We start from the raw sequence: 72,089 nt of genomic DNA, 5'->3' as shown, positions 1-72,089 counted from the left end.
TGACATATAGTTAGGTCAGTACCTTTGATTCCGTTGTAAAATCTCAATCTTAGCCTTAAGTTTGGTGTGTTCGAGAGACCAGCTTCCCTACACAGTTTTTAGGAAACAGTACGTCAATTTCATGATTTTCAATTATAGTTATAAACAGTTTCAGAATTAAATTTAGAAAATATTGAACTAATTTACCAGATTTTAGAAGTTTGACCTACATTCATTCATAGCTTTTAATTTTTTTAAATGACTGGACCCATGGCATACCTGTGATTCAGGATCAGCTGCAAGAAGCTCTCGCTCTGCATAAGAATATCTTTCATATCGTTCAATTATCCTTTCCATGCTGTAATCCAAGTGAGTTCAACTTTAGTTCAAGGAACTAAGCCATGTTAAACACACACACACACAAACACAATTTGACAGATACCCTTTACAAGATTTGAAACCTAGAAGCAAAATTCAACCACCAAAACAGGGTCAAAGCTAGGGGCATGTGAAACTTAATCATACATCATCCAACATAGGGGTATTTTTGGCACCTAATTTACCATATATATATTCTTAGCTGTAGATTAGGAAAGCATTGAGAAATCTGATTACATGCATAATATAAAATGTAGAAGGCTAAAAAGTGCATTGATAAACAAAAACAAAATAGTAGCATGCCTGATAGAGCTGTATTTCATTGGATAAGAAATAGTGAATTTCCAGGGATCTTCCGTGGACTAAGACATAAAACTCCAACCACATTGAATCTTAGCTTGTGGGTTTTTCTCTGGTATGGAAAATTACAATTGGACCAAAGAGAATGATGTTTTTTTCCCCTCACTGGCATGGTCATTGTTCTGTCTTCAACCGCTATTAGTCATGCCTGTATTATGAACACTATAATTCTGGTAGAGTATAAAATACTGTAACTATCTTCTCTAATCACAGTCTTCCAGCAGGGAGTCCTGCTGACTCAACTAGAATTTTTCTTGGCTATGATGGATCCATATTTCAGAACTTTCCATAGTTGTCACTCCCACTTTGTTGTAGAGTTTGACATTTTTTATTGCATTTTGAATCTTTGGAGCATTTTACAACATCTCAGTAACAATGCATCTTCCACCAACTATCTTGGATCTATCTTCTATTGTACGTTGAACTAGGGCAATGACTGCAGCTCCATCTCACGTATGCATCTGGTTTGGCTGACAGAATGGTTGTACCATGCTTTTATAAAGTAGAAGAGATCTGAAGAATACCATTTTGAAGGCTCTCAATCGTCACTTTGGAGACAACCGATAAAAATTGGAAGAAAATACATACAGAGGGTGGAAAACATAACTATAAATCTCTTACATAAACTACTTTTTCATGTATATGCTGAACGAGAAGGTATGCCAATCTTGGGTCCACATAAGTTTTACTTGGCAAGTGGTTATAATAGCTATCTTCTATAGATGTTTATACTGGATCCCTACTTAGTAGTTATTTGGCTATGTGCTGAACCAGAAGGATTATGATTCTAGAGATGCCTTTGATAAAGGCATTTTGCATAGCCACTACCCATGGACTACTGTTTCTAATTAAGGAATCGAAATCATCATCATCATCTGCATTTAACTCCCCAACATGTTTTCGATGTTGGTATTCGACTCAGGTTTTTCAGTTGTCTAAGAAAGGGCTTCTTCATATTTCTATGTGAATTTTGTGTTTATATTCAGAACAGATCATGTCCTAAGAACCTGGAGAAAAATGAAGATGGGATGCGAGGGGTTTGTGTAGCGCCTTGAAGCACTTCATTACAAAATAAGAAAAACAAGTATGAAGAAGAGAGAATGCAAGATAAATGTGAAAGAAATGAGAAATAACATAGAAAAAGAAAGAAGATTCCTAAATAATAGAGAGAACCTAACCCTAACCTAATAAAATAAAAACCCAAGATTTCAAGGCATATTCTTAGTACTCAGAATATTCTCTTATAGCATTGTTCGTTCTGATTACAATATTTCGTTCTAACATGAGGCGAGATAAGAGGTCCTTTGGACTTCAGTGAGGGGACTGCCCACAAAAGTAACCGTTCGTGGAGTAAAAGAGATGGCTTAGCCGAGGAATGTTAACGGTCAGGTTCAGTACAGCTTTTGATAAACCAGAAGACACACCTGAAAGCGATACAACCCAACCCGACTAAAATAAACAGAATTACCGAACCTGTCCAATCCTATATAAGGCCACAACTGATTCCAAATCTTCCTCTCTACCAAGTGAGAAATAAACCATGGTATAAAATATCGGTATCCGGTATCGTAGTGAAGTTGGATAAGGATACATTTTGAAAATTTATTCAAAATGAGTTTATTACAAAAGATAGGGACCCGCCAATTAGTCGGTACAAATATGTATGAAAATTGGGTATCCCTCCTAAAACTTCAGTTTTCATTTGGAAATTTATGCATAATGCAATCCCAGTTAATGAGTTTATTACAAAAGGAAGCGTTTCACTTTGCTTCTAAGTGTGTTTGTTGTGGGAAACATAGCATTGAGATAATCAATCATCTATATGCGACTGGTGTGATGGCTAAAAAGGTATTGGCATACTTAAGATAATATCCCCTCTTTTTCCCACTCAGTATGTGATAAATAGAGTGCACCAATGGTGGAGCCTTTGTGTTAAGGATTCTTAGACCCACAAACTCATTGGCATTACTCCTATCATTCTTTGGAAGGAGAGAGATAAACGTGTTTACGAAGTTAAGGGTTCTGATGCTACTGTGTTAATTCAGGAAATTAAAAATTGGTTAGTTGATTTGAGCAATAAAAGTAGTGTTCCATCTGCCCAAGACCATGATGTTTCCATCCTACACCTCTTCAACATATATGTGAAACCTTAAAACCGAGAAAAAGCCAGGTGGGTTTCATGGAAATTTCCAAATCAATATCACATCAAGCTGAAGGTGGACGATGCTTCTCGTGGCAATCCAGGAAACAGTGGGGGTGGAGGTCTTGTAAGAGACTCGAGTGGCTCCTTACTCTTTACTTTCTTTAATTCTTACGGCATTAACACACCTATCCAGGTGGAATTTTTAGCTTTATATGATGGTTTGAAATTGTGTTTGGAGGAGGGAATTTCGGAAGTGGAGATTGAAAGTGATGATAAAGTTTGGAGAAGATCAACCATTGGTCAATTATTTCTTAGGTTCAATATATGGCCTCTAACATGCAAGCTGTATTTTGTCACCGTCTTAGAGAAGGCAGTAAATGTGCAGACTATCTTGTTAGTATGGGGATTGATAAAAGCGGGTTTGGGATGTTTGAAGGCGGTTCTTGTCTTCCGGGAATGTTTTCTGGGTTGCTTATGGAGGATTGATTACATGGGAATTCCTACTCTTCTTATTGGTTGATTCTCTTTTGTTTTATGTTTGCTTGTAATGTTTATTTCCTTGCTGGGTAGGGTTGAGTGTGCAAGGGAGAGCTTTGTACTCTTTGGGTTTGGGGCAAGGTGGACTGCGTTCTCCCCTATATCTATTTTCTTGCCTTTTTGACAATGGTTGGTTAATAAAAGGGAAAATTTTCGATTAGTACCCTGTACTTTGGGCCTAATGTCACTTTGGGTTTGGGGCAAGGTGGACTACGTTCTCCCCTATATCTATTTTTTGCCTTTTGACAATGGTTAGTTAATAAAAGGGAAAATTTCCGATTAGTACCCTGTACTTTGGGCCTAATGTCACTTTGGGTTTGGGGCAAGGTGGACTATGTTCTCCCCTATATCTATTTTCTTGCCTTTTGACAATGGTTGGTTAATAAAAGGGAAAATTTCCGATTAGTACCCTGTACTTTGGGCCTAATGTCACTTTGGTCCCCGAACTTTAAAACGTGATAATTCAGTACTCAAACTTTCAAAGTGTGTCAATCTAGTACCTGCGTTAACCAGCTGTTAAGTGACATTTGAAAAGACACAAATGCCCTTCGAGTGTCATCTAATTTTCTTTGTCAACTATCCACATGTTGATAAAAAATGAACAATATCAAATCCTTGCCTCTTCTATTCAAGAAAATTGGGGTTACATCTCAATGTGCATTCTAGTGACCCCAACTTTCAGAAGAGGCAAGGATTTGGGACAGTTCATTTTTTGTCAATGTTTGGATGGTTGATAAAGAGAATTAGATGACACTCAAAGGGCATTTGTGTCTTTTCAAATGACAAATAATGACTGGTTAACAGGATGGTTAATGACATGTACTAGATTGATACGTTTTGAAAGTTCAGGTATTAAATTGTTGCATTTTAAAGTTCGAGAACCAAAGTGGCACTATACCCAAAGTACAGGGTACTAATCTAAAATTTTAGGTGGTCACCCCACCACCTGGAGTAAAGTTTGGGACTAAAAAACAATGGAAAGATAGAGATAATATGAATATATTAGGAAAACTCACATAAATCTCACAAATACATCCATCAATAACACGGAAGGTTCAAATGATTATCCACAAACTATATGCACATAATAAATACATGTTTTAATGGTTTATGCAAATAGATACATTACAATCATTAATATATGGAGTCAAAGATGTAGATATCAATCATACAATAGCTTTATTAATAATATATCATACAACTCTTAAATTTTTAATCTACTAAAACAAATTATTTTAGAGATAAAATAGATAATTTTTATAAATTTTATATTTTTCTTTTTGTTTGGAAAAATGCATAAATCTAACAAATAAATTTTATATATAATTTTGCAATTGGAATCTCAAGATAGATGCATCCATTGAAAATGAATGATTAAATAAAAATAAACTTACCTTTTATTTGGTTATATAAGTTGGGAGTGAAGAAACAATCCCAATTGTGCCTACGAGGTGGGGTACATATGTCAATGTCAAACTCCAGCATGCATGATCTATGTTTGCAAGTTGCAGCCACTGTTTTCAAAACCAGACCGGACCGGAAAAACTGGGAACCTGTCATCTATTTTCCTTCAAAATCACTTTGTCCTCCAAAACCGTTGATTTTGATTAGTAAACCGCTAAACCAGCCGATTAACCGTTGAAACTGTTTGAACGATTTTAACTATTTTCCAATTTTTTAATTTTTTTTTTATTTTTTTGTATCAGCCATTCAAGTTGAACGGTCAGACCATTGAAGCCGATAATCAGACCCCTGACCGATTCGATCACCGGTTCGATTTTAAAAACCATAATTGCAACTACAAGATGCCATCTTTATTTATCTATGGTATTCTTAGCGCTGCACACTCTGTAGCCTTAGGGGAACAGGCCTACTCTAAATGAAGTAGTAGCTTGTCCAGGGTACTTCATGTCAGTCTTGGGTCTCATTGGCTCGATAAAAACTATTATACCTTTGTTGACAATAGTAAGTTTTTTCATAATCATCACGAATAACTTGTCGGTCATATACAAGCTCGCCCAAGGTCCTGTGTCACAGCTATTCATAGAACATCATGCCATGATTCTCTTCCATGAAGTTTTCTAACCTAAAGTATTGTTTAAACAGCAAAATTTACTTAGGGTGAGTAAATGGTTATCTTCAATTTTATTTATTAACAAAAATTCTAACAAGGGGGAAGCTGCTTTGTCCCAAGAAAACGTCAACTATTAAAAAATCCCCCAACACCAAGAAAATAATTACAACTGTAAATAAGGAGGCTAGCTCTAACCAACCTCAAAAAGATTCAATATTGTCACGAAGACTGGTATTCTGTAGAGAAGATAAGGCCTCATGTTCTGTGGTAGTAAATTTTGATATAAGAATATGTGGCTATGATACCCATGTACAATGGTATCGTATGTTAGATACGTCAATTTTTTAATGAAAAACTTCGCATCCAATACACTTTGTCATATCTTAGTAACTAACATTCAGGATTCAAATGAATCTAATGTTTAGGCATAAGGTTTAGGCAATCCATCCACGGGTTTATTAATTTTTTTTTAATGTAAGAAGGATTTTCAGTTTATCAAATGAACGGTCAAGAAAAACAGGACATCTGGACATGCCAAAAAGGACATGTGTTGGCCCAAGGTGCTACACCCACATCTGCCCCAACTTTTGGGAAACCCATGATACCTAGATACAAGGTGCTGTATTGTGTCGCCTACTTCAACTTTTAGTGTAAATTCAGCACCCAAGGACGTCTCCAGTCATGTCCATGTTGTACCTAGGTAAATTTTCACTCTAGGCCTAATTTTTCACATGTATTTATCAAATGATTTAAAATCTCATGAATATCTTATACACTATGCATTTCTCCCCACATGCCAAACTGGGCCAAGATTACCAACTCAAATTCAGGCCAAGATCTTAGACAAGGAATGACCCTAGTTTCTTCAGGTTGGCCTAGAACAACTACAACACAGGCTTGGGCAATAGGCTTAAGGTTTGGCTTGGTCTGGATCACTAACTCAAACAACTAAGGTTACTTATGAAAATGTCCGAATGATGGTTTCTTATTACCTATGAGCAGCCAAATTGGATGTTTGTCTACAGATTGATGAGATCAAATTGTTAAAGAGTTGATTCATGCTCTAGGCTTTTATCATAAGTCGGTTAATTTTAGAGGTAAAATCTTGTCTCACAAGTCTCTATTACACGGTTCACTGAATTTACATAGGCTAAGAAAAGTTTTGCTAGCAAGTAGATATGTGGGATGACCTTGGCTATGGACAGCTTCAACATAAACTTGAATCGTTTTGGACCATGCCTTAGACTCAATTGTAAATAAATGCAGCATTGAACCTCAGCTTAGACATCCACCATATATCATCACCATCATCCAATTCTTATCTCAACTATATATGGGTCAGTTACATGAATCCTGTTTCACCATTCTACCCTGTTTAATTCCATATCCATTGTAAAATCATGGGTGCTTAAATCATTTTTTACTACTTTGGTTCGTGCCCTTTTGGTCTACCCTTAATCATTGTGCCCATTCAACTTGTAAGTTACAACAAATCACTTCTTATGGGTGTTGTCGATGATCTTTCATGCACATGATCAAACCAGCTTAGTCTATTTTTTCTCATTTTATCACCTTTTGGAGCTATTCTTAGTTTCCTTCTAATAACTTTATGTTCAATCTTACACCATGTAGTTTTCCCACTAATCTATCTTAACCTATGCATTTATGCCCATTCATTTGTTGGACATGTTTTTTTTTTTTTGACTGCCTAACACTGCTCCAGGCAACATAAATGGCCTTGCAACTATTTTATAGGATTTTCTTAATCCAAGTCTTATTCATCCATCACATAACACTGCAAACATACCCCTCCATTTTGCCCATCCAGCTATGGGTGACATCCTCCCCAATCTCTCCCTTGTTTTGATATCAAACCAATGTACAAGAAAAAGGACACATTGACTGGTCTTTTGGTCTCCAATCCTAGCACTACCCTAATTTGCACTTAAATTATTATTATTATTATTATTAAATATACACAACATATATTCAATTTTGGTCTTGCTTATAAAAAGTCTAGATGAAAAAAAAAAAAGGAATTTAACCATAGGTTTCAAGAAAAAAAATGCACAAATAAGGCAAACAGTAGAAAAGTCCTGCTGTAAACATGGTGGGTAAGCAATGGGACTTGTATTATATAAAGGACAGTAAACTTGTGAAAGAATTAATTAAGGAATTTTTTTTGGCTAAGAATTAATTTAGGATCACAATAGCGTGTTTAGGAAAGAGAGTGGTGTGCCTTGGACAAGGAAAAATTGGAGTTTTAAAGGTAATAATGCCAGCCAATTTGTAGGTCATGAAGTTAGTCTCTACTACTAGACACAATACCATTATGTGGTCTAATCCTCTTAACTTTCTTCAAGATCTCATATTGAAGATGTATATCAAACTCTATGATTAAAGCAATTAACCTAAAGATTTCAAAGTATTGAAGGTGTTTAGGTAGAGAGATAATTAATTAATTGGAGGTGCACCTTTTAGCAGCATAAGGTGCAATTTGAAATAAATGAGGTATAATAAGGAAAAGAGCAAGATGATTGTGTTACCAACAAAAAAGAAGAGAAACAGAGAGATAGAGAAAGGGGATAATAAACCTAAGGCACAACAAGATATAATTTCAGATGGGTGAATAGTTCCAAGCGGTCAGGCTATAAGTTGTTAACCAAGTCAAAAGTGTTTTTTTTTTTTTTTTTTTTTTGCAAAAAATAAAAATAAAAAAGAGGTTTAGGGTGAAACAAACCAAGAAATTTAACCAGGTGACAGGTCAACCAGTCTAATTCTCCGATTCAACTAATAGTTCAAAACATTTATATAAAATACAAGTGGGTAGATTTGAGACTGGGCACCATATGAAAGGACATTGATTCATTGCAAAGCATATGCTTCTACAAAAAATCCTCTCAAGGAAAAATGAACATTCATTATAAATGATAGATCCTGTCCAATTCCTGCTTTAGCAAGATTGTGACCTGTGATTCAACTCAATTGCAATCCATCTCAACACCCCAAGGCATGATAGAAAGAGCAATATGATCTCAAGTGAGTCAATCTCCATGGTCCTAATCCAAATCCTTTGTTCCATCTATTTGTATTCAAATAATCTCCTTTAATGAGTCAACGTCATTGCAACCCCAAAGTCAATATGGTGGATACCTCAGCCATTATAGTGTATACTTGTCCAGCCAGTCCACTAGATGCCAATACTACCTCTTATTATCTATTGGTAATTTTGTACCAATCCTGGATGGGTTTAGGGAGGGCTTTGTAAATTCTATATCTTACCGGATTAGATTTAGAATCCATTACATATAAGCACTAAAAAAGCAAAATAACATAAACAAAAAGAAAAATTTCCAATTATTTGATTAAGACATGTAAAAACACTTTTACTGATAAAAAAAGGCATGTACATAAACTATAAATTATCCTTCATATAAAATTCAAAACATTATTAAATTCAACATTTAATACATAAAACTCATATCCTTTCCAACAATAAGCAAGTCAAGCAGGGTCCGGTTTAGCCTAATATCTATACGGGTTGTAAAATATCAAAATCCGTCCTTGCCCCAAAATCTGTCCTAGAAGCAAGAAAGCCCACCTCATCGGGGTGGGTAAGGGCGGGTGCCCACTGGGTAGGGTAGAAATTGTCATCCCTAATTGGCTTGGGTTACCAAGCAGTTACCATGAAACTTGAGTCCGAGTCAGTGTAAGGTGTAAGCTTTGAAACATGCTTTAGGGCGAGGCATTTAGAAACATGTTGGCATATACTATTTAGTATAGGTTCCGGTTCCTAAAACCTGGAACCAACCTCTACAGGATAAGTTATTGCCTTCTAGGTTCTGCCTTGGAACCAAATCAAACCTACCCATGCTCACCCCTAAACGCAGATGCATTTCAACTCAAAAGTATATAATGTTTGTTAAATTAGTGTAACTCACTAATCAAATCAAACCGCTATCAATTCAGATCTTTCTCCTAAAACCCATCTCTTTAAATTTCCTGAACGATTCATGCCTGATGGACTTCAAATAAAAATTTGCAGAACCAAAACCATGACTTAAAAACTCAATTTTAATAATTTTCTTCTTTTCTTTTTTTTGCTTTGGGTTTTAACCTTCAAATAAAGATGCTCTTTGGCATCTGAAGACTATTATTTAGATCATAAGTGAAGTCATCTAAAACTTTGCATTATTGGGTGTTTTAGATGAAAACCCAGGCTTGATCAATTGGGATTGGAGAGAAGAAGGAAAAAAGAAAGAAACAAAAAAAGTATGTCCTCTGAATGAAAAAGGATCCCACAAGAGAAGTTTGATTAATTTTCTGAAAAAAAGGCTAAGACAACTACACCACTCTAGAAATAAAATGATGGTAAAATATGCATGAATACTTGTAAAGTATTACAAATTGATCCACATCTCAACAATTTCCGACCCAAAACCCTATAACATAAAAATCTTAATATCATTTTCATTACTTTTTTTGATAAAAAAGAAAAAGTAATGAAATAGTTGTATGTTAGTTATGGAATATTAACCGAAAATATGTAACTGGCAATCATAGATGGCAAGTAATATTCGGCATTATTAGAAGAAAAGAAGCTAAACCAAAGTTTGAAGTATTTGTATTATGGAATTCTAGCCAGCCTCGATACGAAAATAAATACAATGACGACATTCATTTAACAAGCTCAATACAATATTTTACCTTGAGCCTCTCGAAATGATAGACAAATCTCAATGCGAAATACTGCGTGAAAACCAGTAAAATTCTATTTAATGTAACAAACTAGACCTGCGGATCAACAGCTAGGATGCTGCGCAAGCTCGATCCTTGCAGGTGGGGTCGTCCTTATCTTTATTATGAATGCATGACCAAATTAATTAATGTTCTTTACGGGCAAAGAAAAAAAACACGTGTAGTTTTTGTAGGGAAAGGAGAAAATCCATCTACCCAATAAACTTGGACTAAAATACGGAATGTGGTGAGCAAAAGCAGTTCATTATGTAGATATGCTATACACATATAAATGGTAGTCAAAAAGAAATACAACTTTTTGGGCAAAAGTTTATATGTACTGAATGACAAGCACCGAAATCTGTTTTTTACCGTCATCAAGATTTCACATTGTTAACAATTACTGCATTTCATTTTTAGCTGAATAAAATTGAAACCGCCAAAATTTGGGCTAAAAAAGTTTCAACGGGAACTCCAAGAAGGTTCTTTTGAAAATTTGGCGTACCATGAACCGAAATGTCAAATAAATATGTGTATAATGCAGCCAAAAATAAATAAATATGTGTACATGATATATTTTCATTTTAATTATTTAATATGGATAGTAAGACAAGAATTAAGTTATGTTAAGGTGCATTTAGAAATGTGTTGCTCAGGTCAAACCGAACATCTGCTGCAGTGGTAGTCTGTCAAAAAGGAGCTTGCATAGCAGTTTATAATTCATCTCCCTCCTAAGGTGGGAATAGCAGCATCATCATCTATCTTCTTTTCTCCCCAAAACATATAAAAATTGTGGATAACATTGGTGTATAGTAGTAATTGTTTAAACAAATCAAAATCAGCAATGTCATACATACATAATAAGGTATCATGGGTCTGAGATAATACATCTAACCAAAACAAGATCTGGTTCATCAAATGACATGTTCAAATCTACCAACTTACATTCAAGCTACAACGAAGTCCTAGAACAAAGTATAAAAGAAATCTGAAAGAACACTGATTGCAATTTTTCAAGTTTCAAATGCTAAAGAAAACAAATAAGATGATTAAAATTATTAACTACAAAATAAAAACCAATCACCAAATAAATACTCGTTTAAGTATATGGCAAAGAAATATAATAAAAGAATTAAATAAACCAAAAACTGAAACGTAAAGTATTTTAGTATTTTACTATATTTGGGTCAGTCTAGTCCTCTCAATCTCAGCTTCCAAGTCTTCCATCAGTCCATCTCGTATGGACTTCGAGAGAAAAGACTTCACTTGCCAGGGAAAAAAGTAGTACGTAGAAATCTTAAAAGGATCTCACCGTACTATCACGTGGCAAATTTCCAGACGCTGATGCTCTACTGGATGCACAGCCGTTCACCACGTATGTACTTCTAACGTACACACTTTGTCTTCCTCTCTTAACCTGCGCACTCCCTTTTTTTCCAGTTTCCTAATTTTTGCGTTTGATTTCTTCTGTATCATTAGTATGTATCTGTTTTGTTTACTTGCAGGAAGAGAACAAGGCACAATTGCACAGGGGAGAGCAAATCTTTCCTTCTATGAGTTTAAGGTCAGAAAGTTGCACCTACAACTATAGGTAAGGATAAAATACAAAAACCCGCATGAGTTGAAGGCTCAGTCAGAGATGATCGACTGTATCTTCCTACCAGTCTCCGGCCTGGATCGGAGTCCGAGATTTCGGTTCACAAGTGAATAAAATGAAAAAAAAAAAAAAAAGAGACAAATAAAAGGCTTTTTTGCATGAAATTTCTGGTATGATACATATACACATATCTTGCAAATGCAACTAGGTCTTAAAGAAGAGAGAATTCCTATCAGTCTTCACTATGGTTTGACGAATCAGAGATTTGTGTATAAATGAACCAAAATTTTGTATATTAATAGTTTACTTGGACAGTTTCGGCGTCGGCGAGCAAGCTCTAATTTTTTTTATGGATTTTGGCAAGCTCTAATTGAAAAATAAAAAATAAGTTTACTTGTATATTCTTCTTGGAATATAAATATAAAGAAGGCACCATTCGTGATCTTTCTTCTCTCTTCCGGATTTTTCTTTTCATTCACAGACCGTATATATTCGACCATATCTAAGTTGCGAATCGATCTTCTCATACCAGTGAGCAAAACACAAAGAGTTGACGGCTTCCCGAGAAATGCAAACCGTGAACAACGTAATAATGAAAATAAAAGGGAAGAGATGCAGAAGCAGCGGATAAATAGTTCCAGAAAGCTCAAGAAAGAATTGTACCTGGAATTGGTGGCATACTCAAAGAGCTTTCCCTTGGTGGAGAAGACGATCACAGCGACCTCAGCATCGCAGAGAACGGAGATCTCATGAGCTTTCTTCAGCAATCCGTTCCTCCGCTTGGAAAACGTCACCTGGCGGTTGATCTTGTTCTCGATCCGCTTCAGCTGAACCCTACCTCTCCCCATTTATCTTTTAAATCCTTGCTTTCCTCCTACAGAAATCTCAGAAACTATCCAGAGCGATGGTGACTGACAAAGATGAAGTAAAAGAAAAAGCAAAATCTTAAATTTGTTCTTCTGTTCGAAAATCAACTCTGAAAGCAGAAGAGATGGAGTGAGAAAGGGAGGAGGAGGTGATAGGCTGATAGGAGTATTTCAGAGAGTATTTTCCCCTCTTTCTTTCTGTATTAGAACGAGTAAATTTGGAAGTGTATGAAGAGAGAGGTGGGAGACAAAAGCTTGGCCAGTGAGGGAAGGGAATATATATATAAGGGACGAAAACCGCCTAGAAGGACGAAAGCGGTTCAGACGAGAGCGTGGGATTGGAATGCGAAAACCGGAGTGGTATCCGTAGTTGCGTTGTCAAAATGGGATTCGTTAAGCGACTGCCCAGTCGTTATTGTCTCGTTCGAAAGCCACAGGTTTTAGACAGTCCGTACGTGAGATTGTCATCGGTGTACGGACGAGCTGTGAGGTGAGAGAGAGGTGAGGAAGAGCTGAGAGTGGGATTGTTTTTGTTTGTTCCGCTGACGGCGCCCTCTCTCCTAATTTATGTAAAGTAATGAGCAAAACTCCCGCAAGACTAGTGGAACTGCAACTGCAACCTGTTGCAGGTTTCCCTCCATCGTTTTCCCATTGACACCAGAGTTCCCGCTAATTTGCAATTTTGCCACTCTCTCTATAATAAATTAACCCTCATAATTTATTCTTTTCATTTGTTTCATTTGTTTGCCTTTTATCACATTGATAACATGTGGAGTGTGTGCAAATAAGTATTAATAGATATATGATATTTAGATTTAAATTTTATGACCCATACAAAAAGTTAATTTATAATACATTAGGCTATGTTTGGTTTGAAGGAAAAGCTAAAGAAAGAGAGAGAAAGGTAGGGAAATTTATACAAGATTTGTAAAGGTTTTTCTATCTTTTCCTTCTTTTCCATACTTTTTCTTTCAAATCAAACACAACCTTAGAAAATCCCAATTCCATTAAAATTAATAATAATGAAATACTATAAGCAAAACATTGGGATAATAGGTAGTTTTTTTTTAAGTGGGATATATAATAGATAATAGGGATATGAATATGGTATATTAATTACAAGAAGTCTCGGAATATATATATATATATATATATATATATATATATATATATATATATATATATATATATATGGAACTTGATTTTATATGTATGATCTTATATGAGAGATTGCGAATTAGCTAGGTTTGTTCTGTTATAATCCCATTACGAGGCTTAGGATTTACTAAACAATTCAAGGTGGAGTTAGTGATATTGGTTCATATGGATACACAACATTGTTTTGATTTGATGGAGCGTGCATGTTTGTTTGGCTCATATGTTTGTATGTTTGGAAGAGCTGTGCCGCATGATTGTTAGGGCCATTTTATCAGTCATTGTTACACAGTGTATGCCCTTAGCTCCAATCAGAATGATGTACATTATGACATTTAATGTAAATGAATAAAGTATAAATTTGATTCATGTTATTATGGTGTGTTTATGCTTAATACCCTTAAACTTGACAAATATGAGATTCGTGTTAGTTTAGAATCTTCATAGTCGTTGGATAGATCTGGGGAGATTTATCCTACCAAGGCTGACACTGATGTGCCACCAAGTTGGTTGGGGTGGCTTATCTCAACTGCCAGGGTGGGACCCGAGGTACATGCAGTGTGGGTTATCTTGAAACCCTGAACTGAACCAGAATTCCAGTATTGCCCTGGACCTTGGAGATAGATGGGAAAAATTGGAATGTTACACCTGAACCCTAGACTCGATTATGATACTACACTAGGTGTTGGATTGGACTATCTTTGATATGCCAATCAGTGAGATCCTTAGAGGGGGTAAAAACCTGGGTATGTTGGGACAGTCTGAGAATTCATCTGAGTGGGTGATCACAGTGGCAGGATCAACCCCTTTGTCAGACAAAGTGAATGATCGGGGATGCACTCTCTCTGATGGAAACCTAAACTACCTGCAATTGATTTCAACATTTGAAATTTGTTTTGCAAAACATATTTATATAGAGATACACACACACACACACACACACACACACACACACACATATATATATATATTATGGTTTCAAAATGTTTGTAAAAGATTTTAATTTTTGGGATCCATGTGACTAGAAAGTGCAGCATTGTACCTTGTACCCGAGGGAGAGGTCCTCTCTTGTCGGGCAGTGTTTGATCATTATGGGCTGAAAGGTTAAATTTAAGACCATTGAGGGTAATACCTAATGGACTAATCTTGCATTTGCCCACAGTCCTTGGGTTTTTATAAGGTGGCTTGACCTAAGGACCATTTAGTGTAAATGTTGGGCCCATTAAGAGCCCATGGTGATGGACTCAGGGGTTCACTGTCTCCTACAGTGAATTTGGACAGGCCTTGTAACAGAGGCTGGGTTGAACCCATGTGGCTGGTGTGTAGATCAATGTTTGGGTCCCACGCCATACAAGTATATCCAACTGGGCAACTGTTTGGAGGGTAAGTGAGCAGATAGACTTAATGGGTCAAAAGCTCAATTCAAACTAGCTTAATGAGATTAATTAAAATGGGCGATTCTGGGATTTAGATCAGTAGATAGGATAAGGGATTGTCCCTTCCACTCAAAGAGCCCAGATCCAAATAAAGATTTGGATCAGAAAATTTCTAATTAGATTAGGAGGATTGATCTTTATCTGTAGATAAGATAAGGGATTATCCTTATTTCTTAAAGAGAGTCTAGATCCAAATACAAGATTTGGATTAGGAAACTCCTAATGGGATTAGGAGAACTTCTCTTTAAGGCTATAAATAGGAGAGTAGGGTGAACCCTCAGTACACATCAGAAATCATTTGACTGACTGTTGAATTCCATAGAGAGACAACATAGTTTGACTACACTGTCTCCTTCTCTCCTACTCTTGCTGCCATACCAGATCGATCCCCACCTGTGGGAGTAATCAAGAAGAGTTCTTGATATTACCTTTTGGCAGAAAAGGTGATCTGAAGTCGTGCTCACTAGCCCTTCATCAGATTCTTGCTGAAGAATTCGGTTATTGCTGAAGAACCATCCTGCTGATTCTGCTTCATCTTGCACCGTGTGATCTTCGATGGAAGCAGTCTTTAGATCTTTCCTTGGGCGTGAACACCTTCATTGGAGGTTATTACTACTTCATATCAGGTATATCCCTCCACTCCCTTTTGGTTTCAGATCTACTTTGGTTTAGGTTCAAGATTGATCATTGAAAATGCAGTTTTCTAAAATAGGGAATGTGATTCCCAAATGGGAGAAAGAGAAACTTTTGAAAATTTGCCCAACCTACCTACAGGGATCGACCATCCATATGATGGATCTCTCATCCCTTCAACATCATTACTGACGATTTGAGATAATAAAGCACAATTAATTATGAATTAAAAAAAGAAACAAGTTAATTTATTTTTGTAGCAACTTAACTTTACAATAAATTTATGTGAAAAAGATTTTTCTACAACATTTTGAAAATGATTTGAGTTATTAATACAAATTGTCATTTCTATTTAAAACTTAAAATTTGATGGTTTTTACACACATACAACTTTCTAATTGAAATTGAAATGATAGTGGCAATGCATGCTTAATACAAATTTGTATTGATCAACCCAAAATGCAATGACAACATAAAGTCACCATACTAAACACCCCCTAAGTAACACTAGAATCAAAGTGAAGCACAATGGGGTTTTCATAAAAAAGAAAGAAAGAAGATTGAATGTCATCACTAAGGTGGTGTAAGCCAATGTGGTCATATTCTTGATGGAGTTCTCTCAAGAAAACGATCCCCATATAATAAACACATTTTACTATTTTCAGTTTGGAAAGAGTAATAAAACCCGGACTTATTTGTATCTTTTTTCTTAATTATTTGAGTGGTTTGACATGATTATGTCAAGAAAGATTAAGCAAGTAGAGGGTGGGAGGGTTTCTCTCTACGTGAGGGTCTCTCTCTCGACGAGAGGGTTTCTCTTTCACATTTATGGATGTGAGTTTTTCTTTCTCACACTTTGTGTGAGGGTTTCTCTCTCACATCTATGAATGTGAGTTTTCATTTATTTGTCTTCATATCGGTGTTTGTTGGAGAGGTTCTTTGGACAGATTTGAGAGGCAGACACGGTTTTGGTCCAATCTTATGGAATAGATTTGGGATCTTTGGTTCTATTCATTTTCCCTCTTATATTTTTCTTATTTCTGTTGGGCCTTAGTCGAATTTGAGTGTGGTGTGCCTTTGGGGTCTGCCATGGGTATCCATTTGTTTTGTAACGATGCTATCGTTCCTGCAAAGCCTTTTTTGCACTTTTTATCTCCCAACAGTTACAAGTTACAACTTCTTTCGTGCACTTTTGGCTTTTTATGAGGCCCATTCCTTGAATATTTGGATGGTGGAGTGTTAGGGAGAGTTTTGTAACAAGAGACGATCTTGGGCCTCTCTCGCTTTCACATTTTCAATATTACCATGGATTAGATGCCATGGTACCTGTTTTCTCTATACCCTTTGAGGGTTTTGCGTAATTGATCTAGATTCATTTAGTAGGGAAACGCACATGTTGATTTCATCTCTATTAGAGGCATTTAGCCGACCATTTTGTTATTTCTTAAATTTGTGTCAATTAAAGAGATTTCTCAAATCGTTTTTCTCCGCATGCTCGTGGTTAATGAAAGCGGACTTCCCAGATATGGCAACTTGTTTCTAGTTTCCATTTTTTTTTAACTTCTGGAAACAAGGAGCAGAGAGTACTCCGTTCCCACCTCAATTTCTAAAATTCCAAATGAAAGCATTGATTGCAGTACAGATTATTTCATCATTTTGTGGAAAAAATTTATTGCAAGCAATGACCACAATGATGAATATGCCCTGCTAGTAGAAGATTTATGGGTCAACACTACTACAACTTCCCTAAGAAATGGAAAGGTGGAAATTAAAACAGTAGTAATTGAAGCAACTGTATCTCTCTCTCTGTCCAACCACATTGTAGTACCAAATGACCTTAATATGAGTAACATCAGATTTGATGAGTCTAAACAATGGGGTCCCCTTTATGGCCTAGAGTTTATGTGGAACCACAAAAAATGGGATAAACTAAATAATAAGAATCAGAATGAACCTTATCAATAAAAGTTGGAAAAAATGGACAAAATGCAAAAATTAAAATAAAATCAGTATGAAGATTGATTATTCTGTGGCGACCCAATGACATATTTTGATGATATCTGTGCCAGCTTGAGGCCAGATCCATCCACTCTTTTGGCCAATAATTAGCAGTCTCATTCGTACAAATTAAATATTCGGTATGACCCTCAATGAGAACATACTTCTTTGTAACAACGCATGTCAAGCATATTGTACATTCATTATACATCCACAGGTACATAGCTTATATACATGCAATTTGGAAATAAATGCTTGGATTCTTGGTTACAGACAATGTTATCACACATGGACTGATGGTTGTAGCTATAATCACATCCACATGTTTTTTAAATATTTCTTCAATCCACCGGGTTCAATGCTAATAATTTAATAATAAATATAATACTAAATAGATTGAAATGACAAAACAGGATTCATATGTGGCTGTAATAATCCATACTAGGAGGGAAGCCCTTGCTTCGTAGAGGCAAAATTTAAAAATGCAGATATAATTTTTTTTATGCTTATATGGAGATATAATAATAAATTATGTTATATTTTTTTAAAATAAAATAATTAAAACTATATTATTATGAATAATAAGCAATCACGTAGAATTAGTCTTGAACTGATTATTTAATTGGGATCAAATTATAGACCTCATTATATTGAAAATAATATTAATGTATTTTATGTTAATAAATTAAACATTTTTAACTAATATTATTTTATTTATTCTTTATCAAATTTACTATTTCAAACATGAAACATAATAAAAAATACAAGAAAGATAAAAAATTATATATTTCATAAAATGTTTGGTTTCGGACCTAAATCAATTCTGGACAATTAAGAATGATAATCAATCCAATACTTAATCAAGACAAAATCATCAAACCAAAATCGTTATAATTATGTTTAGTCAATTTAACTCCACCAGGATAGACCTAGCCCATTGGTTCAACCCTAGTTTTTCTTAAATAAATTAAATAAATAAATAAAAGTCTATTGGGATGGGACTAGTATAGGCTATCTCGAACCAGACCTGACCAATTGACAACACTAAATTTTGGGCTTAAGAGGAGAGAATAATTTGTTAGTAAATTATTTCTAAATAAATAAATGATTTAGTAAAATAAATAAATGAATAAATAAAAGTTGAGATAAGGAATATTTCTAGATAAATAAATAAATGTTTATTGAAATATATCTCTTAATGTCACATCTCTTTTATTCAAACGATTAATTTTATTAAATAAATAAGTGTTTGGATAATAATAGTAAAATACATAAATGAATAAATAAAAGTTGAGAGAGAGAGAGAGAGAGTTGAGAAAGAAGAGGAATGGTGTTTTATTTATAGGATGCCATAATTGTAAATATTTGTACGTGGCACTACTTTAATTTTTGAATTTCATTGAATCAATTATATAAGGAGATTTATCTTATATGTTGCATTGTTGTAATTTTTGAATATTATAAAGACAATTATATAGGGAGATTTGTCTTATATGTGGCATTCTTGTAATTTTTTTAGACAAAGAGAAGTGGAAAAAAAGATATAATGAAAAAGATAAGAAAGAAAGAGAGAGACATGTGTAAATAATTTAGAGAACGAAAAACATATAAGTATACACCTCTCAATGCTTTAAGTATAGATAAGGGCAACTTTTTGCCCTTGAACATCAATAAAAGATAATATTTTTATAAAATAACCAAAAGAAAGTAACTTTTTTTTGAAAAATATCAAGGAAGGGCAATGACACTGTTCATTGTCTTCCTCTTCCTCTACCTCTGTGATTGTTACCCTACCAGGTTCAGAGCAAGTACGTGATAAACCGATGACAAGCTAGGATGTGATGACGAAGCTAGTGGGATACAAGAGAACGGTGATGGAGGCCGTAATTCCCTCGAATTTTACTTATTTGGGGCGAAGCTTTAGTGATCTGAGCATTGGTGATGATTCATCTTCAGCTTTCAACGACTGCAACAACGATCAATTGGGTGAATTCCCGACCACCTCCGTGCATAGCCGTTGCCTCTTGATGGCTTGCACTTCTGAGAATTCTGATGATTTGATTCATCAGCTTGTTTCCGATCTCGAATCAGGCTCGCTAGACTTGTAGAAGCAGGCGACCATGGAGCTTAGACTCCTCACCAAGAACAAGCAGGAAAACCGCCTCAACATTGCTCGTGCTGGGGCTGTAAGTCCTCTTATCTCTCTTATCTCCTCTTCCGATGCTCAGCTTCAAGAGAACGATGTCATCGGGAGCAATTAAGTCCCTAGTGAGAGCTCTCAAGACCAGAACAACAACCGCGAGGGAGAACGCCGCTTGTGCCCTACTCCGCCTCTCACATATCGAGGAGAACAAGATTGTAATTGGATGGTCTGGTGCCATCCCACTTCTAGTATACCTATTGGAGAACAACGGTTCTCGTAGGAAAAAGGATGCATAAACGTCTCTTTATTTGTTGTTTTCAGTGAAGGAGAACAAAGTCAAAGCTATTCAAGCAGGGATCATGAAATCGCTTGTTGAATTAATGGTGGGTCTCGAGTTCGGTATGGTAGATAAAGCGGCTTTTGTGTTGAGTATCCTGGTTTCTATACTAGATGCGAAAACCGCTTTGGTCGAGGAAGGCAGCATCCCCATACTGGTAGAGATCGTGGAGGTAGGGAGACTGAGACAAAAAGAAGTCGCGACGGCTGTTCTTTTGCAGATCTACGAGAATAACTTAGTTTACCGAACCATGGTAAGCCACGAAGGGGCAATACCACCGTTAGTGGCTTTGTCTTAGTCCGACACGACTCACGCCAAACAGAAGGCTGGTGAAACAATAATTTCATCCGTTTCTGGCTTACTGTTACTGATTTCCAGTTTTCCGTTCTCATTTTTGTTTGGGTTTCTAACAAATAAAGGCAACTTTTTGCCCTGAATAAAATGGATTCACCGATGCTTCAAATCCAGTGTATTCGGATGAATACAAACACAGAGGAAGACGATGAACGCTGTCATTGCCCTTCTTTGATATTTTTCAAAAAACACATTATTTTTATTGTTTTATAAAATTATCTTTTATTGATATTCAGGACAAAAAGTATGTAATAGATATATGAATCCAAATGGGGTGCAACGTTAAATCAATATTTCAACCGATCACATTAATTATGTCACATAATCTACTTGCTTTTTATTAGTTTACATTTTAACAACAAGATTTCAATAATGTTAAAAAATGACAATAATAATGTCTCACATCACTAGTTCATGCTTATTGTTTAAAAATGCACATAATTTCTTCCTAGATATATTGAAATATGTGTAGTAATGGTACCGAAGAAAATCAGCATCCCTATATTAATCACTTGGGCTAAGTTTGGTTTGAAGGGAAAGGTAAGAAAACCTTTACAAATCTTGTATAGATTTCCCTACCTTTCTCTTCCTTTCCCTATTTTTTCCTTAAAACCAAACACATCCTTGGTGATGGGGATGCTTGGAACCATGGTCGTTTTTCAAAAAAATGGTGCCACATTGGATCCATGTAGGCATTTCAACAAATGCCTATGTATCTCATTATTTGATTCAGCCGATTATTAAAAAAGCGAGTATACCTAAAAAACCGAAACGCCACCGATGCATTCATGCCAAATTTGGCATTTTATGCATCGATGAACTATTTACCTCAATGATTCACTAATTTATAAAACGCTCCATAAGATTTATTAGATTATGTACTTTGTTTCTGAGAAGGCTGATTTTGGAAACCCCTGAAAGACGCAATTTTGTGATTGGGGTATTCACTAGAGCTGGGAGCCACCGGTAAGATAGTTTATAGCATAATATATAGAAGGCATGGCCAATATTTATTATAGAATAGGTTCCAGATTTAGGAAGGTTGAAACGTAAGTTCACTTTTTTTTCTCATTTCATTGCAATAGAAGAAGGAAATGTGTCCTTTTCCTGATTCTTGTGTGGATGGCCATGTGGGTGTCATTTTCCTTGAAATAGAACTGTTGACAGTACGAGATACCATCAATTCAATATCACCCACACCACTCCAACGTTTGCATCGCCAGATAAGAAAGGCAAAAAAAAAAAAAAAAAAGGAAAGCCAATCTACGACAATTGCCCAAATCACTGTTGTCGGAGAACGACGTAAATGGACGTTTTAGCCATTGGATGATGGGTAGACTAGTCCAATGGTCCTGTTTTATCATTTTGCTATAAAACATTAAAAGAAATAAATGATTATAAATTATTTCTTATTAATTTTGAAAAATAAAAATACCATTATTGCCTTCAGGAGATTTTGATTGATGGTCCCGGTTTGAACATGGTCCAGCAACGATCCGGTCCAGTATACTAAACCCCTAAAAGAAAAAAGTAATGTTATGTAGAAAAAATCTATGATATCGAAAGAGTTTTGACCAAGCAAAATTCATCCATGAATTTTGATAAATAACACTTGATTTATTATTATGTTTATGATTTTAGTTTGGTCGGTTGTTTTTCAGATCCTAGGGTTAAAATAATTCCCAATGATATCAATAACTGTGGATGCTTCCACTATTCTCCAACTGTCAACAACTTGGAGATCGAGGTTATTAAGGCTGAGTTTGGAAGGAGTACAATTGCAAATATATAAGGTGTAAAATTTTATATTTTGTATTATTTATGTTGTATATATTTGTATTTGTACTCTTTCTAACTGAGCCTAAGAGTCTCTTTCAATCCTTATGATAAATTGATAATTAATTCTCTAGAGTATAAAATTATTTATTTACTTTATTTTATCATGAATAATGTGTAGTAGAAAAATTACAAAGGATATGATTAAAAATAAAGTCATTCAAAATAACTTAAGAATAACTCCAATAGGTGATAAAATGAAAGAAAAGTAAATTAATATGATTTGGCCATATGTATAGAAAAATTTCCTACAATACAGTTAAGAAGAAGCAATCTATTACAAGTTGAAGGGATTAGAAGTACAGGTAGCAAGAAAAATCGAAAAGCCTAATCGAATAGATGAGATTGAATGGAAAATTCTGGTTAATCGAACCAATCAGTTTGTTTTTGTTAACCAATATAAAAAACCAACAATTAACCAAACCAACCGATATATATATATATATATATATATATATATATGTATATTATATATTATATATTATTTATAAATATAATATTTTTATATTTATTTCTAATTTTTATTATATATATTTTGAAATATATTTTATAAAGTAAAATTTGAAAAACTGACAAACCGAACCGATGGTCACTGAACCATTCAACTAGTTAATCGAACAACTTCGGTTCAGTTTTGATTACCGGTTTTCCAAAAACTGATACTACCATTTCAGTTTGAAATTTAGGCCTACATTCGGTTTACCGAACCATAAGCACCCTTGGTTAGATGGTTTAGAGGTACACCATAGAGAATATAGGCTGAAATAGTAAGAAATGATTTAAACACTATTCATAATTTAACGATGGATATAAGATTAAACAAAATAGAATGATGAAACATGATTCGAGTAGCTGGCCCCATATTGTTGGGCCAAAACCATAGACTTAGAACCAACTTGATTAGACCAAATTATATTGACATCTATAATTATAATTATATATGTAAATAACATTTTAAAGCTTGACTTTTGATAATATAATTTTAATAAAAATAAAAATAGAATAGTAAATTATTTATATGTTAATAAATCAAGGGTTTTTAACCAAAAATATCTTTTATATTATCTATCAATTTACCCCTTTACACATAATATATAACAAAAATTACAATACACAAACCTTTATACACTATTAACAAAATAATCAGTTTGGGTCTGAATCATTTCACAACAAAGAAAAACCAATACTGACCCAATTATTAACCGGGACAAAATCATTGATATAATTGAGTTAGTGTGGTTGGTTCAATTAGGTAGAAGCCATCCATTGGCTGCCCTTTGTATTTATGATGAATTGGATTAAATGTTTTTTCTTCTTAAGAATGAATCAACATCCATATCAAATCCAATAAAATGAACAATACGTTTCATAATAACCAAATCTAATAGTGCTGTCACAGACCAAACCATCCGGTCCAGCCCAAGCACCAAGACACTGTGACCGGGACTACACCTGGCCAAGGTTTTAAGTATCGATACATTCGATATGCTGGTAGGGGCATATCCAGCACTATTGGTGCTTTTTATTTTTTTATTTTTTTCAAAACCAGTTCAGGGGGGGCGGTGCAAAGTTCCTCCACCCCTGAACCAGTCAGAACCCGATACACCTTCTGTAGGGGAGTATCAGGGTGTTCCTAATACGTATCAGTCGATATGGGCTGATACATGTTGAATTTTTAACCTTGCAACTGGCGGGCCGGATGCATGTCTAAGGAATTCCACTCCATTAAGGGCGATCTGAATTTGATCATTTATAACAGGATCAAATTCAATCTGAATTTGAATGTTCTGGTTTTATTAAATTATTATTTACTAACTTCCATAGAAGTAATTTCAATTCACTTATTCATGAAATACAGAAATCATTTTTAATTCAATTAATAACATATATTCTTCTGATCATGTAAAAATTTGCAGTTTGTTCCCTTTTCAACTTGGAATAAAATTAAGGCAATTTTTATCACGTCCAGTGATACTAAAGATAAATAAATTTGGAAACCCAACCTGAATGACAGTTTTTCCATTAAATCAGTCTAAAATGAAGCTTGCATAATGAATGGCAATAACCCCGGAAATTGCAATGGTTCCAAAAAAGTGTAGGGTATGAAAGCCCCTCCAAAGTACAATTATTTTTTATTTTTGCTTCTCAACCTAAATCTTCCCACAAAGAAAATGCTAAACAAGTGTGGAGAGGAGGAAGGCATAGACCACATTTTTATAAATTGTCCTATTGCTAAATAATTGTGGGTTATTGCTGAAGATTCCCTCTGGATTCCCAATGACTTCAACAGTAATATTTGTGATTGGTGGATTCTCATCTCGAGAAATAATGGGATGGAACCAGGTGACTCCTATAGAAAGGAGAAATTTGTACTCTGGCAACTTTGGAAGAATCACAATGAATGTCACCCCCTATTATCATTGAAAGGACTTATAATACGTTTTTGGATATCCAAGGGGTGCGATGGAGATCAAAGTAGTTTGAGAAAGAAAGAAATTATTCATGTTAGATGGAATAGTCCTGATTTTGAGGCTATTAAAATTAATTTTGATGCCTCGTGTATCAAGGGGAACTGCTCAGTTGGTTGTGTTGCCAAGGATCAATTGGGTCATATTTTGGATTTTAAGGCTTGCAAGATATGCAAAACTACAAATAATGTAGCTAAAGCGTGGACTGCATGGAAGGCCCACAATCTTGGTCTTAACTGTCTTAATAGGTATCATCGAAGGAGATTTGAAGCTAGTTATTGATAGTCTGAAAAGGATTTCCAGCCCCCCGTGGATAGTGCGTCCAATTATTGAAAAATGCAGAGCTTTAAGGGTGATATTAGAGGGAACGGTTGAGTATTATCACATCTACAAAGAAGAAAATATTGTTGCAGACTGGCTAGCTAACTATGTGCACACCAACGAAGTATCTATTAACTCCATTCCTAGGCCTTTAAGTATAATCACTTGCTTTGATTTTGCCCCTTTATGGTTCTATCAAGAAAAAAAAATCTTCTAATCATCTTTGGGCCATGTTTAGTTCACTGCCTTGGGCTTCATTTTCTTAATTCTTGCTCATTCTAAGCAAGAATGAATAACATTAGAGTGTTTGGTTACAAAATTCTTGCCCAGGGCCACATTCTTTTTAGAATGAAAAATCAGCCTCATAGCACAAAATTTGACTAGCTTGCAGCATGAAAAATAATCATGCCCCATCGTGCTCATTTCATTCTTTGAGGAAACTCTACCTATAAAGCTGTTGTCAACTTGCCATGTCTATTTTTGTGAAAGCACGTTTACAAAAGTACTTTTACATGAAAACACTTTTATAAAAGCACTTTTACAGAAATACTTTTATGAAAACACTTTCATGGAAGTACTTTTATGGAAATACTTCTATAAAAGTACATTACTAAAGCACTTTTACGGAAGTACTTTTATAAAAGCGCTTCTATAGAAGTACTTTTATGAAAGCACTTTTTACAAAAGTACTTTTATAAAAGAACTTTTTATGAAAGTACTTTTATGGAATTTTTATGAAAGAACTTTTATAAAATCACTTTTACGAAAGTACTTTTATAAAAGCACTTTTGTGGAAGTACTTTTGCAAAAGTTCTTTTATAAAAGCACTTTTATGAAAGTACTTTCATCAAAGCACTTTTATGGAAGTACTTTTATGAAATCACTTTTATGAAAGTACTTTTATGGAAGTACTTTTATTAAAGTACTTTTATGGAAGTAATTTTATGAAAGTACTTTATGAAAACACTTTTATAAAAGTACTTTTATGAAAGCACTTTTACAAAATTATAAAAACACTTTTAGGAAAGTACTTTTATAAAAGAACTTTTAGGAAAATACTTTTATAAAATCACTTTTAGGAAAATACTTTTAGGAAAGTACTTTTATAAAAGCACTTTTATGAAATAAAATCACTTTTACAAAGCATCTATGCCAATTGGTAAACATTGACTATTAGAGACATAGGTTGGCGGCATGTGAATATTGGCATAATTTTTTTTTTGAAGAATGAAAATGAGCAACATAGGACACTTATCAGTCTGAAAAAAAATTATTTTTAGCAATAAAGCATTTGATTCATAGCAATATTTTCTCATTTTGCCTATTTTTACCTATTATTTTCCATCTTAGAATTTCATCTTAGGTAAGAATAAAAAAGAATGAGAATTAAACCAAATATGGCCTTAATTTCAATCAGAATTTAAGCTAATGTTCGATTCAATTTTGGATTTAGCTAGTGGGAGTGTTGAGTAGTGTTATCTACAATAAGCCACACTAATTTTTAATTGAATGTTTATTTGAGGATGTGGTAAAGTTCATTCCAAGACCATCTATAGATGGGTTATTATTGTTTTTTTTTTTTTTAGAAATCTATAGATGGTTCAAATCCTCAAAATATTGGTATTTTGTCTTACTGAATACTGGCTACAATAAAATAGAGCACAAATTTGTTTATGCAATGGTGATGGATAAATTCAACCACACTAGGCTTAGAAGCGCCATGACAAGGATTGATATTCTCCAATTGATTCAGTTATTTTGATACATAGGTCCCCATTAGTACTGGGATCACATGGATACAGTATTTGACTATTTGCCCAACATGATCCAATTATCAATCGTCGCTCTTGATAATTTGCAGAGGATTACTCTGTTTTACACAAAATAGTGAAAATGGAACTAATTAGTTAGGAAATTATGTCCAAGAGAGTAAAGAGAGCATCATGATCAATCGATCATCCTTACAATGACATGACATTTAAAAGGTATATATATATATATAATTATAAAGAAATCCGTATCACTCAGCTTTGGTGAATTATTATAGGTGGAGCTTACTAGTGACCATGGTCCTAGCTACTAGCTACTAGCTACTAGCTAGGGACCGACCCTCTTAGCTTTTATACCCTTTGCTGAATCCGAAAATTGAATAATGTAGGTAGGTTTCTCATTGTAGATGCAAAGCAAAGGCATTGTACTACTGAATACTGATGGTAGAGGGTTGGGGTGAGGGGGATCAATAATGTATTGGCAATTAGTTAAATGATTTAAAAGAACATTCGTACCCCATGAGTTATCGGTACATGTCGGATCATCACCCACTACAAGCCTGTCTCAGTCCCTCCCTCCCTTTAACCCTTAACATATAAAAGAAAGGTATCAGAATACACGTCCATTCAAGCTACACCACCACTGACCACCCGCTCTCTCTTTCCCTTTTTTTTTTATTTTTTTTATCTTTGATTTGACAAGTTTTGCCCCAAAAATGACTAAAAAGCATCCTCAGCTTCATGTCTTGTATACCAGTTATTACTTGGTGGTATTGTGGTTCACATGGGCTGTGGGCCAGGAGAAGCAGAAGAAAAGTGTTGGGGTGGGTAAAGTTGAGGGCTGATTATTTGGATGGGCTAAATAAGGCATGGCAAAGTAAATGAAAGTTTGTCTAAATATGGCAGATGTTATCTTCCTAGCTTTCCTTTCTTTATATTCTAAGTCTACTTGTTCTATATTCATGCCGACAACGATTTAAAATATGTCAATAATATATCATCCCCCTGACCTACCTGGGCCCCAGCGTTTACCACATTTTTTTACTGAATATGTATATATAAGTGAAAATTTGATGCTTGGCTCCTTCCTGATTTCCTGATCCTGAGGGTTACCACTTACCTGTAAAAAAGATGCCTGACTAGTGTTGTTAAAGTAGAAGGCTTAAAAAGGGTTAGTTATTCTCTAATGATGATTGATTAGGTGAGCCACCTAGCCCATTTGTTAATTTCAAGGCCTTTAAAAAAAAAAAAAAAACAGCCCACTGCCCACTGCCCACTTCCACTTCTACAACCTTGTTTTCCTTTTCTGCGCATTAAAAAAGAGAAAAATTCCAACTCCTCCAATAATGGAGTAGACTGCTCAGTTTCCACGTTCAATCTCAGACTTCATCACCTCATGTGCTAATATAAATTACGTGGCAGTATTTCCCACCGGCTGATCCGACGGTCCTCCCTCCCCTACGATAAAGTAGAGAAAAACAGGAAGCTAAACTGTTTCCATGTTTAGGATGCTCATAGATATTATTATAAAATCATTAATCAAATTAATTAAAATTCATGAAATGATTGTTCCGATCATAGTTTGGTTTGGCTCTTTGTTGCATTGCACTACACTGCTTACTAGGCCCTTTTGAGTTTTGACTCCAAGTTCTGGTTTTTTCCAAGTCTCCATTTGTGTCGATGAATCAATTTTGCTCTACTATTTAAGTTATAGAGTTACATTTGTTGCACTTTTTAGGCTCCCTTTAAAAAAGGTGCAAATGCAAATATATTCATGTAAAACGTTTAAAAATACGAATATATGGTTCTGCATTAAATATATTCACATTTACTCTCTTCTAATGGAGTCTTAAAATCAAACAAAAACATTGTTTTCAGGTCCTTTACATCAAAACAAATGTAATAATAAGTATTATACCATGTTCGTCCTATCTGAGTTCTTGGGAGGGGTGGTCATTACTTCATCAGTTCAACTATGATACTGAAAAAATTTATAACCAATCATCTAATATCATAAAAATGATAATCCATCAGGTGGTATTATTCAAAATTCATGGAAGAATTAATCTGTCAAAACTTTTCCGATATGGTTTGGAGCTAGAAAACATTGATCAATAATGATTTGGACTTAATTTGATGATGCGCAACGATAGAGAAGAAATTCATGTAAAAGGGTTAGTGAAGAGACTATATTAATGTCTTGACAGACTTGAATCTACATATATACTACTGTTTTTTCAAATTGCTATAGATTGGATGGTTGAAGTAGTGGTGACTGGTGAAAAGAAGAAGATAAAAAAAAAAAGAATAAGGCCACATATATATTGTTGCTTTGTCACCTGAACCCTATATGGTTTCATTGTCAAATTTAGAAATTTCAAGGAAGGCATAAGCCTAGCATGCATGCATATATCATGTACACATTCCCAAACCTAGCTAGGACTCAAGTGTGCCTCTTTAGGTACCTCTATTGTCCCTATCATTATTTCTATTCCCTTATTTACTTGGGCAACTACAACGTCTACACGAATGAGTTAAGAGCTGTCTGGCAGAGCATCGCACAGAGAGAGAGATGTGTGTGTGTGTGTGTCCACTGCAGGCTTTAGTTCTATTAATCTTCAGTGGGTGGCTCAGGCTAAGGCTTGCCTGGTACCAAACCAAACCAACCTGTGTTTGCTTCTTCTTGGATAACATGGTTACATGACGTCGTCCCCCATGACTTTTATCCTCGGCTAGAGCCTATATACACACACATGCACCAAAGCTGCATTAATATTATATATATATATATATAGAGCCCTTTTTTGCACGTTACTTGTCCTGAAAAGGTAGAATAGGATAAATAGATAGACAACTCTAGTCTATTAATTACCGCATGACTAATAAATATACTCCAGCAGCAGCAGCAGCACCACCGGTGAGTGAGTGACAGTGAGCAATGCAAATTTGCGAATTCCAGAAGTCGTACAATTACAATAGGGAGCTGGAGAATAGTCTCTTATTAGGGGTAATCCTACTTATTGCTAGATAGAGCTACATCGATTATTTGGATTCTGCTTCTCTGAGAGAGTTTCGTGGCGATTCAAGAAAGAGATATATCTAATATACTACCTCACATGGGAGTTTGGATTTCCTCTTCACATGGTGTGCGTCCTCACTCAACTTTTCTGACGTCGGATTTCCTCATATGTCCCATCCCCCACCAATTCTTTTTTTCCTATTTGAATTCCCTTCACAGTTCAAACTTCAAACACCTATTGTACCTCTCTATCTTTTCTTTACTCAGGCCAGGGGCAGCTACCCATTGTATTGTACATGGTTGTTTGTTCATCTCTCTCTCTCTCTCTTTTTATGTAGCTAAAGATAGAAAAATAACTAAAATGATGCCATTGCTTACCATGAATGACTGTATTCATCAAATTTCTTTCGATTGCGTACGCCAGAAAAGAAAATTCACCAATTTATTAAAATATTATGCACCACCAATCATTTTAAATGATATATAAAAAATTCAATTAAATTTGAAAACTAGTTGTTAGTTGTCAGTGTCATTCCCTTATTATCCAATGGGAATGGGTTGTCCCATTGACGTTGATGCTATATATATCATCTCAGGCTTCACACTAGCTAGTTACTAGTTTTATCTTTTAGGCATTGTTTTCAAACAGTTTTGGACAGTGAACGGAAAGACACACCGGCCGGTAGGTTTTGACAAACCACCAGCTGGTTGAATAGTACGTACGTTCAACCCTCGACCCAGAACCAGAAAGCTTGACATCTGGATTATTTTTACAACATTGGCTTCACATTCGCTTTCATCACTACAACTATAACTACAACTAGAAAAAGTGAATTTGGTAGTCTCAATTCTCAAACCGTGTCATCATCTTTAGCATCAGGTAGTAAAAATACAAGGCAAGGGGGGCTGCTCTAAAAAGAAAGAGCAGTAAAATAAGGTGTTGTAAGTTTTGGTAGGACTTTAGTAAATGTGGTCCAAGTTTATATGACAACATGTCTAATCTCAGTATACATTCCTGGACAGAGAAACCGTTTACAGTCCAGTCCAGCCAAAACCGGCCAGTAACTCAGGCTAAAGTTAGCCTGGACCCATGAGACACACACAAACACACGCCAGGTAACAGGCAAAGTACCTCCATTATTGCTCACACATGAGAAAACTACAGTAGCAATAGCTGGCCCACCTATTTCCCTGAAAAATTTCTCTTAACATGCACCGGGATTTATGCTATAGCTAGGCTACAAGAGTAGGGTGCCTCTAAATCCCAAAAAGGTTACAGTTAAACAGAGATATTTCTCATGAACGTGGGCCTTTTGGGTCTGTTTAGCATATGCCTTTTAGTTGCTAGAGCCTAGAGGTAACGTAGACGTACGAATAGCATCGATCGGGAAGAAAAAAATGTGGCTCTGCAACTTGCAAGGTTGGGACCATAATTACAATATTCTTGGGGGCGAGTCTCTAAGAAGGCTCAGCTTCCGAATCAGAAGAATTGAATGTTTAAGAGATGAAAGCAGCTCTGCACGACTGCACCTACACCTGTGTTAGACATGGAGATTAGACAGTGGACACATTAACCTTAAGTCTCTCCCATGATTTATGCATCCCGTACGTACACCCGTGATATATATATATATATATATATATTATTTATTTTTTATGCAGTACTCATTTAGCTAGGATCAACTCAACCTCTCAACCCTATTGAATTAATCCTTATTTCAACTTTGTGGTTCAGCCATGATAAAACTGTTGTACTATTAGCTTTTATCAAAATCCATGCCTTTAGGAGCTATGGATTTTTTTTTATGGACACCCACAAAATGAGATGAATTCAAAATTTGTTGGAATTATATATATTAAATTTGTTATGGAAGGCGTAATTTTAGACATGAATAGATGAAAATGTCTACTGATCAGGTCAACTAGGGTTTTCTCAAGTGATGTCGGCTGTCATCTCAAAGGTTTCAACTTTTTAATTTATCCTAGCGAAACGGTGTGAGCTCTTCTACCAACTTTGCCCCAAATTTTCACACCAAGTGCCTCAATTTTCGGGCCAAAGGAGGGTTCACACTGTTACTCATGCATGAACGGTTGTCTAATTTAATTTAAAAGCTGCTGTAAAGAAAGACGTTATTCAGGGCATCTGCAAAATCATTTCAAGTAAAAACTTGTCTAATGAATAAAAGGTGAAGATGCAAACATATTGGGGTCCTTTCAGAATCAAAATTCTATTGATACATTGAAAAAACCTACGTTATTTCGGCCAATGAATTACAGTTTTTTTTTTTTTTTTGGTAACTGAGGTTCAGTTCGGAACTAAAGAGTACAAATACTAGAGTATATTTACATTTATATTGTAGATATTTATATTTGTACTCTTTCCAAAATCCAAACTTAGCCTGATGAAAAAGCCATTTCAGCATCATTCGTTTTTTCTTTAACAAAGCCAAAATCACACAGAATTGAAGAAAAATTAAACCCATGAGAGTGGAGATGAAGCTTGAAAATAGCTGTAATCCATATACCCGGCCCTAAAAGCAAAATTTTGATATCTGTTTTTTCTTTCCTACCTTAAAGCAGTTAATTGCAAGGTTCAAAAAATGAAAAAAAAACAATTCTAATTACTGTAACCAATTATACCGATTTAGTTCGCAGCCTGTAAGGTTTACCTTTTTATGCTTCTTTTGGTAAATGGAGAAGGTTTGGGGAGGACGAATACAACACCCAGTAATGAGTAATGGCGTTGGGACCACTAAGAAATAACCAGGTGATAGCATGGCAAAAAAAGCAAAGGTTAGACCTTATCTTGTAATAGGAATTAGGACCACACACTTTCAAAACCTTAAGTTAAAAGTACATACAGGGGGGGGGGGGGGGACCACTGGCCATCGCTCCCCACGTCCGACACCCATCTGATAAAGCCTAAAGGTCATGGTGTTGTGTTGATGGACATTGAAAGATCTACAATTATCATGCTTAATTACAGATTTAAATCTCAATATCTTCATGCTTCCATCAATATCCCATAAAAAGATGCAAAATGTGGTTTGGCCATATCAAAATTAAATTGATCAGATCTAATGTGTCAAGTATCAAATTAAATCAACAAAGATGTGCCCCTCTCAAATTAAATAAACCCGGATCCGACTTTCCCGACCCGATGGGGCTGAGAATAGAGATTAATAACAATCCCCGGTCAAGGTTAAGGTCGGGGATAGGGATTGAGGTAGGGGTGATCATGGGCCGGTCCGGCTTGGGCTTTGCACTTATGATAAGGGATATAGCTTAGGCCCTGGCCTGGGGTTCCAGGCTTGTAACATAAGCCCTAGCCTAGGTCAACATGGGCCCGGGCCTAATTTTTGGCCAATGTCTTTCATATATAAAACATTACATATTTATAATATTTTATATTAAATAACATAACATGCATATAAAATTTTATTTTATATATTATATAATATAAAATATTACATAATATAAATGATACATGTTATGTTATAATATTTATATTAAAATATATAATATAATGTAAAATAACATGTACATATATGTATACATTATACACAAAAGGTGTAAGTTTAAATATATGCGGACCAGCCGAGCTTGAAGTATTAAGCCCAAGCCCGACCATAAAATTTGCGGGCCTGATGTGGGCCCAGACTCGGGCCAGGCTGAAATGATCACCCCTAGATTGAGGTTCCCACCCCACCCCAACCCTAATTATATATATATATATATATATATATATATATATATATATATATATCAAAACATATTTAAAACATTATAATTTTAATTTTTTATTTATTTTTTAAGTAAATTTATTTATTTTTTTAAATAATGTTATCTTAAAACATTTTGGGGATTTAGGTCCCTACGGGGAACCCATCCCCGTCGGGGATTGGGGATGAAGGACAAATTTTACCCCCGGTGGCAATCGGGAACGGGGGTAGGGATTAATTTCAGAATCGGGATCAGGGACAGAAAATATAACCCCCGCCCCAAACCCACCCCATTGCCATTCATATGCCCAGGTGGCCAGATGTGCTGTTCCCAAATCATTTTTGTGTCAAAATCTGAACATTTTTTATTTAGTTTACATTTGAGTCATAACGTCATAAAGGGAATTAAAATTAATGGGCAAAATGATAATCTTTTAGCGAGAAATCGATGGAGTTTTATGTGTTGATCTCATCTTCACAGAGACCTAACCCACATTGTGATCTTAAATAGTATAATTAGATTTGTTTTGGATTCATTCCGTACAATTTGATTAAGATCAGAGGCAATAATTTTGATGTATAAATAAACGATTTTGATTCTCTACTTTTTTTTTTTTTGTTATTAGAGTTTCATTGAAATAAAGGAGATAGCAAAGTGCCAACCAGCTGGTTGGTAAGGTCTTCTGCCGATGGAGACTTGGGATCGAATTCCTACTGCACCTGGGTTGGGGGATGGGCTATCCCATTGTAGCCGTTCAGAAGATATCAAAAAAAAAAAAAACAGACAAGTGACTAAAGAAAGAAAAACCAAATAACAAATGGTATACAATACCATAACAAGCAATTCAATACCCGAAATATAAAATTTCACTTTGGAAATAGTTGATAGATACAAAGGATGATATGATAAATCTTGAACGATTCAAAAAATAGTTATATAGGTATAATAGCTATTATGTAACCAGGTCAAACCTATAAGAGACAAAGTAGTAAATTGGTTTTGAGCACCGCTGATGGATCAATTGCTTGATTGTTCTTCTCCAATTCATTTACCCATAACAAAATGAAATATTACAGTGTCATCTATTTATGCGATAGTTGATGACAACTAGGACAAGGTGGCAAACAATTGTAATAGCACATAAGGGTATTCATAAGCCTGGATCTAGATTGTTGGTATCTGAAGGTCTGAAATCAAACTATTCTTATTCATCCAACATCAAAGAGAGATCCTGTAACTCAAATTATGCTAGAGAACCCCCCCCCAAAAAAAAATAATAATAAATAAACAAATAAAAAGAAAAAAAAATCTTCTTACATTGTTGGTGAACTGAAAAATAGGATGGTACATGGGCACAGAAAAGGGTGGGAGAAAGGGATTGACTCGTAGTTGAGCCCCAAGAAAGAATCACTAGACACAATATGGGGTAAAGAAATATGGGGATCATCCATGTTGTGACCCAAGTAAGCTGACAGATCATGCAGTCGATTCTGACAGATAATTTTCTTTAATAATCTGCAATATATCTTTCATTATCGAAGCCCGACAAAGTCACGCTATGATAACTGTACAAGCGTAAAAAATTTATGACTGATAATCTACCTAATACCAAGGTTGGATATCTTCCCAATATTCAGAGACAAATTTAGGCACATGAAACTTTTAATTAGGCCTCCCAAGTCCCAACTTAGTCCCATACCCTTCTGTGCCTACAATATTGGGATAGCAAATTACCCTGACTATCAATAAAACAGACAGGTCATGCTCATTTCAGCAAATGCTCATCAGATCGAATTCAAATCCCATGTACCCAATCGGAGAATCAAATCACATTAGTTGGAGGCCCAGAAATCCACCACCCTAACAAATCCATCCATTTCCAGCTGTAACCTAGTTGCATTTCAGAGAAAATGAGGTGCCAACACATGAAACTTTAAAACTTTAGGATAGGGAGAAACAGTAGTAAAATTGATGGAGGGAAGAAAGTTCACCCCGGGTCCATGATCTTATACACTTCCACTATCTTGCAAGACTATAAAGACCCCTTATCTGATGACAGTAATAGAGACTCATCCACAAAGTAGCATTGCATGTGCTAATTCAATCCTTTAATATTTTCAATAAAACTACTCAAAAAATGTTTGATTAATTAAAGAAATAAACGTAACTTCATAGAACTAGCAGAGCTGATGTTTCCAGCATCATTAGACAATCTAGTCCTTTATTCCAGTACATAGAGAACAAGAAATCCCTTGCCTATGCCTTTTAATTTATTAATACACTCCCTACATACACGAGGACAATTAAAAAGGATTTCTTAAATAAAACACCTCAAGTTAAGACACCATTATCTGCACCATAGTGATTGGGCTGGCTGGTGTAAATGATAGTGATGCTCCAAGGAGACATCTGATGGACCACTTGACAAGACAACAACAAACAAATCCTTCAAATGGTGAATCTAACTAGATATTCCCTATCAAACAGAGATACGCATTCAGACCACAGATCTTATAGAAATGATCAAAACATATTTACATCAAGAGTCCAAAAAGACACTGTATTTCTTAAAACATCTTCAAACATCTTCAAACATCACAATTACATATTACCCTTGACATCTACTTTCTGACCAGTGACTTCCAGAATGCAGAATGCTAGAGGAGTTCAAAGTCAGTGTTATCTTGGTCTTTATAATTACATACTGATAAAATAGTTGTTATTGTTTTCCATTTTCGACAATACTTACAACTTTCAGATACCAGATTATGCTATGAAACTAAAATCCATCCACCTGGTAGTTTTCCCACAAGCTCAGGAAATCAAAACTCAAAGCATCCACCCAGGAATATAACCATTGACATTTTGGGCTGGAGCAGCAACAGTTATCTGATCTGGACCAACAGGATTATATCTGTAGCCAGAACAAAAAAGGAAAAAAGAAAATTAGAAAAAAAAAGTTGTAAAAACATCATTTTTAAAATAAAAATAGAAATTTACAGTTGATGAACTTACCCAATTTGCAAGGTTGAATTGCCTTCCAAAGGTTGGAAGAACCCCTCTGATTGAGAAGGCTGACGACTATAAGAGATGTTTTGCCCACCAGCTTCCCATGTCAGCCGAAGAGGATTCTCAGAACTACTTTCATCCAGCTGCCAGAAGAAAAGTAATATCAATGATATTAGAAAACATAAAAGGTCTTGCAGTAGTCCTGCACATCCAGAGTAGGACATTTTTCAGTAGTTTGCTATGTTTCATAGTGTAAAGGCATGAAGAAAACCAGTAAAATAAAAGATCAAACCAAAATGTATCAGAGTGTTCAGATGCATGGATTTTTGAAGCCCAGCTAATGATGACCTCTAAACTGGTTTGAGGGAAACCGAATTTTACAAAAGATAAAATTCAACCTATCAAAAATTCAGTGCCAGAATGAATATGGCAGCTCATTTAGGAGTATATGCATAATCACTGAGCATAGCAGTATATTAGTTACATACAAAGGAAAAAGATTTTCTAATAGAACCAAATTGGGAAAGCCATCCAGATTTACCCTGTCTATTTCAGCCAAGGGGAACTAAATTTGACAAAAGATAAAATTGAACCAACCAAAAATTCGGCGCCAGAACGAGAAAGCAGCTCATTTAGGAGTATATGCCTAATCACTGAACATAGCAGTATATTAGTTACATACAAGGAAAAAGATGTCTTAATAGAACCAAATTGGGGAATCCATCCAGATTGACCCTGCCTATTTCATCCATGTAGACCTGTCTCCAATCTGAACCATCCATTGGATCTGGATTAACATGTTAATTGAATCTGCATTCACCCCCACACTGCACCATGAATTGGACCTGACTGCTATCAGCCATCCTATGTTTCAATATTTTAATTTAGAATGTGCTACTGAATAAGGGATGGTGTGCAACTTTGGTGGGCTTGGGTTTATAATTTGTTAAAATTTGAATGGGTTTGGTACCCAACTTGCACCCCTAACAAGGGCTTATTCTAGTAATATGACAAGGAAGTTTAATCTGAGCTACGCTGATATATAGCAGGTGGATTAAAGGAAAATGTGACCCTCTTGGAGCCCAAGCATATTGCCAAATGAAAGACTCACGAGCCAGTCTAACAGATCCATCAGCTTAAATATGTGCACATTGCATGCATGTATATCAAAGAAAAAACATTGTATGAATAATATGAGGCCTAGTTGAAACATCCAGACCTGACTTCAGAGCCAAATAGCTCATATATTTTGCAAGTTAGGGTCCAATTTAAAACACAAATCATTCTTATTACCTTCCTTTTTAGGGCTCTGTTAGCTTCTTGGAGCATTTGTTCCTGCAGTAGCAAAATAGAACAAATACATTAAAAGCACATAAAGAAGATGAATATTGCAATACTAAATCATTACATAAGTTAACTCACCTTTCTTTGGAGATCAGACAGCTGATCAAGCATTAATTGGGTCTGCAGAGCATTTAGAAAGAGGTTAGTTGGAAAATAGTCTGCTACAAATTACTCTCTTGGAACAAGATAGGGTCATTAGAAAGAAGCATTAATGAGAGGCACAAACTGAATAACTTTTGTAAAAGAATATCCATTACAATATTTTTTTCTCGGGTTAAATGGAAGATATCTTTTATGCACAATTTGAGGGCTTCAACAAAACTTTGTTTACTAGTTGCACCTACAGTATGGTGCCATTTCCATTTTCTTCCTAAAATAGTTTATCTAATGACCTATTATGATAGTCTTTATCTTTATTTCACACATTTTATTCATTTCTATTTCTTCCACCCTTGAACTCAATATTACTAGATCCATTCTATTCATGATTTTCCCTGCAGCTTTACGAATGTTATTCATTTCTATTTCTTCAACCCTTGAACTCAATATGACTAGATCCATTCTATTCATGATTTTCTGTGCAGCTTTACAAATGTTATTCATTTCTATTTCCTCAACCCTTGAACTCAATATGGCTAGAACTACTCCATTCATGATTCTGTGAACAGATTTGATTAGTAAATGGAGTAACTCTTTTACATAAAATATGACAAGTTATCATTGTTCCCTGCAATGAGTTAATAGACCAGGAAAATAGAATATGAATGCCAAATCAATTCCAACTAAATATTATAGATCCTAAACCCAGTCTGTTGTTTTTCCACAATAGAAATGACACTAATGTAAAGTTCCTTGTCCATTAAAAGAAGTCACATCTGTAAACTACCAATTTTCTTACTTGCTTTTATTTCTTTGACCCTTGAATCCAATCTGGCTACAACCATTCTATTCATGATCATTGATGCAACTTTTGCACAAGTGGACCATCAATAGTATATACAAATGTAGTACTCTTTTTATAGAACAAGATTAATCATCACTATTTCCTATAATAAAAACCCAATCTGGTGCTTTGCCAAAATAGAAAAGACATCAATGTGAAAACCATTTTCTTAATAATTTCTTACCTGTGAAACTTTCCTCTCTGCCTAACTAGAGAAAGTTAAAATACTAGCAATTTTAAAGCAGCATTCTCATTATAAGAACTAAGGACATATTAAGCTTGTTAAAAATTCTCAAACTCCTGCAAAGTTTAAGAGGTCCATAGGTGAAAGATGTAAGGCTGTGGATCCGTTGTCCGAAGAGAAAAATGGTTCCTTGGTAAGCCAAACTCCTGTGTGTGACCTGACCTTTAAACTGTCAAATGTAAAAGAAATCTTACCATAGAAAATGATAGCTTTCATAAATGGTTCCCTTCTTATCTGCAATTTGAGAAATGATATAAAGCAATCCTTTTCATGAATACTTTCATACCAGCATCAGAAATAAAATCCTCAAAGAATTTGAGGCTTTTAGCCCAAATGAACTTATTGTTCTGCTTAATTCTTTTGACTTCATGCCAGCAGATAAACTAAAGAAACATGACTAACAAGGAACATCCTAGTCAACAAGATCAAACCAAAAGTTAGGGCATTACATCCATTAGAAATGTTATCAAATAGGATGCTTCTAAATCTTCTTAACCCACCAAATAAATTACAACAAGTAATCTATACATTTGATTACGTAACAGTCCAAATATATGAAAATACAGGAAATCAGATTATTATCATTGTTAGCACTTGACAAATGCTTTTAACCAGTAACTTCATTGTAATATAATGTTTATGAGAATGCAACCAAATTTGATTTACCTTTGTTGATCTGATTTGCTTCAAAGACATCTCAAGCTGATGCTCAAGCTGTTCAAGCTCTTTTGTGCTTAGTGGACCCAAGTCTTCTCCAAGAAGGTTTCTATGGTATAAGGATTAAATATTTTATGAATAAAATAATCAGCCAACTCATCTCTAAGAGTTGAACAAGTACCTTGATAAATTCACAAATATCAGATCACAACATAAAATAAAAGAAATATTTGAACACATGCCAGTTTGGGAACTCACCTCTGAGATCGTTGTAGGACCTCAACTCTTGCTTTCAGCTTCAAATATTCCTGGTAGCTGCTCTGCACGAGGAAATGATAATAGTAAAACTGTCAGTAGTCCCCTACATCAAAAGTCAAACCGAATTCTCAACAATGTATCGATCTATTTCCCACCAGAATACATCAACAGATAGGTAGGTACTATAAAAATCAAGAAGAGTATGATCGTTTAGAGGCCTTGATTTTAAGAACCAAAAGAAATGAGTTAGGAACATCGAATAACAGAGATTTCATATCAGAGCCTATGATTGCTTTTATTAACATTATCATTATCTCCAAATAAACAGTCAACGGAATTTAAAAGATATTACGTTACCTGTGTCTCCTTGGCTGGCTGGCTAGCTTCCAGTGCACCGTAACTGCATTTTTGGTAACGTTCGAGGGTCTTGAGCATGCTACAGATGGAAGAGAGCGAAAAAAGGAGTGTGAGAATACTAGCAATCCACCTACTAAAGATGGCAAGAATTACATGTACTTTCACAAACATGTGCATAAGAAGGCACTCTAGAAACCATAGTAATATCGCTGGGCACCCCAACTATCGAAGCTGGAGTTAATTGTGGAATAAAATCATATAAGTGAAGTTCAGAAAAATAAACAGAGATCATTCACACTACAAACATAAACTTAGGGGAACCTTTAGCGTACGTCTACGGTAAAAAACTTAGGCTGCCCCACAGAGTGTTCATTAAACAGTATTTCCCTCTAGGGTTAAGCTACTCTACAGAGTTCGGTAACACCCGTTTAACCGACTCATGATTTATTGATTTGGTACAAATTTTGGAATTGGAATCACTCAAACCAGCTAACGGAAATTGAGTCAGCAAGCGCGCAACGCAACCATATTGAGTATAGTGATCCATTTCCTCCCTTTTCTGCCTGGTCTAGCTTCTTCGTCTTCCTTTCGTCAGGAAGACTATCACTATCAGATCAGGAGTTACTCTCCAATGGAGGGAGGATTAACAGCTGACTCTAAACAGTGGTGAGTGAGTGGGGCTCGTTAATATAGAGACCTGAAGTTTAGATCTAACGGTGGAGAATTAAAAACGTTGACACTGAGGAATTGCACGTGCGATTTGACACGTGCTTTATTTATTTATTGGATTGAAAAAGCTTTCGCCTTTGACGTCGAACGGTCATCTCGGCGTCAGTATCCAGGCCCCTTAACACCCTACTACGAGGGGACAAGAAGCAGGCAAAGCCTGAAACCAGAGTTGCACACTGACCCAGTAGGTCAGTAAAGTAGCCATGTCGATTGAGGTCATTGCAGACGCATAGCCATGAAATGACGAGGCCCCTTCAACTTCAAGCTTCCTAAATTACTTTAATGTAAGGTCCTGTTTGGATAGATTTATATTGTACTTTTAAAAATATCAAAATATAAAATTCATAAAATACTTTTATTTTGGTATTTTTGTATTGAAAATCCTTTAGAGAAAAAATATTGAAAAGTATGCTTTTCAAAATAGAAGTATCATGTCTGATTGTGCTTCCAATGACATTTCCAATGGTTTGGCAGTTAGAGACCGATGGAAGCCCCTCTCAATAAAATGATTGCAGCTGCAGATGCTCAGGGCCAGATTAGAGGTTGGAGGATTGGAAGAGACCAAGTAATTATTTGATACTTCTAATTCATTAATAATACAATTCTATTCCATAAAGACAAAGGGACTCTAGAAGCCAATGGTGGAGAGATTTGCAAAAAGAAAAATTATATTTTCTTAGGGGGAAGAATCACCTTAATTAGGACTACATTAGAAATCTAGCCACTTACTTCCTTTCTACCTTTTGCATGTTGTTAAGAATAACAAGGCAACTATAAAAGTATATGAAGGATTTCTTATAGGAACTAGGTGAAGAAAAATGATTATTTGGTTAAGTGGAAACATGTTAGTAAGCCAAAAGAGCATGAGGGTTTAGGTTTAGGAAACATTGCTCACAAGAACAATACCTTGTTAGATAAATGATTGTGGAGATTTCCTTTTGAAAGAAACAGATTGTGGCACAAAGTAATTACAAGCATTCACATCTGAAATGTAATAATTGAGGTGCTATTTATGAAGTTTACTCTAACTTTATTAGTTTCATCCATTATGATTTCTGAAGAGGGGATAGAATCCGCTTTTAGGAAGACTTTTGGGTAAGGGAGTCGCCACTAAAAGATCAATTCCCTGATCTTTATGCCATTTCCGATTTTAAAAATGAAACCATTTTAATTTGGGTGTGTCTTTCCAATTAGGGATCAACTAGAACCTGGGTTTTAGAATAAGTCTTAAGGAAAGAGAATGCAATTTGTTGGTTGATCTTCTTGGAACTTTGTAGACAATTTTCTTAGATCCGAACTTGGAAGAGTCTAGGTTCTAGGTAATTTCCCCATATGGACTCTTCTCTTGCTCCTCCTTTAGACTTCTTGCCTTTGCTAGCTTCCAAGGGGTGGTTCTCCAAACAAAAGAAGTATGGAGTTAGCCTATCCCACCAAATATTCAAGCTTTTTATTAGACTCTTTTCCTTGGTAAGGTAAATACATGTGATTTGCTATAGAAAATGAGGACTTCCTCCTACCTCTCTCCTCATATGTGTTTTATATGTAGCTATAGCGGAGAGTTCATCTCCAATTTATTAATATCCTATTCCTTTGTACTTTGTGTCTAGGAATTTTTCTGATCTCTCTTTTGGCAGTAGGTGGGACCCTCCCTAAGAGGTGGTATACATTTTCAATCCTAATTTTTTTTAGGCAACAAAAGAAGAGATAGAGAATAATGTGGAGAGCCACTAAGGCAAGTGTGGGAGGAAAAAAATAATAGATTTTTTGTTGGAAAAAGTAGAACTTTGGAAGAGGTAATTGACAACTTAAAATTGAGGGTTGCCTTGTGGATAAAAACATTAGACAATTTTCAACTTTTCTCAATAACTGACACGCTAAGGGCATGGAAGGAAATATCGCAGTCTTCTAGAGAAAATGAAAACTTAAGAGTTCATCTAGAAGTTAATAAAGAAAATTTGAATTTTGATGGCAACTCTATGGGCAACCTGAGAGTGACAGGAATGGGTGGAACAATTACAGATGCAGATTGGAAGAGTTTTGGCTTTATATTCAGGGCCAATTGACATTACAGACTTAATAAAGGAAAAGTTATTGGCTTTACCACTAGGTCTTTGGTTGGTAAAGCAATTGGGTTTTCGATAGGTGAAAATAGAAGGGGATTTAAAAGTAGTTATATCTTGGGCAAGTTGTAACAGACATATTCCATGGACCCATAAACATATCTTCAAAAAGAGTGAAAAGATTAGAGAAGGACATAAATGTTGATTTCAAGTGAACTAAAAGGAGTGCAAATGGGCTATCAAATACTTTAGAGGGTTGCAAAGTAGTGTCTATCTTCTCTTTGTAATTACGATTCTCTCTCTCAGGGATGACAGTGTGGTCATCCGTTTGTACTTAATCCCATATGTTTTAGTTAATGAATCAATCTTTATTACTGATAGAAAAACTTGGAAATTGATTTTATGCTAGAATGCTATGGCCACATTACTTACCAATGAACAATCTTGACATCCTAATAGGACAAATGAGGGCTAAAAGGAAAGTACCTAATAAGAGAAACTTGATTGACCTATGGGTTAACAAAAAATATGGCTGTGGATAAGATGGTTGAGCTATCTATGTATTAATTAAGTTGTCCTTTCTTACTCTTCAATCATCCCAGTGACTGAAGAATTTAGACTCTAAGTTGAAGTGCAGAATGAGGATTGTTATCACCTATTGATCTCTTGCTTTTTTATTGTAGATATATGAAATTGGTTTTTTATTTTGTTTTGGTGTAGGTGGAACTTGCCATCCTAAGTAAATATGCTTTTTGACCCATCTACCTTTGGGTGGCCAATGAAGATAGGGAAGTTAATGTGGAAATGTATTAGGGCAATTCTCTTATGGATCATTTGGGAGGAAAAAAATGCTAGAATATTCCAAGATAAGGAGGGGAGCCATGCTAATAAAGGAGTGTATACTGATAAGGGCAATCCTTTGGTTAAAAACTATTGATTTCTTTGTTGACTACTCTAGTGATGACCTTTGAAGGAGCTAGTTAACAGTGGCTTCCACTTTATCCAAAAAAATAATAATAAAACACAAGCAAGGTGGTTACCCCCCCCCCCCCCCCTTTGAAGGGGGTTGTGAAGTTGAACTTCGGTGGGACCAGCCAAGGTAATCCAAGACCTTTAGGCATTGAAGGGATCTTGAGGAACAAGGACGGTAGCATGCTCTCCTTATTTCCAGGTCCAGTAGGATTTGGAGACTCTACAAAGGCTGAGTTACTAGCTACAGTACAAGGATTACAGATTGCCAACCAACTTGGAGTGAATAATTTGATAGTTAAGGAAGACTCTAAGATGGTAGTGGAATGGTTGTCGGACCCGGATACTATTGTTTAGGGCTATAGGGATATCCTCAAAAAAGTTAAATGACTTACAATAACTATGTCAATTTTTAGTGGGTTAGCGAAAAGGCCAATGCCATGGTATATTCTCTAGCTAAACAAGGAGCTTTAAGGGATTCTTTGTTTTGGGCTACTTTGTTACTATAATTTGAGTAGAGTTTGGGTTTGGGACCATCCTTTAAGGGGAGGCAGCATCTCATTCCTCCTTTTAGGGTGTTTGTACTATTTCTATCTCCATTTAAAAAAATTACCATTCATTCATAAAAAAAAATATCCCAATGACTATAAAACGTATCTAAAACAACACGATCATTCTAAAACAATAAAAAATTCTACAACACCAACATTTTTGTTTCTTTTTTTTTTTTTACGTTTTTGTTTTACTTATCAAAAATAGCTAGTCAATGTTTTTGCTTTATTTTTTATTTTTTTGAAAATTCACACTTTAGAATAAAAATTAAAAAACAAAACAAAAACTTCTTGAACTGTGTTTTTGTTTTGGGAAGTAAAAATACGTTGCTTTCGTTTCAAAAAAATAATTCATGTTTTTCAAGCCATCAAATTTATGGTTTTTAAGTAAAAAAAAATGTTGGAAAACAGATATTATATGGTTGATTCATGAAAAATGAAGAGATATATTGTATGATTTAAAACAAAAACATGTTTTCAAACCAAGAATTCAAGGACAGTATTTCATTTGTTTTAGAATAAAAAAATGCATTTACAACCAAGAACATGTTTTCCATGCTTTATTTTAAGAAATAATTTGCTTTTAAACCCAGATGGTTTTAATTTATTTTTGGAACTTGCAACAAGAAAAACAATTCACAATGAAGTAACACCTCCTATGAGTATTTTGGTGTTGCCAAAAGGAAATCAATGAAATGCTTATTGTACAAGTTGTGATGCAAAATATCAATGCCCAACAATATTTTCTTAAATGCAAATTGTAATATTTGTTATTTTATAATATTGTGCTATTTTTATAGATATTTTTGTTTTCTATATTTTTCATTACTAAGACTCATTCTTGGTTGTATTATATTTGTTTTGATAAATGCTTATTAATTTACCTTTCGTAGCTATCATATGTCATATGTGTTTTTTTGTTTGAATCATGTATGGAGTTGCTAGTTTGTTTAGTTGTTGGAACATAATGCAACTGTATATCTGCCCGCCTACGTTTACCTCGTCACCCATACAACCGTGATGAGGACATGATATTGATTCATTGATTGTCCTCAATGCAAAAAAAGCAACTCGGCTCTTTTGCATGCATGAAATCTTAATGCAAATATGATATCTATTTGAGTTGGTTATGCAAATTAAGTACTCTACATTGCTATACTTGTAAAGTCTGGGAGCATTAACACCCATGAGTCCAAAGCAATGCATGCAAATATATCATCATGCATGCCACATGCATTTCCAATTGAAAGTCAATTGACATAAAATATCAGCAATAGATGTCATGTTAAGGTACGTACTTGTTTAACAAGCAAAGGAAAAAAAAAAAAAAAACCCTAAGCTAATACCACTACTATAGTGAAAGGATAGAATGAAAATTAGTTGGAGACAAAATCATGTACAACGAGCTGAATAACCTATTACGAATGAATACGCCAATGTTTCATACACATAAGGTGCTGTGTACAGAACACTAATATGTTCGTTTGTGATAGATTACCCAGCCTGCTCTGCATGTTTTGCCTCCACTTCATCTAGTTCCATTCAAAAAATGTGTTAAAGGTTGCAACTAAAACAAAAGAATAATAAAAGAAATACAATGGAAATGAAAGATCAAGCACCACTCCTGAGTCGGGGTGCAAGTTGGAGAAAAAAAAATATGCTGTAATCGTAGTTGCATGCGACCCCCAATCATTCAATTTTCAAAAGCTGGTGTGCTCACCATTCATTGGGGGTCGCCTGTAAGCACGATCAAATCAGATTTGCTCTCCATGCCCAGAGTGGGCAATGGAGAGTTTCTCATATGCATTTATACATACGTATGCATGTATGTCAACACTTCAAAGTAAAATCTTTCTAAATATAATAATTTTCTACTTTTATATGTAATAATGCTAAAACTGAATTGACCAATAAGAACATTTGACAAAATGGAAATAGAGAAATCAGCCCAACATGAACCCAAGTACCCAGACCAAAAACTTTGGGTTAGCTTAAGGTTGGGATTCAACAACTCAGTTGGGTTAGAGTTGACCTCAACCTGGAAGGTTAGCCCTCCAGAACAAATCATTATCCTAACACCACCACTAGCAAGGGAATAAGACATTGATTTAAACAATGCTATGGCACAAAATTAGTGAATCATTAGAATTATCATGCATTTCAACTCTCTTAAAACTAATGGAATATACCAGCCTGAGGCTTTAAGTAATGCCGAAAGCTCTATTATGGTAAAATTCCCATCTTCAAAAGCCAAATTTCATAGCTTTCAAAGAGAGAACCCTTAAATGATGAGCTCAAAAGGCTCATTAGATAAGGGGATTAACCTAACGAAACAGCTACAGAGCTCAGAATGGCTTACTAACTTCTAACCACACCGATTCCAATCATATTTCTCTAAACTAATCTCGCTTCAACAATAACCCCAGAGGCTTTTCCATTTCCCCCATTGATATGGGGAACCTTCATATTTTTCAACTATGTTCTGTAATGAAGTCATAGGGATACATAGAGGTGTTTGTCTTCTTCCTATATTCTCTAAAGAGGAAATTATTTAGAAAAATAAGAAGCTAGATAGGCAAGATATAATGAATCACCTTACTTGCATGCATGAAATAATTTAAAACATCCATTGGTTAATTTAAGATGATAAAATCTCAATCAAGATAAAAGAAGTGGGACAAGAACTAAAATTTCAACTAGTCTATATGTAATGCACTTTGTTGAAAGAATAACTTTTCTAAACAAATTAAGAAACAAAGTAGGACAAAAGATGCATTCAAGGAATAGTAATGTTAAACAAGAGAATAAACTGTGCCTCATGTATCTATCTTTTAAATCTATAATATAAGTCTTGTTATGGATTAAAAAAAAACAAGAGAATAAGCTTGAAACTTAGTGATGTAAATATAATGACATTCGTCAAAAGAACCCCTTCAGAATTATATTATACTATCCTTAGCATACTAATTTTGTGACAATGAGCTATCCCACTTATTTTGTGGTAGAACTAATAGTTTCTTTCATTCGGGGAATTAGTAATGTTAAATTTACATTATGAAATCATTACCGTTAAATTTATATTTATTAATATTTTAAATAATTATTAAATTTTAAAAAAATAGTTTTTCAATAATTATTAGAATATAGATAATTTTCTTTTGTTATGATACATAGAGGGTTAATGATTAAGTGGGATTGATAGAATTAGACAAAAGTGGTGTGGATAACCACTTTTGCATTTTCTGTATTTTTTTAAGAATGGATTGAAAATGGTAGTAATGAGTTGTGGGCTTTAGCAGCAACTTATTAGAAAATGCCACGTATCTAGTTTTCTGGAAAATGAGAATGCCACTTGATAGGCCATGTGCTTTAGTAATAACTTCTCACAAAATGCCATGTGTCTAAATTTAAAAATGATACATGTCTAAATGGTAGGGACTATAGCCTGAAAGCCTTCTTTTAATATATATGTGCATTCCTAGGTAATTGTTACATTGTTATAAATGTCCAAGGAAGTCCAAACAGACGGATTTATACGAATACAGAACCATTTAGAGAGAGAGAAATAAGAAAAATGAGGTAGTGACGAGATAAAAGAAATCATTACCATCGCTTGTCCTAAGACAACAGTACACGTAGGATGTTATTTTATAAGTAAAAAATAAAATTTATTTAAAAGGAAAAAAAAACGAACCAAGATACAACTAAGAGCGAAGGACCAACCCCTCTCTTAGAAGCATAAGCAGAAGAAACCGAAAAGCACCAGCTGTGCAAAAGAGATTTTGCACACTCACCATCTCCACCCGACAACAAACATGCGCACCTCTTTGAACAAACGGACACATAATCAACCACACCCAAAAAGCCACCAATAATATAACCTCTTAGTATATGAAAGACTATAAATTAATCTCATAGTGTCCATTATATGGTAATGAACAAATACTTTATTTTATTGTTTTATCCTTCGGTATAAATTCAACATATAAAATTGTAAGCTAATAAATGCATGCATGCATCCAAAGATATTTTATCCAGAAATATTGTATTCTAGCTCTTCTGAAGTTTATATAATAAAATGCTAGAAGGTATACTTACTATTTGGTAGGAGGATAACTAAATATATATATGAAGGCCTAAGTATTGATACAAAGCAAATGCCCCTTCCATGAGTTTAAACTTGTATTACTGCTTCATAAAGCTGAAGGGTTTGCGTTGAGCCATATACCAAAAAAAAAAGGATGGGCGTTGGAATTATTCTTCAAATTTCCATCGTCAATTGCCACAAACTTCCTAATGAACCATGCTATATAAATTCATAATTATATACGATATTTTAGTCTCCAAGGAGATTAACAAGCTTTCATCTTCCTAATAAGTTTCTACAAAAGATTTTATTCAGATAGTCCACACGCCTCCGAAGGTTTTGGTTTTAACAGCTGGGATGCATCACAAATTTTCTCCATTATTCCATATATAATTATCAAAGGCTCCTGCATCAATGTGAACCAGTCAGTTTCGCCCGGCATTGTTGTTAAACGTTGAAAGCCTCAAATTCCTGTATATTGTGTTGTCGAGGTAATCAAAGGTTTATAATAGCTTAGCTTAAGAGAATATCAGTCAGATTCATGGCACAAGCAATATCATGCCATTATAGAAAACCAGTTCTATGGTAAAATTCACTAACTCCCAATGGGTCAGTTCATCCTCCAACCAAACCAACATGTCAATAAGAATATTAAGGAAAGAAGGTAACTCCACAAGACTCGCAATTATCAATGGAGGCTCTCAATCTAGAATAACAACTGAGAATAAAGGATATTTAGCAGTTACTAATGACAAATCTCAATCTAGAATAGCAACTGAGAATAAAGGATATTTAACAGTTGTCAATGATAGATCTCCTCCAATTACTAAAAAAGGCTCTCACGCAGAATTGACAACCACTAAATTAGAAAGAATTAACTAGCAAAAATTAATTAGAAAATCTCCGTACATAGACTCCTATTCTTAGTTTCTTTATTTATTCTTTCATCTTTGTGTATATATATTGTATCTATATCAGATTGGTCGACAGGTCAAGTAATATACAACCATTCTTTGATTTTTTACTCTCTCTCCTACATCTTTATCTTGGTATTAGAGCCTATGGCATTTCACAGTGCTGATTCGTTTTAAGCTATGAGCTCCAACTCTTTTGGTCTTCAGAACATGACTACTATAGTAGCCATGAATTCTATTCCTAACATTTCTCTATATCTCACCATTAAGTTGAATGGAGAAAATTTTCTTCTATGGAGAGTTCAACTTTTACCAATTCTTAGGGCCTACAAACTGATGAGCTTAATCGGTGGTTCGGCCAAGGCACCACCAGAGGAAATTCCAGATCCCAATGATGATAGTGAGAAAATTCTTAACCCAAACTATTCTTCATGGGTACAGTTGGACCAACTTGTTTTAAGTTGGCTTATTGCAACTTTGATAGAGGGCATATTAGCCCAAGTTGTTGGACTGTCTACTATAACTGAAGCCTGGAGTGCCCTAGAAAGATCATTTTCTTCTCGCTCACGATCTAGGGTGCTACAACTAAAGCGACAGTTACAAAATCTTAAGAAAGGCAATCTGTCCATAAGCGAGTATGTTCAAAAAGCAAAAACTATGGTAGACAATCTGTTTGTTGTTTCTGAACTGGTAGCTAAGGAAGACCTTGTTCTCTACGTCCTATCTAGACTAGGTAGCAAATATGAATCTCTCGTCACTACTATTACTAATATGACTGATGCTGGTCAGTTAGGCATCAATGATGTTCTTGGTTTACTGCTTAGCCATGAATCTTGGCTTGTTCAACATAATATTTCTGATGTGACACGATTTGGGCGCTCCTAACTGGCTGCTGACTGGCTCCTTGCTGGCAATGGACGGCACTTGAGAAGATGAAAGGAAGGATTCCCGAGGATTTTACCCGATGGGAATACTCCAATGCTTAAGTTAGAACGCAAGAAAGAAGGAAAAGAAGAGTCGGTAGCTAAGAGTGTAGGTCGCGCTTTATCACTATACTTGAGAGATTAGAGGTCTCTAGAAGAAGCTTCTCTTCTGCCCTAAGGGCTTTTATAGGGGCGCTCTTGTGAGATTGGGCATAACCGCCACTGGCTCCTGTCGTAGTCGTTACCTGTCAGGTCTGCGCAGGTGATCGCTATAATGTACTATCCGCTTGGCTGAGTGACACGTCCCAAAGGGGCAGGCACGCGTCCATCTGTTGAGGGACATGGGTACAGACTGTCGAAAAGACAAAGACTACGCAGCCAGTCAAGAGACGTAGCGCAGTTTGTCCGATACATTCTTGTTAGATGGAAGCTTCCTGAGAGCATCGCATCACTCAATTGCAAGTTACCTCATAGCGAGCTATCCTTGCCGCGAGCTACTTTGTAGCAAGCTCTTAGGGGCACTTCGAGGTGACCCTCATCAAGGTTGGTCTTTGAAGCAGTTCTTCTGCCCAGGTGTTGGAGCAAGTTGGTTTCCCTGGCTCGCGAGCTGAAATAGTCTTGGAGTATTCCCTTCTCGGTAGCTCAGGGAACCTGGAGCTCGCGTTGTAGCGAGCTCCCCTTATAGCGAGCTATGATGTAGTGAGCTGCTCTACATGCTCGATATTTAGCTGTGGTCAGGCCATGATGCTGAGTTGTTGCTCGTGCTGAGTCAGATCCACGTGTCATCATCTCAGTGGGTCGGGTCAAATCATCCTCCATCAGTTTCCAATGAAGTTCCCAATGCCAATATAGCCGCAAATAATAATAACAATGGAAAAAGTAGCAATAATAATTCTTTGTTTCAGAATAACAAAGGGAATTATGTTCGCGGCAGAGGTAGGGGTGTGGCAATCAGTTTGGACGTGGACAAGGTCGAGGAAGATGCAATACAATTATCTACCAGGTATGTAACAAACCTGGCCACGGTGCACTCAAGTGCTACAAACGGTATGACCTCTCGTACCAAGGAGAATAGACCCATACTTCTCCAGATCTTACGGCTGCATTTCATAGTGTTATGTCTTCCTACAGTGGCTCAACAGCTAATATCGACCCTGCTTGGTACCCTGATAGTGGAGCAACTCATCACATGACTCCAGATGCTAATAACTTGTAGAACAAGACTGAATTTTTTGGTACGGACCTAGTGAAAGTTGATAATGGTGAATGTTTGACAATTAAGAGTATTGACTCTTCTTCATTAAATTATGATCATTATCAATTTAATCTGAAAAATATATATCATGTTCCTGCTTTGATCATTAGCAAATTCACAAGAGATAATAATTTAATATTTGAGTTTCACCCGGATTTCTTTTTATTGAAGGACCGTATGGGGAGAGTTCTACTCAAAGGACCTAGTAGAGATGGACTCTATCAGTTCCTGGGAGACATTAATGAAGGAGAAAATCAGCTGAAGCATTTGTTGGAGAAAGAGCTTCCTTCCAGGATTGGCATCACCACCTAGGACATGCATCATTAAAAATAGTTAAATTAGTAATTTCTAAATTTGGTTTACCTTATTCAGGACATGTAAATGAGCAATGCCAATTAGGCAAAGCACATCGTTTAAATTTGTTAATTTCTTTTAGTAACGTCTCTCAGCCTGTAGAGTTAATTTATTTAGATGTATGGGGACCTGCCCCAATTTTGTCTACAAAAGGCTATAAGTATTATGTTTTGTTTATGGATGCCTATTCTAAGTTTCTTTGGATTTGTCCTCTTGAAAGGAAATCAAATGTGTTTGATGCTTTTGTTAAATTTAAGAGACATGCTAAAAATCTATTTTCCACTAAAATTAAGATATTTCAAAGTGATTGGAGAGGAGAGTTTCAAAAATTATCCCCCTTCTTGGATAGTGAAGGAATTTCACACAAGGTTAGTTGCCCTCATACTCATGAGCAGAATGGAAATGCTGAAAGGAAACACCGGTATATTATTGAGTCCACTCTCTCTCTACTGGCATCCTCCTCTCTCCCCAAATCCTTCTGGGTCGAAGTAACAAAAACTACAGTGTTTTTCATTAACCAGTTGCCTACTCCAAATCTTGGTAATCTCTCTCCTTATGAAAAGTTATTTGGTAAAAAACCTTATTATTCTATATTGCGAAGTTTTGGTTGTGTTTGCTATCATTTCATTCGGCCATATAGCAAGCACAAGATGGACTATAGATCTGTTAAATGCATTTTTGTTGGATATAGTTCATCTCATAAAGGGTACAAGTGCTATAATTCTATTACTTCACAAGAAATTATTGCCAGACATGTGGTTTTTGATGAGAAACAGTTTTTGGGACTCTCTCAAGAGAGAAAATTTTCTGAACCTCTAAATACAACGCTAGTCACCCTGCTGCATGTTCCTTCAGTCACTAATGCGTAGGATGATATCTCTTCTCCTAACTCTTCATCTCTTGAACAAGGTATAACTACAAGTTCACCTTCCACTTATACTAATGAGTCTTTGTCTCATGATGATAATCAGACAACTCAACCACAATAGAGAACGTGGCTGATTCAGGATATTCTCAACACCACACCTGCTGTTCCTACACCAGTTGTACGGATACATTCGATGAATACCTGTTCTATGAGTTCCCACCATGCGCAACATGTCACACGGTATCCCTTACCTGAAGGGTTATTTGCATATGGTAGTCCGATTAATGCAGAACCAACTTCCTACTCTCAGGCATCCAAGTCTGCACATTGGCGCACTGCTACGACATCTGAATTTTGTGCACTCATACAAAATGGTACGTGGCAGCTTGTTCCTTATGACCCTTCCATGAATGTTGTTGGCTCTAAGTGGATGTACAAAATTAAGAGGAAACTTGATGGTTCTGTTGAATGCTACAAAGCTAGACTAGTAGCTCAGGGTTTCTCTCAAGTTCCTGGTGTCGACTTCACTGATACCTTCAGCCCTGTTGTTAAGCCAGCCATTGTTCATAAAGTTTTATCTTTGGCCACCTCACAAGGGTGGGACATTAAGTAGCTAGATGTTCACAATGCCTTACTGAATGGATTTTTTTCAAGAAAATATTTATATGAATCTCCAAATTATGTCTGCAAGCTAAAAAAGGCTTTATATGGTCTTCGTCAAGCCCTTCAAGTTTCGCCTCAGTCAAAGACTTCATGATCTTGGCTTTAGAAGCTCTCAGTGTGATCCCTCTCTCTTCATTTACACCAAAAATAATATTTTTCTATATATTTTTGTTTATTTTGATGATATTATTGTTACTGGTTCTTTTGTTGCTCATGTTTCTCAACTAATTGTGGATTTGTCTTGGAGCTTCTCTCTTAAGAATCTTGGATCTCTACACTATTTTCTTGGAGTAGAAGCTCGTCGTGGCAAGACTGGATTGTTTCTTTCTCAGAGGCATTACATTTTGGATTTCCTGTATAAAACTAATTTGGCAGGATCTAGACCCTTGACCAAGCCTATGGCTCCTATGTCTCGATTATCTAAATTTCAGGGAGACCCACTTCTTGATCCTACTCAGTATCATAACGTTGTCGAGGCCGTGCAGTATGTTACACTTATACGTCCAAATGTGGCTTTTGTGGTGAACAAAGCCTGTCAATTCCTTCAGAACCCAACCAGTGATCATTGGACGGCAGTAAAACACATTCTACGTTATCTCAAAGGCACAATTGAACATGGACTATTTTTTGCATCCAATACTCCTAGATATTTAGTTGTTTTTTCAAATGCTGATTAGGCTAGTTACCCTGATGACCATCGGTCTACTGGTGGTTATGGTATTTTTTTTGGATCTCATTTAATCTCTTGGAGTGCGAAGAAACAGCCCACCATTGTCCATTCTAACACTGAAGCCGAATTTCGCTCCTTAGCTAACTCCACCATAGAATTGTTGTGGCTTCAGTCCATACTACGGGATTTGGGTGTTCATCAACCTATTCCGCCTATAATTTACTATGATAATATTGGTGCCATGTATCTGGTAGCACATCCAGTGTTTCACCCCCGCACCAAGCACATCGAAGTGGACTTTCATTTCTTACATGATCATAATCTCCATAAAAATCTGGATGTCCAATATATCTCTACTGATGATCAGCTAGCCAATATCTTTACCAAACCTGTTGCTCCAGTTTGGTTTGATTTTCTCCGGTTCAAGTTTCACATGCTTCCCGCCCCGTTTCGCTTGAGAGGGCGTATTAAGGAAAGTCCTCCAAAAGGTAACTCCACAAGACTAGCAATTTCCAATAGAGGCTTTCAATCCAGAATAGCAACTAAGAATAAAGGATATTTAGCAATTATCATTGATAGATCTCAATCCAGAATAGCAACTGAGAATAAAAGATATTTAGCAGTTGCCAAACAAATCTCCTCCAATTACCAATAAAGGCTCTCATACAGATTTGACAACCACTAAATTAAAAAGAATTAATTAGCAGAAATTAATTAGAAAATATTTGTACATATGCTCCTATTCTGGGTTTTTTTATTTATTCTTTCATCTTTGTATATATATATTGTATCTATATCAGCCTGGTGGACAGGTCAAATAATATACAACCATTCTTTTATTTTTTACTCTCTCTCCTACATCTTTTTCTAAGAATAATTGTGTAACGAAAAGTAGGTCTTTTCTATCTATATCACACGTAAGTGTTCATCTACTATCTCACCGTAAAAGAACTGTGTTAGCAAGGAATTATAAATATTAATGTAGCCAAAGATATGAAACTAGAGTTGTCTAAGGAGTTGCTTTCCGAAGCTCGTCATTCATACATGAGATTCGGAAGTCCAACCTGGAGAATATGCAAAGGCGCACCACCCTAAGATACTTCTGAAACTAAAAATAGACCTAAGGTGTTACTGGTTTCCCCATTAAGTTCGAACATGTTTTAGTCTGACCTAATCCCTGGTTTCCCCATTTACTCGACACATGGCCGAGTTTGAAATCCACCAACTAACATCCAGTACGTGAAACTAAAATTAAGATTTCATGATACACGATGACTCTATAATACAAGGTCCATATCTACATATATGTATTCTGTAACAAAATAATAATTGCCACCAAAAAGATTCAGAACTTAGATTTTTCATGTTCAATTGTTGGTATTTTTCTTGTTAAATTGTTGGTGAGATCACCAATCCACTAGTCTTTGACTTTCAGAGTTCCCCGTTAAAACATCAGGTGAGTCAACTAGCTGAACTCGCTTCGTGATGGTGACTTTTGCAATATTGCAGTTGCAAGTTCACAAGGTTGAAAGGTATTCTTTATATTTTATACGCGTTATCACCACTAGTCTTTTCTATGTTTTTGGGTTAGTGTTCAACGCAAGTCAATAATCTAATTACCAACGTCAATGGGTTCCACAGAAATCTAAATGAATCAGGTGTCCGATTTTCAGAGCAAAGAGCATTGCAGAAATACATGGAAGGGAGATATCCATGTCTAAGCATGACAAATTATTGCATGTGAATCAAGCAGCCAAAAAACCTAAAAAAGAAAGAAGAAATTTTTGAAGTTCATCATCCACTTTAAAATAAGCTATATCATTTTTGGATGAATAAAATACGCTATATCATTGCGCAGTACAAAAGGCAACAGCTAAGTAAAATCAGATAGTATATTGCAAATTTATAAGGCATCAATATCACAGTGTTTTCTTTTTTTATTTTTGTTGCAAAAGAAACATCATTTTTGTTTTAAGAGTGAAGGAAACATTTAGCATTTTCTTCTAATATATAGTTGGGTGGCGCACCAACAATGGGACAGTTATTATCATTTATCAAAAAAAATGGGACAGTTATTAGTCACAACCTTATCCACCATGGAGCAAATTTGGAGCTAAATTTCTATTATTTGTTTATTCTGTTTTCTATGAGTAATGTATCTCAGTTTTCTTGTCTAATACCACGGTATCTAATTGAACTGAGCTGATGGAGAAACATTGAAAAGCCTGACCACGACCTCTCTCTCTCTATCTCACTCAAATATAAATCTATACTACTATTAAAAGTATGAATGGGTTTGTGCAACTGTTGTCCTTGATTAAAATAACCATTTTTGAGTTTGATCCCTCTCTAATTGAGAGAGCAAAAATGTAATTTGAATTATTACTGTTTACGTCATTAAATCTTATACGTAAGGTAATTTTTTCTCACCGATAAGCAAATTCTACTATTAAAAGTATGGATTTTTGGCTTTGACAACACCTGAACTTTGAGGAAAGGCCAATTTCAACTCTAAAGAATAAAAAGGCCATTTTCACCCCATAATTTGATAAAAAGACCAGTTGTAGGAAAAAATAGATGGCATTTGAAACAGCATTGACAAATCTGTTAGACAATGTTACATGGCACTGCTAAACTTTGAAAAAGGTCACTTTCGACCCTAAAGTTTAAAAATGGGCCATTTTAATAAAGTTAATTAAGTAAATTATTTCAAGGTCTAGTTAAATGACCCTAAAGTATAATTAAGTTTTAATTTACTTAATTAATTAATTTTACATGACCCTAAAGTATTTAGTTTATTTAATTAAGTTAATTAAATAAATTACAACAATTAATATAATTAAGTAAATTAAACAATTAAATCAATTAATTAATGAAGGAAACAAAGTTAACTAATTATATTAAATAAACAAAGCTAATCAATCTAAATAAGTAAATTAAACCAATTTAGCAAGGTAATTTAAAACTTGACCCAAAATGGAACCACTTTGTCCACTAGTTTCTAAGTCAACAATTTGGTTGTCCGGTCCAAATGGATCAACCCATGACATTTTAAAAATAAAAAAGTAAAATATAATTAAAATAAAAAATGACTGAAAAAACCATTTAGTAGATTGAACAATTTAGCAATTCAATTGTCTAGGACAATGGTTTGTTAACCAAGTCCCTTTTTTTTTTTTTGAAAATTCCAGGCCAAGTAGAAAATGGAATTGGGAAATTGACCGATTCCTAGATCAAATCGCTGGGTATCAAATGGAACTAGACAATTGACCAATTCCTGGGTCAAATAGTTTGACTACCCTAGATTTTTAACTTAGTCAAACAAATTGCAGACCCAAATAGTTGAACTGCTAAACGGTTTATCCAATAAATGGTTTTCGTTTCATTATTTTAATTATATTTGATTTTTTATTTTTCAAAACATCATGGGCTGATCCATTTGGACCAAACAATCGAACTGATGACCAAAGTAGTGTCATTTTTTGTTGGTTTTTAAAACCTTGTTTAGTTGGCTTAATTTTCTTATTTAGATTAACTTTGTATTTAATTAATTTACTTTATTTTCTTAATTAGTTATTTTTCAATTTATTTGATTAACTTAATCAAGTAAATTAAATGCTTTAAGGTCATTTAATTAGACCCTAAAGTAATTTACTTAATTAACCTTATTAAGGTGGCCCATTTTCAAACTTTAGGGAAAGTGTCTTTTTTCAAACTTTAGCAATGCCACACATAACATTGTCTAACAGATCTGCCAATGCTGTTTCAAATGTTGTTTATTTTTGCCTACATATGGCCTTTTTATCAAAGTTTGGGGTAAAAAATGGCCCTTTTTATTTCTTTAGGATAAAAATTGGCCTTTTGGCAAAGTTCAATTGTTCTCATTGCCAAAAATCCTTAAAAGTACTAATGAGCTTGTGAAAATTTTTTCTTAACTAAAATACCCCTATATTTGAATTTGGTTCACCTCAATTCCTTCTTATTAGGTTTTTATATTTAAGGTATTAACTCCCATTTTCTTTCATTAAATCCTACATTCAAAGTATATTTTCCTCACCAATTTTACTAATTAGACTTATGTCCAATACTTTTAACAATAAAACACATTTTTTTAAATCAACCCAAAAATAAAATCATCAAAAAATATGGGCATATCTCTAATATTTTATAATAATCATATTAAAAAAAGTGTGATAAACAATAATTGTTTTTATTAATAATGAAAATGAAATACAAAGTTTAAAACTGACTCAAAATGAAATTGTTTTACTATTAAAAAGATAAAAGCATAACTATGAAAAAAAACATAGAAATTTTGTAGAAAATATTTAGCCACATCTCCAATTTTATATTGTAGAAAATTTTTGAGACATATTATTACTATCATCATCACCACCATACAAAATTGCTAAGTGCAAAAGAATGTGCAAAATTTACTAGTAGACGTTGAGTTAGAAGACCAAAAATGATCAACAGCCAAGTGAGAGCCAATGTTTAATACACGAAACCATTCCTAAACTAATATTTCTCACATGCCGGAAATAAGTTAAGTCCCTGATTAGTTGATGTTCAATGATTATCAATATGGATTAACTATTGTAATGTTTAGTCCATTGTTATGTTCCAGCATTTGGTTAGTAAGAGAATTTCCTTTATCAATTGTATGGCATGTTTTTATTAGGTTGTTAATCAACTATACATCATTTTTTTTCGCAGAACTCTAATAGCATGTTTAGACATAAAAATCAATCAAAGAATGATAAGCAGAGACACTATTCACAATTGCACAGCAGGTTTTTATTAGATTGTTAATCACTTTTATAGCATGTTTAGACATAAAAATCAATCAAAGAATGATAAGTAGAGCCACTGATTCATAATTGCATAGCATGTTTTTATTAGGTTGTTAATCAACTCTATAGCACGTTCAGACAAAAATCAACCAAAGAATGATAAGTAGAACTACTGATTCACAATGGTTGTAAGGAAATAGCAGAACCTGTTCGTAGTTTTTACATAGGGTGTGCAAATCAAGCAAGGTTAGGCTGGGTTGAGGTCAACCCTAACCCAACATGATGTTCTGAATCCCTAATCCTAACTCTAACCCAACCAACTTTGAGTTGGATTAGACTCGGGTTGGGCCCAATTTGACATTTCTCCTAAGGCTGCAACTTGGGCCGGGTTGGCCCTAACCCAGCCCGAAAAAGTTGGATTGGGTTGGGTCGGGTTGATGTTCAGGTTAGGGTTAGGGTTAAAATTCATGAACCCAACTTTACTTCGGATCGGATTAGGGGACCCCTTAAATATATGTTATATGTAATATATAAATATATGTTATATATTACATGTCATATATAAATATATGTTATATATTATATGTAATATATAACATGTCAATCCAACCCGAACCCGACTCTATAGTACATGTCAACTTTTTATGACCATATATTAACCATATTTTTAATTGGTATTTGCCTGAAAAGCATGATACAGGAAGGGCTTTGACCAATCAAAACCCTATCGTGAATTTTGATAAATATCACCCGATTGGATATCACTTTTATGATACCAGTTGATTGGTTCCAAGTTTTTCTGGTATCATGTCTTTTTGATATCATAGTCGAATCCTTAATATGAATTATGATAGTTCTCCTATTCAAAATTCAAAATCATGACACCAAGGATAACAAAACATGAAATAATGAATGAAAATCACTAATAAAAATTTGATAGTAACACAAATGGATTATGAAAGTATATATGTATGTGACTGAACTACAACACATATGTCCAATAGCAATAGTAGAGTTGGGTTTGGGTTCGGGTGCGTCAGGTTGCCTAATGGGTGAACCCTAACCCAACCCCAAGCCGGATTGGCAAAAGTCAGCCCTCACCCAACCCAAGCCAATTAACTTCTTTCAGGTAGGGTTAGGGCTAGGTTTTGGTTAACCTGGCCCATGTCCTAGCCCCACTTCTATTGAAAAAGGATAAAGCAAAATGCACTAGTGTACTCACTGAATCAAGTTAATTTTTCACGTTTTCACAAACCAGACAATAAGAACACTTTCATAAATGGAGAATGTAAAAACAATGAAAGTTAATCGCTCGAGGAAAGAAAATAGACCATATAATTAAGCAAATGAACCTATTTAAGAGACGGATATGTTGAACTGATATAAACAGATCTATCTGTTTAACCATAAAATCTTTTGGAATGTTCAATATCATTTTATCAACATCAGGAAGAAGAACTTCAATGGAAAAAGTATCAGATTACAACCATGTTAAAGCACAAGTTTCTGAAATGCTCAAATGACAATTACTTTGCCCATTCCCAACTAGCGGAATGATGCTTATTAATACTGGGAGATGCTTAATTAGAGAAGATATAGGGTGATCATTCCATGCAACACATTACATAATATGATGTTAATCACAGTGAAACATGGTTTGCATGAAATATAGCCTTGTTTGGAAATCCATATTCAAATGTGGGACTATCTAGGCAATGTGGATGTTTTTCTTTTTCTTTTTTTTTTATTTGTATAGGCAATCTGGATATTCAACCAATACACAATCTTGTTTGTGAAACGAAATCCAAAATCCTAATTGTTAGATAATCTTGTTCTTCACGGGGAAATAGGGTGATTTGAGGATCAATAGCCATTAATATTACTGCAATTGAGAAAATTTTGGGCTAGTTTTAGGCTATGATATGCATTGGTTTACAGATTTCTTCTAAAAAAAATGACAAACATCTACATATTGAAACTTTGAAACTGCACAAAAATTGACATTTATCCTTTACAAATATTGGTTGAAACACAAGTAACTTCATATAAGGTCAGATCTACGTTGCAATGACACATCAACATAATAATATCTTGCTTCATAGAAGCACCTTCTCACTTGTTAGTAATTGATTATTTATATCACTATTTCAGTTTATGCTTGAAAGCTTATGAAAAATTATAAGGTAAACACAGAAAAAAAAGTAAATTAAATTAGACAAGAGACTAGATGATGTATAGGACAGAATCATGAATTTCTCGGTAAGTAAGAGAAGTATTTTTTTTTTCTTTGGTTGGTAGTAAGGGAGAAAACTTTTTACCAGATATATTTCAATTCAACTTAGTCTATTTTCCATTCCTTAAATTTAAAATTCCCTATTATTTAATTGACTTAAAACCCAAGTGAATATTTATATTCCCTATTTGACGTATCTTCTATTTGATCTTTTTTTTTTTTGAAAAGTAGTTATGAATGTTTTATTAAAAAAGAAAAAAGGAGAAGAATTAAAACCTAGGTTATTAATTCTTCCATAGTCGATTGGTGTACCTTCTTTATGCTCTATTTGTTCAGGTTCAGGCAGACACTATACCCTATAAAAAGTATTCCAGACTACCTTTCTTCAATTAGTCATCTCAACTGAATCGACACATGACCATCCATACTTACTGCAGATTCTATTCATTTTCATGTAATTTATTGTTCTAAGTATTACATTATTTGATCATATTCCTAGTACCAGTTGTAGCATTGAAGATTCATTCATACCTTAGTAGGCTTTAGCTCCATAACTGCAGTCGAGGTTTGCTTTTAAAGAGCAAAGAATTGAAGCTTCATACCTTAGTAGGCCTTAAAAATGGGTATGTTGTTTATCAGCAATAGCTGAACATAAACTCGATGTAAGCATGAAAAAAGCACCCTTGTGGCTGAAACTTCCAAATCATGATAACCACCAACCTCCAATACACCATATTCACAACTGTACCCTTTTGCATGTTTCTTTTCTTTCTCCCTTTCTGCTTACCCTGACCTGGCTTGATAAGATTTTCCTATATTCTGTTACCGATCTAAAAAAAAAAAAAAACAGTGCCCTTTTGCAACCTAAAACATGGAAAGGTACTTAATTGCACTACCTCCAAAACCCATCAAGTTTCAGAAATGAGAAGTTTCATAACAGCCACCAACACTATATCCTCTTGGCTGTTACACATCCCAACTGCTAGACGAACCATAACTTGCAACAAAACTAAACAAATTAGGATGGTCTATAAGGAAGGTCACTGGTCTGTATATAATCTGTAATGCAGCCCATGGCTAATTGGTGATTTTCTAATAACAACCAAAAAAAGAAGCAATAAAGGATGTGTTTGAACAAGTGAACCTCAAGTCCTGAAAGGCCCAGGCAACTATGAATTTCAAATCTGGATGTGCATGACCACACCAACAAAGTATATATCCTTTTTCTTATCTGAAAGGTTAGTACAATTTTGCATCCGCGGCACCAAACAGGCAAAGATTTATTGCACACCTAAAGGTTTCACAACAAAGAAATACCACTTCCAATGGACCGAACCGATCATAGACGTCAAACGTTCTATCAAATCTATAGACTGATCCTGTGGATTATCATCTTTTACACTCGTAAAATGACGCACAGAATCGAACTGGCAACCTGCTTTTGCCAGCGTTGAAGTTAAATCATCCATCAGACTTCCCAGTAAAGACCTGGTTGATCCAGTTCTTTGCAGAAGAGATGGCGGAGAGAGAGAGCTCTAAAATAAGTTGATCCGTAGTTGAAAATTAAAACCCACCAAGAAAAACTAAGAAAATCCATTGATATGATTGACGGATTCGCAAAACAATTAATCAGCAGATCCCCATACCAACAATCCCGAGAAGCTCCATACAGATTCGGATCTCACGAATACCAGAACCAAAACATAGAAAACGGATCATAGCCTAACCTTAACTTACATCAAAAGGAAAAAGTCTGAAAAAACAATGAACAACAAAAACTAAAGAAAATTTAAGAAAACGCACATATTTTATTCATAATGGACACCATCAATACCTCATAAAACTAGCAAAGTAACATAAAAAATCAGATCTTGTAGAAAAATAAAATAAAAAAGTATAGTTTGCTTTCTAACAGAAGTAGGAAAAAAAACAAGAGAGAAACATAAAGATTTCCTGACATCAAGGAAACAGTAGAAAGAGGGAGATGAAGAGAAAAGGAGAAGGAAATGTGAGAAAGCATACCTAGAGCTGCTGCAGAACTCATAAAGTTTGCCTCGGTTAGAGAAGATGATGAGAGCAACCTCGGCATCACAGAGAACAGAGAGCTCGTAAGCCTTCTTAAGAAGGCCGTTCCTTCTTTTTGCGAACGTAACCTGACGATTTATCTTGTTCTCGATCCTCTTCAGCTCTACCCTTCCTCTCCCCATTTTCTTCTTCACCTTCTCTCTCTCTTCTTTTTTATATATTAATTATATTATCTCTCTAAAAAGCGTATCTTTGTTAAATATGTGTATTATCTGTTCGTTTTCTCTTCTTCTTCTTCGTTTCCTTCTCTACCTCCTCTCAGTTAAGAGCTGATCCTCTTTCGTGGGTTGGTGTATAAATGTTCCTGCAGAGCAAGAAAGAACAGAAGACAGAGATTGTTAAATGAGAAATTGTCAGAAATGGGAAATATTTGGATATATATGCCGATACATACTTGTTTCTTTTTTTGATCTTCTTCTTCCGTTCGCTTCTTCTGCTTTGCACTTCTGCTCTCTCTCTCTCTCTCTCACTTAGCCTTGCTTCACAACCCACACAGGTTTTCCAGACCAGAATAAAAGGGAGTCTGCAAATATTTTTTCTCATCCACTGTTATTATTATTATTATTATCTCGTGATGTTTTAACGTCAACACCAACCTTAAAACATACAAATTTTGGTTTTTGACGTGTCAAAATAACAATGGTCGATCGATGCACCAGCCGTGCTGATTTTTTCTACTGGCAAAGATACCCTTAATCTGTTGTACATTTTTCAACTGTTACCTTTTTCACTATTTTCTTCTTCCTTGTTTTTCCGGGTACAGTAATTACCTTTGCCTTGGCCTTGGGTGAGCACTTTTGCTCTTTGGAAAATGGAAACAACTGAAGGGGGGTGGAAGCGACTCAACAAGATGAATAATTAGTGGTCGATACATAATTAGAGAGAGAGAAGAAGAAGAAGAAAGAAAGAAAAGTAAAATAAAGGAATTGAGCCAATTGCATTTGCAGAGAGAGTTGGTTATTTGGGGGGATTTTAACCAACAATAAGAGAAAACAGTGTCTCCTTAGCTAACATCTGGGATCACCTATACAGGCAGGTTCCCCTTTTGACCTGACCTGAAATACCTTCTATGTACTTACAATAACCCATGGATATGGGGTCCCTAATCTCTACATGTGCATCACTTGTTTCTATTTGTTAGAGGGTTACGTGACACATAAACAGTTGAACAGTGCTTAATTTAATATCTTATAAGATCTATATAAGAGAAGGTGGTAGAGCTAGCAATGGTATGCCTGTTCAACAAAGAAAGGTCACATGACCTTGGCCTCTTGGGCTCAGCTACAGGCTTTAAATCTCCCACATATTGTAACTCTTCTCTAGTTCCTTCCTATATTTAGACTTAAGTAGCTTAAATTTCTTTCTTAAAATAGGATGATATAGGTTGGTGTTCCGTACTTGTTTTACATTACTTCTCAAACTAGAAAAAAAAAATCTTAATAAGCAAATCCTGCCATTAAGCACAGATTGATCTGTATTCAGTGCATCTTCTAATGATTAATTCTAGCTAGGTGTGGGTTAATTTGTATAAGCATGGAATTTAAATTGAGGTATTTTACGTGTCCATGTTGATAGGGTAGTTGAGGAGACTAGTACTGTTGTAACCTCAGGAAAATCTTTACCTCCTTGGTTTTAATGACAGCCATGTACCCTACCCATGTTTAAGAACATCCTAAGCTTTTCACATGGTAACATATGTTTCTACTTGGGACATGGCTTAGATGATGATGAAGATGATGTTTTGAGCCATACTTTTCAATGTCATTGGTCCCAATCTTCTGCAGCATTAGGTTAACATTGATCTGTGCCACTGTTACAAAAATCCATCTATTTTTGTAACTTAGGTTGTATTTGGAAATTATGCAAATGGAATGTAAATCCCAGTTCAGGGTAAATTTTTATTCTGGTTCATTTTTGCCTGTGTTTAGCAACATTACATTTATGTATTGACAAATGAGAGAAAACACATTTTTTAATGCATATTTATATTGATAATAAGATGTAAAAGTACATCAATAAAAAAAATAAATTTGCACTCAAGTGGGCTTTTGATAAAAATGGCATATACTTTATTGGAATTCATGCTTGCATCCATTATAGTTAAAAGTCTGTTTGGTAAGAAGGTAAATTTGTCAGTGCAAAATTAACCCAATTTTATAATTTATATGGATTGTTTTACACTCCACATATTTGCATTCACACTTATTTGTATCGTTTCCAAACACAGTCTTAAGAGATTGACTTAAAATAGAAAGAGGAGTGCCCCCTCTCTAAAGAATCTATATAATAGAAAGAGGAGTGTGTGGATACCATGGGTCTCTCACCACAGGCCTCACACAAAGTCTCCATTCTCTAAAAAAATCATCCTCAATTCCCCTCCCACCTACTTTTCAATAATCAATGTTTGCAGCATTCCCCCTCCCCATTAAATCCCTTATTTCCTATTAAATATCTTTGAAACTCTTTTGGCTCTCAAAAGTCTTTTCATAAAACCTTCCTATGTCTTAATTTTCTCTATTAAAATCTATCATTACTCTTTACTAAGAAAATCATTTTTTCTCTCTTCAATGGTCAATGTTTGTAGCAGCTCCCTCCCCCCCTCCTTCCATTAAATCCCTTATTTCCTATTAAATATCTTTGAAACTGTTTTGACCTCTCTAATAAAACATGGGTATAAATTAGATCATGGATGGGCTTTAGGGCTAATCCTATACCAACCTTCAACATAGACCTTGGCCTCGAATCAAACTAAAGTCAAAACCTAACCGGATTTCAATGCAACCCCATGCATTTGCATGGTTTTGTTCGCTAGTTTAATGGAAATTAAAGTGCAAATTAAATCTATCAGCGTCCTACTAACAAATATCAGATCACGGTTGCACAATAAACCAAGCTTCACTATTCTCCTTCAGTGTATGCACCTAATGGATATTGCCAAATACTAATATAGGATCATCACAACCATGGTGAGAAGAAATTCTATTAGTTTATTAAATATTATTAGTTTTAAGTAATTTCTATAGAAAATTCTTTAAAGATTCTTTTTGCGCTAATTAACATTTCCATCTATATTTTAATACTGGATAATTAATAAACAAACTTTTAATGATAAAGTATGCCCTCTAATAACAAATATGTCAAGGTAGGAAGGAACTTTATTAGTTATTAGAGATTATGTATTATAATTAGCATTTTTCATATGAACACTTATATATATATATATATATATATATATATATATATATATATTTGGGTGCAAATGTAACATTTTCCTTTGGCATATTAGGTTAATTAAAAATACAAGATAAACTTTTTTTTGGTAATATAGAGAAATGAGCTATACAAGTTTCCGGATAGATAATACAAACTCAGATTAAAACAAGTTGGATTTGCTTCCCACAATGAAATTCCTTAGACTGTGTTTGGTTGCAGTGCAAATTTATTTGCACTAAGTACAAATGCGTGGGAGTGCAAATGAGAAGATGCAAATTCTGGTTTAATTTTGTTTGGGGTTTTACTCTTTATTATGCCTCATGTCTTATTTTACTTGTTTTGTACTGCAATCAAACAAAATAAGGTAAATCTTGAAATAAAAATAAATCAGAAGTTGCACCAAAATCATTTTCACTACCATGGTTTTGCATTAGTGAAAATAAATTTGCACTACAACTAAACACGGACTTAAATACAAAATAGTAGCCTCTTTTCCATCTCCAAAACTCTAATATCAGGTGGAACGTGGAAGATATAGCTGAGGCAATAAGAAGGAAAAGAAAAACTTGGTTTTAAATTGTTAAAAAAGTAATGAAATTTACAAATTATTAGAATAAATAACCAAGGAAAGTTTATGTTCATAATTGCCTAAACAATATGAAGAGATTAAGGGTACAAAATGAATATAAAAATATGGGACAAGGATATGGATATGTAGGATCCCGAATAGAAACGACTTTTATTTCTTTCTTGGTTTTTAGCAATTTAGAGTTGATAGTAGAGTTGTGTTGTATCTTTTACTTTTTCATATTCTTTTATAGTTTTTATTTCAAGAAAATAAAGTATAAAATGACCTCTAAAGTAAAAATGGAGGAACTTTTTACTCAATATTTTAATTTGTTTACCAGTCATAAATGTTAATTTATAAATATTTATGTGTATTGACAAATTTAACAAGAAAACACATTTTATTATCTAATAAAAACAGAAATTATCTTTAAAATGATTAGTACTTAAAATGAGGGAATAGTAGTTGTAAAGTGCGGAATTAGGTTTACAGTAGGAACAGGAATCAGAATCAGAATAGTCTATTCCTCCCGCCTATTTGGTTTAGATGAAAATTGGAATTGGAATAAGGTGGAATGGATTCTCATTCTCATGCAAGGGAGGGGAGCAAATGGCCATTCCCTCAAATGGGAGAATGTTTTTTCATCAGAGATGGGAGAATGGGATTCCGACTCCACCCAACCAAACAGTTGGTCCGATTCCAAACCCCTATTCTTTCCTCTAAATTTTAATTTAGTAGATTATAGGATATGTTTATTTATAAAGTATTAATCAAAAGGGGGGTACTTGTATGTGCATGTGCGCACGTGTATACTGTGTATTACATGAGATATGAATTTTGTCAACACTTGCAACAAAAAGAAGGAAGGACATATATAAATAGATAATCAAAGCAGTAGATTCAAAGGGACCATGTGCTACACCACCTCATCCTCTCATCATGTGGGAGTTCAAAGCACATGTATTAGTGAGGAAGACATAAACATCCCTTTTAAACCTAAATAATCGCAGTTCCCAGCAAAACAAGCCTCACCATTATGATCGTGAGCCTAAACTTGGCCCGGGCTGGTGTAGTGGAAAATCTTCAAATTGGGTAACTCTAAATTGCATTCCGAGAGGAGATTAAGTAATAAAATGCTTATAGTCATTATTAGCATCAATAATTATAATTAAATGATGCATCAAATCTTCTAACTGTCATCTAGGGGGTAAGCAAGTCAAGGTACTTGTAAGCTATTCGAGCTCAATTCACAGATAATTAAGTAAGTTTGAGCCCAACTCAAGTGGCTAATCGAATTGAGTTAAAGTTTCATAATTGAGTGGCCCATAGGCCTAATTGAGTCTTTAATAAAATATTAATTTTTAATATGTTTTTTATTTATAATACTCTCAATATATTATGTTATTTAATTTTTTATGATAGCAAAAAATAGTCATTTTTATTGTTAATTAAAATTGTATAATGCAAGTATTCAAACTTAAGTTCAAGCTCGGTTTTGGTTCGATGGTAATTGAATTGAGTCGAGTTGATACTCAAGCATGTCAAGTATTTAATCGAGTCAATCAATTAACATCAATTGGGAAAAACAAAGATTAATTGAATTCGAACCCAATTTCAAGTATAGGAAATTTTTTAACTCCGTGAGAATAGAACCATCCAATAACCATTCCATTTTTATTTCAGTCATTATTTGTATGAAGTCTTCAGATGATTGAATTCATACCTATTCATAGGCCGGGCCGGGCTTTGTATATGTATTAATAGAATACGCTCAAACTCAAGCCCAAGCCTAAGCCCGGCATGACCATCAAGCCTAGGTCTTGAGCCCGAGCCCAGCTCTCATATAAAGCTTGAAGTCCGGTCAAAAATTTGAAAACATAATTTTTTTTCTTTTTTATTCAATAAAAATATTTTATTTATATTAAAAAACTTCAAAATTCAAAAATAATAAATGTCTCACTATTACTTACAACTCAAAAAAAAAAAAAAATTGCCATTTATAACTGGTCTCAATCGACCTAATTATATGTATACAGAAATTAATATATGCATAAACAGTAAATTTCTAACATCACAGAGGGTACAAGTACTGAATCTTTGACAAGTACAAGAGGATTGTACTACGAACAAGTAAAATTTTACTTGCGACTATTGTTGAAATTTTGGGGAGGTGGTTGCAATTATCAACTTTGTGGAGAGGTTTCAACAATTTAGCTCCCAAAAGAATAAACAATAATTAAAATGTTTTAAGACTGTTGTCGTAATAAAGCTACAAGTGAGGATTGAGAGATTCTCCGTGAAGAAATCAGTGAGGTGTCTAGTCCCCATTGTACAAGAGAATTCATCATCTCCCTGAACGTCCCGATTCGACGGCTAACGTTAGCAGTGCCCGTACCTCGTTAACGGTGTCGATCGTACATATAACGCCATTAGACGATGCACAAAGGGGGACTTCTCGTCATCCTCTCGACAGCTGCCAACTGACTGGGCATTGCACGAAAGCAGTAATTTTCTTGGACTAATTTGCCCCGGCATCAATCCGTCATTACATAACGGAAATAACGGCGGTAACGGTAGTTAACGTCTACAATGTTAAAAGTTAAAACTATAACGATAAACAAGTGATGACTGTTGATTGTTGACCGATGCCAACTTGCCAAGCACCATAGCTGCCACTTTGGCTAGTGTGTTAGGTTCAGGGCCGCTCGTGTATTTCACCCTTTTTTTCTTTTCTTTTTTGGGGTTTTAATTGTTCAGTTCACTTCAATAAATCTTAGTCTCACGGTAGGATGAATTGAAGATACATGCTAAAGGATGCATTTATAAGGGGGTTATTCGACTAAGAGAGGGCTGTAATTTCAAATTTCTGAGATATAGTGCAGTCTATTTATTCCTTTTTTTCTCTTTTTTTTTTTTTTTTTTTTTTGAGGATTTTTTATCTATCAGAAATCAAAATTGCAGCTCCCTCCTAATCCTAATCTTTTAATAGTAAAATCTACCTTTTTTTCGGTGTCCGGAGGAGTATTATTCATTACGGCAGTCTTGATTTGTTCGTGATTTGTGAACTTAACTGACCCACCCGAACCAACTCTTGGCTCAGTTATAGCCCTCGTTGATATGGTCGTCTAACACAAGGGTTCGTTTGGCTATTTCTATGCTTAAATTCAAGATTTTTATCTTTTGTATCTGTTCTTCAAGGGAGCTTATAATTTAAAGATATAGCACGGAACAGAAGGGAGTGATAAAACAAGATTCATGTGGGTGGTCCATATAATTCGGACAAGGCCTGGCCGATGATGACAATGATAATGATAAAACATATTCTTAAAGGATTCGTTTTTAAGGTTAATTGGCAGATTCGCCATCTCATAAATTTTTATCTACTTGTATGGTTGGAAACAGGCTAGGTAGTAAAATTTATCACAATATATAGGGCAAATTGAAGATTATCTTTGTAGTTTTAAAGTGGCTCTCTCCTTTCCCCACATCTATGGAGAAAGATATTGTTGTTGTGATGATTATGAAGATGAAACGGATAAAGCAAGATGTTCTGGTAATTAATTATACATGTAGATTAACACATAAAGAGTGAGAGGAGAGTTTGGATAGGCTCCCCACAGCACATCCCTGTAGTGCATCAGGAACATCTTCTCATGATAAGTACAGAAGATGTTTTCAATGCACGGATCGGAGGATGTGTTGTGAGGCGTGTCCTGTGGGCAGTTAGCCCCTCTGAACAGGCAAGGAGGCAATTGAAAATGAGAAATGAGACAGAAGCGCGAGCTGGCTCTCACCAGCAAGCTGAGAGTTTTAAACCAAGGCTGGGATCGATCTCTCCCATTAAAATAGGTTGCAATGGGCATTAGCTTTCAAGAATTTTATATATATATTTGGTGATCTAGTTAGGGCTGTTATTGGGCCGGATTCATATTGGATGCAGTCGCATCTGAATCCACGTACGTATACCAATTATTGAACATGCAAATCCGAATTCAATCTCAAAGTCTGATCAGATTTAGAGAACTTGGATTAGATTTGAATCCTATTAGACTCGGATCGAATGGATCGAATTCATATTTAAGTTCATTACCTGTAAGATATAATTAAATTTATACAAGTATAAAATATTGAATTTATTATTATAGACTATATATTATAATTATAAAATTTAATTCAATGGACCTTAATTATCCGATTATTGGATGAAGTTAAATCCACATCCAATCCAATTATCTAAATGAATCATCTGAATCCAGAATAATCAGATGGGGATATCAAACTTCTGGAGTCCATTAGCAACCCTATTGATGACCAAGAACCCCCTTATATGTAAGTAGGCCCTGTGGAATGCTACCATCATAAAGACAAGATAATAACCTGAAATTGATGTACATGAAATAGCAATACATGAGCTTTAGTCCATGCTTCATTCAGTGCCCAACATCCTCTAGAGTCTAGACATATGGCACTCATGTATAA

The 72,089-nt window shown here is 35.0% G+C and overlaps 2 protein-coding genes and 1 pseudogene across 3 annotated transcripts in view; 1 reads left to right on the top strand and 2 right to left on the bottom strand.

The window, feature by feature from the left end:
• LOC148854544 (agamous-like MADS-box protein AP1) overlaps positions 1 to 13,212 on the bottom strand; it is a 14,526-nt gene extending 1,314 nt beyond the window's left edge. Inside the window, exons 1-3 of the mRNA XM_088985617.1 lie at positions 12,469 to 13,212; positions 259 to 337; positions 23 to 87 (exon numbers count right to left, since the gene is read on the bottom strand). Coding sequence (XP_088841743.1) covers positions 23 to 87; positions 259 to 337; positions 12,469 to 12,653 — 329 coding nt within the window. The 5' untranslated portion in view covers positions 12,654 to 13,212. The remainder of the gene's footprint in view (positions 1 to 22; positions 88 to 258; positions 338 to 12,468) is intronic.
• A 6,423-nt stretch (positions 13,213 to 19,635) lies between these two features.
• On the top strand, positions 19,636 to 20,837 carry LOC148854543 (uncharacterized; annotated as a pseudogene).
• A 15,516-nt stretch (positions 20,838 to 36,353) lies between these two features.
• LOC148854542 (agamous-like MADS-box protein MADS2) lies at positions 36,354 to 64,774 on the bottom strand. 2 transcript variants are annotated; one of them, XM_088983923.1, is made up of 10 exons: positions 64,224 to 64,422; positions 63,767 to 64,133; positions 48,708 to 48,809; positions 40,676 to 40,754; positions 40,319 to 40,380; positions 40,070 to 40,169; positions 38,295 to 38,336; positions 38,166 to 38,207; positions 36,879 to 37,015; positions 36,354 to 36,777 (listed from the first exon to the last, which is right to left on the bottom strand). In XM_088983923.1, the coding sequence occupies exons 2-10, from the start codon at positions 63,949 to 63,951 to the stop codon at positions 36,693 to 36,695; spliced, it is 834 nt and encodes a 277-aa protein (XP_088840049.1). In that variant the 5' UTR covers positions 63,952 to 64,133; positions 64,224 to 64,422; the 3' UTR covers positions 36,354 to 36,692. The 2 variants fall into 2 exon arrangements, with proteins under 2 accessions (XP_088840049.1, XP_088840050.1); XM_088983924.1 differs by lacking the exon at positions 48,708 to 48,809 and having other exon boundaries at positions 64,224 to 64,774.
• Between the last annotated feature and the right edge of the window lie 7,315 nt (positions 64,775 to 72,089).

This window comes from Nelumbo lutea, chromosome 4 (assembly GCF_056320005.1).
Source record: "Nelumbo lutea isolate HS-2025 chromosome 4, American lotus-T2T, whole genome shotgun sequence".
NCBI lineage: Eukaryota > Viridiplantae > Streptophyta > Magnoliopsida > Proteales > Nelumbonaceae > Nelumbo > Nelumbo lutea.
The sequence above is the reverse complement of the archived record's forward strand: the minus strand, read 5'-3'. Positions and strand labels throughout refer to the sequence as shown.

Coding starts and splice junctions, on each gene's coding strand:
- LOC148854542 (XM_088983923.1), bottom strand. CDS start 63,951: ATGGGGAGAGGAAGGGTAGAGCTGAAGAGGATCGAGAACAAGATAAAT. Junction 38,208..38,294: donor TGTCTGATCTCCAAAGAAAG/GTGAGTTAACTT, acceptor TTGCTACTGCAG/GAACAAATGCTCCAAGAAGC. Junction 37,016..38,165: donor ACAGAGCCCTAAAAAGGAAG/GTAATAAGAATG, acceptor TTCTTCTGGCAG/CTGGATGAAAGTAGTTCTGA.